This window comes from Cornus florida, unplaced genomic scaffold, assembly GCF_030987335.1.
Source record: "Cornus florida cultivar Cherokee Brave unplaced genomic scaffold, ASM3098733v1 CherokeeBrave_3.0.0_Hap2_Chr09, whole genome shotgun sequence".
Lineage (NCBI taxonomy): Eukaryota > Viridiplantae > Streptophyta > Magnoliopsida > Cornales > Cornaceae > Cornus > Cornus florida.
In genome coordinates this window covers 77,521,146-77,582,093 of record NW_026775579.1, presented here as the reverse complement: position 1 = coordinate 77,582,093, position 60,948 = coordinate 77,521,146, and the positions used below count along the sequence as shown (strand labels likewise).

Here is a 60,948-nt window from a genome sequence, read left to right as displayed (position 1 = left end):
ATTTTAAAATTTAAACTAATTTTTCTTTAATTCTAATTTCAATACCCCGGTTCAGAACTTCAAAATGCAAGATTACCAATTTTATGAGTATTATATACCATAGTTCACAGTCACGGTATCGGTCGCAGTGTAACCGACTGAACCGGCCGGTTCATGAAGGTGTGTAACGATATCGAACCTTTGAAAAAGAATTATAAATCGACCAATACAACGAACCATACTACACACACAAAGCCATTGGCAGCTTGTTTGATTTTAGGTTGTTTCCAGCTAATTATTACCAGTATTAGTGAGAGCATTTTCATGTGTTCACTCATTTTGGGTGGTTCATGGCTTCCTTCATGTCTAAGGAGCTTGATTAAATTTATTCAGCAACTTTATTTGAAGATTGCCAATATTGAACAAAATTTTATTCATAAAGTTGCAATTATTTCTTTTTTAAAGGCTTCTACAAATACAAGCAATATATAACTTTTTCAAAAGTAAGCAATACATAACTTGTTAAGCATCATTTCTACGTAGTAGTCATGTTATGTGCACACACCAAGCGCCATAAAACATGTTAGAGCTCTCGAAATTTCAATCCAAGTAGTAATTTAAAACATGCAAATCAGAATTTTGACCATTCCACTAGGAATCTTCTAAAGCTCACACATATATATATATATATATATATATATATATATATATTAATTGATAGGGTTACAAGAAAAATATTATATTATGGTTGTTTTTATTTTTTTTTAAAGGACAAACTACAATAAGAGCACAACTTAGTGCCCTCTCATTTATGAGAATGTACTTTTGATGGCTGTGAGGGAACAATTTGCTCGGTGAAAAAGCCCAAACTTGAAAGGAGAACGTCTTCATCTTCGAAAATCTCCAACTCCATCGTCAATCTCTTCTCTATCAAATGACCAAAATGTCCCTTAGCCGGATTCATTGTGACCACTTGGAATAAAAAAATTCAGGGCACTTTCAATAATTTACTAGGGGTATTCTCGCACGTGCTCCTCTGTTACGTAGTTCCCTCCGGCCATGTGAATAGTCATTCATTTATTTATTTTATTTTTTAATGGAATGAGACAGAACCAGCCATTCATCTCTATTAATCATGGTTATTAATACCATTCAAGCGAAGCCACACCTGCTTCGCCCATATCACTTGGGAAAATTTCCTTGCCCTACTATGTCATGGTTATATAATCATCTTTCTTATTTTATTTTATTTTTATTTATTTATTTTCAATGTACACTTATACAATGTGGGACATGTATCACAAGTTTTAACTAAAGTTTTAAGTTTTACCTTTTACCTATGTTTCAGCATTTTTTATCTTTCCATACAAGATACACGAAGCTTTTATTAAATGTAACGTGGATGCGTCTTTTTTTCATTCATTCCAAGTTGGGGGTGGTGGAGCTGTCTTCCAAGATTATATGGGAAATATTTTGCAGGCTGTGGTTTGTCCTTTTCTTGCTTGTAGCGCAACTTCAGCAGAGACCATCTGTCTTTGAAAAGCAGTCTTATGGGCTTTGAATTGTATATTTGACCAGGTATGGTTTGAATGTGACTCTTTAATTGTTGTTAAAGTTGTTCTTGAAGCAGATCGCGGGCAGTTGAAATTCAAGCAGTATCCTATGATATTAAAGTGGCGCTTCGAAAATTCTTCTCATCATGTATTAGTCATGTCCATAGGCATGGCAACGAGGTAGCCCATGCTATTTCGAAGCTTTCTAAAAGTCATCTTACTAAGGATGTTGCTCTTGTCCATATTCCTATTAATATTCTTGCTCTGGCAATTAGGGATTGCTTGTACTGATCTAAACTTTTACCTATGTTTAACAACCTGAACTGTTTCGATTACTTACTGAATATATATATATATATATATATATATATATTACACCAAGTTGATAGTAGTATAATTCTTGGTGAAGAAAAATGTTATAGACTTATTTTTAATCTCACTTTTCGTGGGATTAATGACTTTTATGTAATGAAATAACGTTGCTGACTTCAGAACTCATTAGAATCCATATGATTTGAGGCCAATGACTTTAGAATGAATTTCAATTAAGAAATTGCTTGCCTGGATATGCAAGGATGTTGACTTTTCAATCAAACAACGCAATCACATAATATAGTAGCTCTCCGTCCATAGAAAAATAAAAGAAATATTAATTATATCGACCCCGCATTAAGTAGCCCAATCTCAAATTCAAGCATCTTCAATAATCGTGATGTCACATTTAGTGTTAGTATCACATTCCGATTGAATCCCCAGTTTATTTTAATTTTACATCATTCAATTTCAAGTTTTAGTAGCTCACAATGGTTTGATTTCCAATGTGAAATACAGCAACCAAATGGGATCAAAAGGCTTAGGACCAAGTTGGTGAGAATGTCACAATGGTGGTTAGAATTCCCAATCATCTTCAAGAGATTCCTCTTTCTTTTTTCCTTACATTTTAATTTCCCCTTAATATTCATAGAAGCCACGGACTACTCTGTCTACTTAGGTGGCTCACTCGAACATCTTTTGAGTCGGACACTTGGAGTGACATCGAATTAAGAACTGAATTTAAATCTGATACCAATTATATTAAATGAGTGCTTGTTCATTTATTTAAAAATTTAAACTATTAAATAGTATTATATACCTACTTATTTATTTTTACACATTTCAATTCTCATCAAGATCCAATTCCCATCCAGATCAAACTCTGCTTGTAACACTTACCCACCTTTGAAGTTTGTGTAATATATAATTGATGAATATAGATTATTACATGTGTTAAATAATGTTCAAAATTTATTAAAATTCACAAAAAAAAAAAATAATTATATTTATTGAATTATATTGTAAAAAGTCAAAAGTAAGAAGAAGACAAAAAAAAAAAAAAAACTAATAAAATAAATAGTTGCTGTCAGATTAGAAGGAAACTTAAGTACATCGTACTATAATTTATGTGTTCCCATCAGTCACGTGACACTCCCCTTCCCGTATACTTTGATCTCGTAGGAATTGCGTGGCGTTTACGGACCACTCCACCTCAAAAACCTCCTTTCTTCTTCCCATCATTTTTTATCTATATATATATATATATATACACACACACACACAGGCGCAAACACATAGTACTAGTATTTCTTTCTCTACAAGTCTCACACAGTGTATAACATGTAAAGATTGAGCAAACTCCGTTAGAGCCAACCATGAAGGCCATTACAAACTTACCATCAGAAATGATATCATCCTCATCGTTCATCAAAATTACAACTTTGTCCCTCCTCTCTCTCTCCATCCTCCTCCTCTGCAAACATTTCTCGGATTCCTACCAACAAGGCCACTTCGCCGTCTTCTCATCTTCTTCCACCAACACCACAGCCAATCGTCCTTCGCCGCCGCTGCCGCTGGCGGTGGAGACTGCGGGGTTCATCGACGAAGATTCTGAGGTGGAGCCCATCTTCTCCTCCTCCTCCTCTTCCACCGCCGCTGCCAATCGGTCTCGGCCTCCGCCGCTGGCGGTGGAGAGAACGGGAATCGTCGACGGGAACGGGTTGATGACGGTGGATTTCGAGGTCGGAGAGTTCGATCCCAGTTTAATTGAGAGTGTGGCAAATGAGAGTCAAAAACATGGGGAAGAGAGTGATCGGGCTAGTAGAAATTCTAGGGTTAGGGTTGAGAAGTATAGGATGTGTGATGAGAGTATGACAGATTACATTCCTTGTTTGGACAATGTGGAGATGATTTCGCGGTTGAATTCGACAGAGAGAGGGGAGAAGTTTGAACGGCATTGTCCGGAAAGAGGGAAAGGGCTGGATTGTGTGGTACCAAGGCCGGAGGGGTATAAGCTCAAGATACCTTGGCCGAAAAGCCGAGACGAGGTACGGTAAATGAAGATATATTGTGATATGTTTGCATTGATACATATAATTCAGTATGTTTGATTGACTTCTTGTGAAATTTACTGTATAATTGTTGTTCATAGATTTAATGATGAAGATTTTGTATAATTATTTGCTCCAAGGATAACCTAGATTGTGCAAATAAGGCTAAAATTAGGTCTTTACTAGTTCATTTCTTGTAGTACCTCAAATTGGTTCAGTTCACATAGTGGAAGTTGCAATTGGATTTAACCAAGTTTGATTATAAGAGCAACATAAAGGGAAAGCTATATAATGTTAAATTATGTGAGCAATGGGAGATAAAGAAGACTGTTGCTTTTGTGGGTGTTTAGTTGACATGGTGATATTTGAACTTAGAACACCACTTTCCTCTCACTTTCCAGAATCTTTGATGTATGAGTTGTGATCTAACTAATCGCTGTTAAAGAAGCAGTGGGTCATTCAATTGAGTGATTTTCTTTTATAATTTTTTCTAGATTTTTAATTGCAGTGTATAAATGTATACTTGATTCAAAGGAAGGCCTCTTGACTAATCTTAAGGTGTAATAATAGGTATGGTTCAGTAATGTACCCCATACACGGTTGGTTGAGGATAAGGGAGGCCAAAATTGGATATCAAGAAAGGAAGATAAGTTTATATTTCCAGGAGGTGGAACACAATTTATCCATGGGGCAGATCAGTACTTGGATCAGATTTCCAAGGTTGGCCTTTTTACAACTTCAACTGGTTTTGTGTGTCTGCGTGCACTAATTACCATCTTATGATTTGAGCATGCAGATGGTTCCGGACATTGCATTTGGGCAACACACCCGAGTTGCCTTGGATGTTGGTTGTGGAGTAGCAAGTTTTGGTGCCTTCTTGTTAGGCCGTAATGTGACTACCCTCTCTATAGCACCAAAAGATGTTCATGAAAACCAGATTCAGTTTGCGCTAGAGCGTGGTGTGCCTGCCATGTTAGCAGCATTTGCGACACGTCGCTTATTATATCCTAGCCAGGCATTTGACTTTATACATTGTTCAAGATGTAGAATTAATTGGACCCGTGATGGTACTCCCTCTTCTGTTTCACATTTGTGGTTTTTTTAATTTTTATTTTTATTTTTTTTATTGAGGGATGGTCTGAAAATATCTCTGGGCAACCCTTTGGCACCAAGATGAAATTGTCTGTGATAATTACATTTTAAGCGAACTTGTGCACTTGTCACTATCGTGCATTGATGATCTATTTGTGTCTGCAAGGAATACATTTTTATTCCTTTCTGGAAGTATCTCTGGGCAACCCTTTGGCACTAAGATGAAATTGTCTGTTATATTTACATTTTAAACAAACTTGTGTACTTGGTACTATCATGCATTGATGATTGATTCATGTTTGCACGGAATACATTTTTACTCCTTTCTTATTTTTCATGTACCGGATTCTTTTTCATTTTTTAGTTTTGTTCATTTTTGCTTGAGGGATTGAAGAATTGCTGATACTAGTTCTCTGTATTTCTTGGACTTGATTGTGCCTTCTCATTCTTTGGCTTGTTTTGAAGATGGAATTTTGCTTCTTGAGGTCAACAGGATGCTAAGAGGAGGAGGATACTTTGTTTGGGCAGCACAACCTGTTTATAAACATGAAGATAAAGTGCAGGAACAATGGAAAGGTACCCACCCATCATGTCCCTTTTAGTAAAATAGATCAGTGGGAATTAGGTTTTAAGGCTAGCCCTTCCATGGTGAGAAGGACAGTGATTTAAATTTAGCTTAGAGAAAAGGTTATTAGTTAGTTACTTATTTTACATATTGCAAAATGCTGTTCTGAAGTTTGTAGTATTTTTTTTTTATTATATGATTTGTTTGTCTGGTTGAAACTACCTCTTTATACAATGATTTGTTATTCCTTATATCTTGCTATTTCCCCATAACGATCACCATCATAAGCTTCATTTTTTTTTTTTTTTTTCTTTCTCTGGTTTCCAACGTAATAATTTTGCACTCGTCTCTTCATTTTTTTTGGGACTTATATTGATCTTGTTCAATGTTGACATTATTTATGCGCAGAAATGGAGGACCTTACTGGCCGCATTTGTTGGGAACTTGTAAAGAAGGAAGGTTATATTGCTATATGGCGGAAGCCTCTAAACAACAGCTGTTATCTTAATCGTGATCCTGGAGTACATCCTTTGTTATGCGATGCCAATGATGACCCGGACAATGTTTGGTATGTCCTACTTTCCCCCTACAAATTTGCGCATATGGCAACCGTTCTTATGATCTGTTTGAATATTTTAAAATCTTGAAGCATGGACCATCTCAATTACATGAATAGACTAATGTGCTCATCAGTGCATGACCCTAAGAGGTTTTGGTAAATAATGAGAAAAGATGATAATAAATTTGGGAAAATTACATATAAATGGAGTTAAAGTTTCATATTTACTTAGAGACTGAGTCAAAGTTCCATATTTCTCTAAAATGGATTGCTGAGGTGGCACATGGTTTTTTACTGTTTAGAAAATTGTGGTGCCTAAAATGCCCTTCCCTAACAAAAAAGTAGTACCTTCAGTTCAAAAAAGTAATACCTTCAGTTCAAAAAAGTAATACCTTCGAAGAAAAAGTAGTACCTTCGCGGGTGTTTAAAAAACATGGTACCTGGACACCAAAAAGTGGTACCTTCAGTTAAAAAAAGTAGTACCTTCGAAGAAAAAGTAGTACCTCCGCGGAAGGGTATTTTAGGCACCACAATTTCTAAACAGTAAAAAACCATGTGCCACCTCAGCAATCCATTTTAGAGAAATATGGAACTTTGACTCAGCCTCTAAGTAAATATGGAACTTTGACTCCATTTATATGTAATTTTCCCAATAAATTTTCCAAATACATTTGTTTTTCTGAATTATATCTTGGTTAATGGTGGAAGAAAATCAGAGTGGCTTGGTCCAACAACTATCTGGCATTAATAGCTGTCTGTCAGGTTTGGCCTAAGTTTGGATCAGGATATCAGGCAGAATATTCAGTACACGAGGGCTTTATGGTCTAAAAATTGCTTAACCAGTTTTTTGACCAGTTTAATTTGATAAAGGGAGTTATCGTTTGCTGGTGTTCCGACAAACGCTGCGAACCAAGCAACAATTACGAAACACGACAGCAAAATAAACACACCACACAAAGAACATAAAAATTTATACGTGGTTCGGCAAAGCCTATGTCCACGGTGGAGATCCAGCAAAAGTCTTCACTATGTGTAAAATCGGAGATTACGAGTTTCAGCCCCTCACTCTCTCTCTCTCTCTACGATTTTCAGTGTCTCTTGATCATCACACTCCCAACCGTAAGCACCCCTTATATATCGGGCTACAAAAGAGTACTAATTAGGGTCAACGACACATGAGCAAAAACGGTCAAAAATTTTCCTCGGACCCAAGCCCCCGAACCCCTAGAGCTTTGGTGGGCTTGGGCGCACACAAAGCTCATCCAACGGGTTGTCGTTGCAACCCGGCACTAAATTTGGGCCACAACATCACAACTAGCATTCTTTTATTTTATTTGCAGGTACAACGGAATCGATTGGACGATTGAACTTTATATCTGTCCCTCTTTCAGTAATTTTAAGTGGAAATTAATTCTGCTGTTGACATCGAAATTGGATTTGAAGTGGAAACATATTATGCAGACCTGTATGAACCCCTTTTCTGTTCCATGTCAACTTCATTGATGGTTAATTTTATCGTGTCATCAATAGTCTGTGGTTTGTATTTTGGAATGTTTTGTAAGTTCCAGAACTTAACTTCTGTCACCTTGAACATCTAATCCAATCTAGGCGAAGCATGAAATGTCAGTGCCTTCTTCTTTTTTTCCCATTCTTTTCTCTTATTATGCTTAGATAAGCTTATAAAGGAAGGCAAGAAATCGGGATGAATATACAATATAATGGAAATAATTAAAATCTTATGAGCTAATTTCAGCTAACTGGCCTGAATGCTCCCTCTTTAGCTGACCTTTTAGAGAATGAATATCATGTTAGAGGTACAATTCCTACTCTGTTTAGTGAGGGAGATATTCTAATTCCCATTTCCTTTTCCCAGTTGCCCAACTGTTGATTTATTTGAGTTGTTGTGGGGCTGTAACAGATTACCCAAATCTGATCTTATTATCTATACGGGCAGAAACTTTGACTGGAGAGGTTACTTTTTGCTGTCCACTTACGGAGATGCAAGGGGAGAATCTGGTTTCATAGTTGATCTAGAGTTATTAGTATAACCATTTCTTCAAGTGCTTTCTTGCACACTGATTTGAACAAGAATCTTTTACTTAGTGTTGATTTTGTAGCTTAGTTTGTGAAATGATATCTTGCTTTTAAGTTTTAATTTTAACCCCCAGAGGGTTTTGTAGGGCCTACCTACTTGAAGGGGGAAAAGTTAACAATGGAAATGAATAATAACTGTTAACTATTGTCATGCTTCGTCACAGGTACATTGATCTGAAGGCATGCATCTCTAGACTACCCGAGAATGGCTATGGAGCTAATGTTACTACGTGGCCTGCACGTCTTCATCTTCCACCAGACAGGCTCCTTAGCATTAAAATGGATGCTTACATGTCCAGAAAGGAAATTTATAGAGCAGAGTCGAAATATCGAAATGATATCGTGAGCGGTTATGTTTCTGCTTTTCACTTGAAGGAATCAAACCTACGAAATGTGATGGACATGAGGGCTGGATATGGAGGGTATCTTCTTTATATCTTCGAGTCACAGTTTTCAAATATATGAAGCTTCTTAGTCCCTTATAAGACATTGCAATACCTTAAAAATTGTTGGCTATTTTTTTCATGGCAGGTTTGCAGCAGCATTGCATGATTTACAGGTTGATTGTTGGGTTATGAATGTTGTTCCTGTTAGCAGTCATAATACCTTGCCTGTAATTTATGACCGAGGACTGATAGGAGTTATGCATGACTGGTATGGGCTCTGTACCTTTTCTACACATGGTCTTTAATATTTATTTATCGTAATCCTTTGTGTTTGGATAGCTCTGACTGAAATACTTCAAGCTTTGGCAAGTCAAGTAATAGATTTTATTTTTTTGAACCATCTCATCATCCTTCCCTTGCGTTAACATACTTGTTCTTGTGCATGGAGTTTGAGCATCTGAATCTTTAACTGATTTATGGTCCACGAAGTTCCAGTAACTTGCAAGGAGCCTTAGAAAGTTGTTTGTTTAAGCTTGGCGAATAACACATGGTCCATTGTTTTTTCAGACATATAACACAACACACCTTTCCTTTTGCTTCTTTTTTCTCCTACAGGAAACAGTTTATATGAAGAAAAGGAATATCAGTGATGCTATTTTTACTCCCCTTTCCACCACTCACACTCTACTCCATTTTTTCTTTTATTTATTTAATTTAATTTTTATTTATTTATTTATTTGTGATACTAAGTTGACAAGATTACCCTCCATCCCATAGCACAGCTGCGAAGTACCAATTCTCAACTTGATAGTGTTGCTGTATTAGCTTGTTTCTTTGATGAAATTCTGATTGAACAATCATCATTCGCTTGGTTCTTATGTCCTCGTATGATTCTGCTTGAGAGATTCACTTTATTTTTGTAAATTTTCTCTAGATTATCAATTCTTTAGAAATTGAAAACCTTCTGACCACCACTCTCTCCATCTCTCTAAAAGCAGCACAAAAAAGACCCCAAATCATTGCCTATTTACATTAACATATTTTCCCTAGACTATTAACTTAACAGCGTTTAATATATGTTAAAGAGCACTGATTTCTTTTTGTTTTCCTCATCAAAGGAGAAAAGGCCTATGTGAATCTCTAATAAACTCTCCTCAACCCAATTGACGTAGATACCCAAAAGTACTCTAATCTAAATAATGCTTAAAAAATTGTGCATGAATATATCATCGTTATCTAGCATCTTGATTATTCAAGAGCCCTCAAAAACTTTAGATGACAGATTGTTTATGAATTGCATTTTTGAAGGTTTTTAACAAGACATGTAATGCAGTGAAATTGTTCATATCCTGTTGGTTGCTCCTGTTACTTGAATGGTGGACTTAAGTTGTAATGCTTGTTATTGTGTATAGGTGTGAGCCATTTGACACTTATCCTAGAACATATGACCTACTGAATGCAGCAGGTCTCTTCTCTGAAGAACAAAAGAGGTATAATTTTGGTTTTTCTTGTTTTATTTATTTACGCGTCATTTGATCTTTGGGGAAAACATCATACTGATCATTTCTGTATGTTTCAAGCAGATGTAATATCTCTACCATCATACTTGAGATGGATCGGATTCTAAGGCCAGGTGGGCGTGCCTATATTCGTGACACCATATACGTAATTGATGAAATTCAAGAAATTGCAAATGCGGTAGGATGGGTGATCTTCCGATTTGACACCAGCGAGGGACCCCATGCGAGCTGGAAGCTTCTGCACTGCGAGAAGCGTTTGTAACGTTGTTTGATTGTTTTTTGACCTAGTGCTGAAAGAATTCATGCTCTTGTGTTTTCAGTGTTATTTCTTCTTTTGCCCTATATGTTGAAAGCATAGCAATCCCTTAATTCTTAAGTATGTGGTGTTATAGCCAAGTAATTGTAATCAGTACATTTAGTCAATCAGTCATGGTAGCAAGCCAGTTGATATGAGAATTTCATATCCATGTTTTAGCACCTTTAGTTTGTGACATGGGGGCCTGTATGTTTTATGGCTTAAACTTGTATATTTCATTTCGAAAAGTGGGATAACAAGAAAGTTTATAATATCCTGGGTACCGTACCTCCACGTCTCTTGCCGGTTGAATTATCAATTACTTGGGTCACATTATTACATCTAACTGTTGGGAGCCCAGGGTACATGTAAGGGCAAAACAGACGATTACAATTTTTTGTCGCTGATGCTAGGAACTTAGGAAGTTGTGTCTTAAGCTGTTGGTTAACTTTGGTATTTTTGCAGATGTTGAGTCTCACATCTTTCAGTTTTATGTTTATAAGAGTCCGACAATCTTTGGTTATGTTACCAAAGGTTGACTTGATTGACACTACATTTCTTGCATTTTATTTGAAATTTGTAGACTTGGGCACCAAATATTGAAAAAAATACAAATAAATATAAGCCCAACCCACACAAATTAGAGTTTTTGTGTTCCGAATTAAACCCCATAAATATAGCTCTATAAATACTAGAAAGAAAAGTAGACCTGTATCAATCGGGATACCAACAGAGAATCAGAGATTATTACAGAAACACCATATGAAGAGAGAAATTAGATGGACATACATAATTTTTCTTTTTTCTTTTTTTGGGCAAGAAATGTTAGGGGTTAGTGATTAATTGTTAGAGGAGGTGGGAAAGGTGCAAGCTTGAATACAGGCTTCCAAACACGATCACACGATGAACATACAATATAACCTCTATAAATTACAGTAATACTCAATAAATTAATATTCTTTTTATGCCTGGACTTTCGCCAAGGTACTAAATTAATAATTTGATTAAATTGATAAGATAATACATTTTAAAAAAATTCGTTTTTATAGATTCTACTTATTACATAAATTAATAATTTGGTAAAATTAGTACAATACATTAAATTTTATTTTATTAAATAGTAAATACAACACATTTAATCTTTGGTTGGTTAAATGTATTTTTAATTGATTAGAAGAGTACAATACAATGAATCTTAATTGATTAATGAGTACAATACATTGAATCTCTAAGAGTATTGAGAAACTAAATGTTTTGAAAAAAATAAATAATGTATATAAAATATCTTGTTAAATTAAAAACTCGATAATTTATAGAGGTTATAGTGTACTCATACAAGAGTATTGTAACGGGTGAACGCTTACCCATTTATCTAAAAGTTCAAACTGTTGGGTAGTACTGCATACCCATCCATTTATACCCAATTACTTTTTCATCCGGATCTGATGTGGGACAAATGACACTTGTTACATTCTCCCTTACCCAAACTCGCAATGTCTTCGTTGCGGCTCTGGCCACCCTGCCTACCCAGGTTGGTTCACCTGGACGCCTTCCGGGCCGAACGCTTAGCGTTACACCAAATCAAGGATTTGGTCTGGCTCTAATACCAATTGTAATGGTTGGACGTTTGTCCATTTACCAAAAAACTCAAGTTATTAGGTAGTGTTACATACCCATCGATTTATACTCAATCATTTTCCTATTCGGGATCCGATGCGAAAGAAATGACCTTGTTACAACTGTCCTTTAGGTTTCTCATGCGATCCACTTGTGTATGCAAATGTTAATGCAACTTAGCGAGAGACTGTCAGGTCACTCAATGTCACCTCAAATCGATGAAACAAGGAAAATCCTATTTTTGTTTTTCGAGACGTCAGAAATTATTGAAAAAAATTGCAATGACCAATTCGGTTACGTTATGGTAATATGAATTCGTTCCTTACACCATGATCACGAACAAAAAAAATTATTTTATGATCTCAAACAATTGATCTGATTGTCACTAATTGATATACAAATAAAAAGTTAAATAAAATTAACACAAAGTTATATATATATATATATATATATATATCTACATACTTGGATATCAGTTTGTGATTACTTTGGGAACAATGATACGACCCTAGTAATAATTTTTCCAACTAACCATGCTATAATCAAATGAAAATCATTCTTAGACTTATTTCTCTTACCTATAGGCCAATAGTTTACATTTTTTTTAATGTAATAAATAAGATGCACAGTTTAACATATATATTATGTATAAAAATCTCATTAATTAAAAATTTCTGCCAAATAAATAAGTTTAAATATCATTACTTAACATTAAAAAAAAAAAAAAAAATGCTTAAATCTTAATCAGTAAGATGTACATCGTCTGCAACCCACTTTTGATGGAAAGTAATTAAAAATGAACATATATTTTTTTAATCATCCAATTAGGTATATATACATATTTTAATTTGATAAGTAAATATGTAACTCTACCATTTCTGAGTTATAAAATAGGGCTAAAATCTAAAAAAACCCCTTTTGTTTTCAAAAACTATTTACTAACCCCCTCAAGTACGAAAACTATCATAAAACCCCTCAATGTATTTTAAAATATATCACATGACCCCCTCCCCGTTAGTTGACCGTCTAACACTAACGTCTTCTTATCACGTGAGCGTCACGTGTAACAGATTCCCCAATATAATGACGAAAGTACCCTTATCGTATAGAAATGACGAAAAAACCCTTCAGGTTTGTTATCTAACCCTACCCTCTCGGTTATGCATTGTTTAAGGTTTGTTATCTCCTTCCTTCTCTGTCGTTGCACTGGTTAGTGAGGATTGCGTGCCGCCATAAAAGATCTCTTCTCTCATTTGTTGCTATCGCTTCTCTCTTCGTTAATTGCCGTCTTCTCTCTTATTTCTTCGTTAAGTGCCTTCTTCTTTCTTCTCTATTCTTTCTTCGCTCTTGTCTTTTCTTGTTATTATCTGTGATTGAAGTGGTTTGAGGATTCTCCATAGCAACAGTAGCATAAGCCCTAATTGATCTATAAATTCTCCAATTGATGATTTGAAGCCCTAATCGATGTATTGAAGTCCCCAATTGATTATTTAAAGCCCAAAATCGCAGCCACTATATGCCCTATTAGAAGCCCTAAACCGTGATCAGGGAACCCAAATGTCTTCTTCGACCACACAATCTGTTAATCGGCAAGATCTCAGGTATAACAACATAATATGTGGTTGTGGCTATCCAACTGTAGTGAGAGTTACAGGTTCAAATAAGTTTAACAACAAAGGGAGGATATACTATTCTTGTGGTACAAAAAAATGCTCTTTATGGGCATGGTGTGATCCGATTTGTACAATGCCAGCATATACTGAAGCAGATGAAAGCAAGTTTAGTAAAATTGCAGAATTGAAGTTCCGGTATGATACAGTTAGTTCCCGTTTGGAAGCAATGGGAAAAAGTATGGAAGAAATCCAAAAAATTCTGAAGCAATGTAGTATTTGTTATGTTCTGTGTTGTTGTATGTATGATAGCTTTATGAAGAAAGTAGTCAGTTGGTTTTAATATAAGGCTGTGTATGCAAAATATATTTTGAAGCCGTATGAAATATGCATGCAATGTACTTTCTGAATTGTCAAGTGCATGAGTGAAAGTGTATGTTGAAGTTAAATTGTAGAATTGTAAGTGTTGAATCTTGTGTTTCGAATTGCATGAACAAAATCAAGCTAAAGTTGTATACATATATTCAAACCAACAACTTCACTGTCCAAAATAGCCATACATTAAAAACATTCACTATCATTACATTACCATGCATTGTTAAATAAGCCAATACATTCACTGTCCAAAATAGCCATACATTAAAAACAGTCACTGTCATTACATTGCCATGCATTGTCAAATAAACCAACACATTCACTGTCTAAAATAAACCCACCATTGTCAAATAAACCAGCACATTCACTGTCCAAAATAAACCATCCACATTACACCATTAGTACAAAATACCAACCACTGTCCAAAATCACTGTCATTACTTAGCTTTACATTAAAAACATATGAAAATACTAATATGCAGTCAACCATTTCTTCAATTTGTCCTCCAAAAAAGCTGCACAAAAAAGCTAGTACCACTTTCATCAACATGCCATCATTCTTGTGTGTTAAGTATGGATGGAAAGTCCATATGAACCACTTCATTTTGGGTGGATGTTGATGCCTATTCAATGTATGAAAAATATGTGTTAGTTCAGTTTTGTTTAATGTAACGTAAAATAAAATAATAAGAGGTTGAATAATAATACATCTGAATGACCAACAATGGCTCTTCCACCAAGACCAAGACCAAGACCAAGACCATAATGTTGGGTGGATGTTAATGCTATTAAATAAAGTATAAATATTAACCTACATGTGTTTATAATGTATAATAAATATGAAATAAAAAATATAATTTTTACTTTTAAATGAAGTACAACAGGTCTGTTACCAGTTCTGCCACCACCTCTACCAGTTATGCTACCACTGCCACCACCTTTACCAGTTATGCCACCACCTCTACCAGCTATGCCACCACTGCCACCAGCTCTAACAGTTGTGCCACCAATGCTACCACCTCTAGCAGGTCTGCCACCACCACCTATGTGAACACCATTACCACCCCTAGTAGCAATTCTGTTAACTCTCACACCACTTCTACCACCACCTCTGTTAACAGATCTCACACCTTCTGTAGTAGAATTTCTCGCACTCATGCCAGCAACAGTTTCATCTCTACAACCACCTACACCACCTGTGCCTCTTAATATTCTTGGTCTTCCACCCTTTCCTTTTGGTTGTCTTGTAGCTTTCTCAAGTGTTTTATAAGTCCTTACATTATGACCCAAGACAAGACATTTAGTGCATCTTATTTTTTACCTCTTCACCATTGGACTTTTTGACTTACTCTCATCTGGACCTCTTTTCCTGATCTTTTTAGGTATTCCAGGTTTAGTCTTATGAGGTGGTGGTAGTATTGGAGCAGTACCAACTTCTCTTTTCAGATTCCTTAAAGACACTGGAGTTATGACATATCCATAAGACTTCAAGTATGTCTCTCTATAGTAAGAAGGGTGAACAAACAGCTTTGGATCAAACCTCCTATCCAAAATTGCTGCCACTACATGTTTGCAAGGTATGCCAGTTATATCTCAATACTTACATGACAAGTTCTTGTAGCAAGATTCACATAATCACTAACTCCAGTTTTATTCCATGTCATGTTTTCCACCTCATACTTGTCATTCCCTGCATAACTCACACGCAATTTTCTGACATCTTCAGAAATTTTATCCAATTTCTCTTTAATTTTTGGACACAACAGTCCCTTAACCTTATCCATCATCTCTCTATTGCTTTGATACCTTAGCATCAGTTGTTTTCTAATTTTCTTAAACATGTAAATTAAAGGCTTTTCCCCTGCCTTCCCAATGTAGTTGTTGAATAAATCACACATGTTATTTACACATAGGCTATTCCTATTCTTTGTAGTGTATGCTGACCTTGCCTAAACCTTTAAGGGAATCTTCATTAACCAGTCATGTGCATCCTTGTTAACTGCCTTCATTTCTTGCATATATAGCATAAAATCAGATTCTGTGTATGCCGTGGATGTATTCCAGAATATGTTCCTTAGTATTCTGGCTTTGTATTTCTGCTTGAAATTGTCATACATATGTTTAATACAGAACCTAATATCTGCTCCAGGATATTTATGCTCAAATACCTTAAATAGACCCTGAAAATAAGAGAACAAAATATTATATTTATGTAAAACATTAAAGTAAGATAATAAATGACCATATACATTGAAAGATAAACATGTAAACCATATGTCGATCTGAGATAAATGTGTACTTCTAATAATTGCCAACTAAAGCCATCAGTTCATCCCAAGAGTCCTTGCATTCTGCCTCAACACAACCAATTGCAATTGGATAAAAGCCATTGTTGCTATCCCTACCAACAACATACAATAAGTGTTCCACATAGGGTCCTTTTAAGAAACATCCATTTAGACCAATAAATAGTCTACAACCCTCTAAGAATCCTTTCCACATAGCCTCTAGGGAATAGAATAACCTATAGAATGAAGTACCATCGTCACTATAGGGTATTGTTCTTACATTAGCAACACTCATATGATTTGTTTCCAGGATTAAGGCACAGTAATCCCTAGCTCTTGCAAATTGTTTTGAATAATCACCTTCAATCATTAGTAAAGCCAACTTCTTTATTCTACCCACCTTTTGTTTTGTCATATCAACATTAAGTTCACTTTCAACTGTCTGCACAAAACCTTTCAATGAGCAATTTGGATCAGCCATAATCTTTTCAGTACAATGTTTTGCTAAATAACTATATGTCAGTTGATTGTTGTGCCTTACACTAGTACAATTGTGAGTATCATTGAATGTCTTTATTTGGAATGATTTACCTTCACTATTTTCAGAGGCATGAATCCTCCACCCACATTTAGCCTTACATACCACTGTGACTCTATCTCCATCATTCTTCACAAATGATTGTTCAAACTTGTCTTTTATAGCTGTATCCCTTACTGCTTCTCTAAATTCAGCTGGAGAACCAAACTTCATACCTATTTCAAGTTTTTTTTTCCCCAAGTCTGTATGAACATTGAAATTTGGATAAGATGGGCCACTTGTGGCATCATCCTTACATTCTTTACCACTTGAGTATACCAAACTCATCAATTCCTCACTTGGTGCATATTCAGAAGCTTGATCACTATCAACATCTTTATCAGATTCAATCTCAGGTTCTTCATCATTTGTAACCTCATTCACCTCAGTTGCATTTTCATTATTTCTTACTTCATCAACCTCCGCATCTATCATAAAAGTTTCGTCATAAAAGTCCAACAAAACATTGTCATTGTAATATTCATCATTCACATCTTCAATATCATTACCATTCACATCCTCATCCTCAATTTCATTTCCATTTCTATCAACATCATTGTCATCTTCACTTTCAGGCAGATCAAAATCACTGTCATCTTCATCTTCATCTTCAATTTCAGGCACATCAAAATGACTGTCATCTTCAGTTGCTATTGTAGGCAACTCTACTGATCTATCTCCATTATTCTCACCTTCTGTATTTCCTTCTTCAGTAATTGACACCACATATATTTTAATTAAGGAGAACCTTTGGTTGTGTTCGAACATGTCAATGACATCCCTGTCAATCTTCAACTCTTTTAAACTCCCATCAATGTAAGACCTGTAGAATACTTTATTTGTTGTAGCAGGATAACTAAGCAGACCTATCATGTATGTGTAAGTTTTATCATTGACATGAGATCACTGTCTATACTCTTATATATCTCAACAGACCCACCAAAATATGAACTTAATTCTGTACTACCAAACTGACCACTATAATGCATTTTCAGTGTGTATAACTTTTGAAAAGTAAAATTAAAACCTAAAATAATAAATTTCAACAAAACAATACCAAACATAAGATAACTAAAAAAAACAATTCTGACACAATTGCAGTAATTTTAAACAAGTATTGTCAAAGATCACTGGGACCACCACCTTATATTACTTAATTTAATGATCACTAGGACCACATCGAAACCCTAATTTTTATTACAAAATCATTAAACCCTAATATCAATACTCCCACCCAACAATAAGGACCCACATTGAAAATGAAATATTATAAAACCCTAAGTACTACAAACCAAAAAAATATAGTATTTACTTCTAATTTCAATAATAAATCCCTAAATCCTAAATTATGAAAAAATTGTTTGAATAATAAACAAACCCTAATTTATTATCACCGGGACCACAGCCTTATAAACAAACCCTAATTTTTATTACAAAACAACGACATTGGTAAAAGTTTGTCCACCAAACATTAAGGACCCACATTGAAAAGGAAATAATATAGAACCCTAACTACAAAGTAACGACAATGGGTAAAAGTTTGTCCATACCTAGCACCATTGTGTCCAACAAAAGTGATACGAACCAGTTGGAATCCACCAAGATCTTCGACCACTGAGCGATTATAGAAAAAAGACACACACAACACTCGCTTTAAAAAACACTCGACACTCGCTTTTATCAACACTCAGACACTGGATTTCATCAACATTCGCTTTCATCAACAGTCGCTTTCATCAATACTTCACTTTTGCTTTCTTCTATACTTGGCGCACACACAAACACAAAACCTAGATGGAAGCATAAAAATTGATTTAGGGCATACAACCCAACCCCCACACGACGTCGTTTCACAAAGAGGCAAAAACAACACAATACTACATCGTTTTACACGGGGGCATATTTGCCAATTCAAAATTCACATTTTCATTTAAAAATAATATTAAGGGTATTCTTGTCATTTCATAGTAACTTAACGATTCTGTGACGGAATGGGGGCAATTTGATAATTTCAGTTATATCAGGAAGTTTTTTAATACTCGAGGAACTTAGTAGATAGTTTCGACAAACAAGAGGGGGGTTATTAGATTTTAGCCCTATAAAATAAGGATAATTTCACTGATACCTCCGGAAGTTTGGCTAAATATCAGTCTAAAACATCTTTCGAAAATAACTATCACTCACATTATAAACGTTTGTTCCGTTTTTCACTCACACTCCAAAGGTTAGCTGACAGGTATGTCAGACCACTTTTTACATGTAGAAAGACATTCTTACCCCTTGACTTTGGTTTAACCCAATAAATTATTTTTTTAATGATTAAAATTACATGTTTACCCTCATTTGACTTTAGGTTGACTATTCAAATGACATGTTTACCCTTCCTTTTCCATATACAAGAATAAATAAAGTAGGTAATCAACATCATACAGTTTGGTATTGAGGACTATTATACGCCATACAAGTGTTCGGTTCTATATTTTTTTAAGGAAATTAATGAAATTTAAAAAGAGAAAGAGAAAAATAAGAAAAATTTTAAAAACTAAAATAGAAAAATAAAATAAGAAAAATCACCCATTCATATAATTTTTTAAGCAAATTAATGAAATTTTAAGTAAGAAGATTTTATTTTTGTAAGGAAATTAATGAAATTTAAAAAGAGAAAGAGAAAAATAAGAAAATTTTTAAAAACTAAAATAAGAAAAATCACCCATTCATATATTTTTTTAAGGAAATTAATGAAATTTTAAGTAAGAAAATTTTATTTTTTAAGGAAATTAATAAAATCTAAAAAGAGAAAGAAAAAAATAAATTTTTTTTTACAAGGGTTCGGTTCTATGATCAATCACCCATTCATATATTCCATCATTTTAGAAATATATATATATATATATATATATATAGAGAGAGAGAGAGAGAGAGAGAGGGGCGTGTCCTCATATTTTTTGGACAACAAAAACCCTTGCTTTTTATTATTTAGCATGTGAATTGAAGTCTATTTCTGTCATTTTATATTCATATTTGATTTATATTAGTTTTTTTTTTCTTCATCGGTCTAATTCATCTTCCTCTTTCTCTCTCTATCATACACAACAACATATACACTTTCTATACGTAACTAATTGGTGCCATAAACCATAAACTCCAATACTAGAATTCCCAAGCCAATCTGTAAATACCCTGATTGATAAATTCAAAGAAACAATTAATGGGTTTGGTTTCCCCAAAATTGATTAATTAGCAAAAAAAAAATTATAATAATAATACAAAAATTCATATATAATAAACCATATAGAGTGTTTGACACTCTCTTTGATAGTGTACAGAGGAACAATGATGTCTCTGTTTTTGATCTTCAACAAATCGACGAGGAATAATGAATTGGCAATGGAGTTTTCGTTGGTGGATCGGATCAACACGGAGCGCGGAACTGGACGTTGATATCCAGATCGTTTCTTGGTAGGTCCAGTAACTTGTGCAGTCTTTGGAGGTGTAATCAACTCTCACCGGAACAAGTGGGCGACGATTGCCAGAATTTCAACAACGATCGCGTGGATCAAGAATTACTGGAACTCTACGAATTAAATTACTCCTTACATAACTTTATTACTTCTTATATATATACACATATATATATCTATATATATATATATATATACATCGTGTCCTCTCCTCCCTCATACCACCATGCCGCTAAACTCCATAAACACCAGCGACTTGAAGCCATTGCCGATGCAAATCAAGCCATCGCCATCGTCTCCAACATTTTTCTTATAGAAGCGTCCCTGAGACAGAGGAGAGAGAAATAGTGTGTGTAGGGGTATAGAAGTCATTTATATTATCTAATTTTTGTAATAAATGTGATAAAAAAAATTAGGGACAAATATATTTTTTCTCATATTTTTAATCGAGATAATTATAAAGCAAAATAACAATAGTTATTTTCGAAAGATATCTAATATTTGATTAAATTTTGGAGGGAGTGTCAGTGAATGAACCCCGTAAAATATTAACACTTAGACAGTATATATGGAAAAAAAATACTACCGTCATACTTCTTGTATGATTTTCGAACTTTCCTTAATATAAGAAAAACCAAAAGAATAGAAGTTGTCAACTACAAGTGGAGCTGAATCAGTCACGTGACATCCCCCTCCCGTATCTCTATAAACAGAAAGTCCATAACATTATATGTAGGAGTGTGTATATATATATATATATATATATATATATAGCTCACGTAGTACTTTGACTTTGTCGGGAAGAGCGTGGCGCGTACGGGCAACCCCAACTCCATTAAAAACCATCCACGCTTCAGCAACCTTTCCCATCCCTTCTTCTCAGTTCTCCCCATTTCTCTCCTCTCTCTATATAGTATATATAAGGAGTATATATTTATCTCTCTCTATATTGTATATGAAATTATAAATATATACACACAAGTTAAGTTTCTCTTTCTACATATAATATCTGATATGGTACTATATAACATGTAAGAAGATTGAGCAAAAACTCTGTTATCAGAACCATGAAGGCCATTACAAGCTTACCATCAGAGCTGATAACAACCTCATCATTCATCAAAATTACAGCTTTCTCCCTCCTCTCTCTCTCCATCCTCCTCCTCTGCAAACATTTCTCCGACTCCTACCAACAACGCCACTTCTCCTTCTTCTCGTCTTCTTCCACCACCGCCACCCCCACCGCCAATGATCCTTTGCCGCCGCCGCTGGTGTTGAAACCGGGGCACGTCGACCAGGATACCGAGGTCGAGGGCCTCTTCGCATCTTCTTCCACCATCGCTGACGCCGTTGCTGCCGCCACCGCCTCTACCAATCACCCTCCGCCGCCGCCGCTGGCGGTGGAGAGGACGGGGATCGTCGACGAGAACGGGGTCATGTCGGCGGATTTCGAGGTAGGGGAGTTCGATCCCAGTATTATTGAGAGTGTGGCAAATGAGAGTCAGAAACAGGGGAGGGAGAGTGGTCAAACGGGTAGGAATAATTCTACGGCTAGGGTTAGGGTTGAGAAATATAGGGCGTGTAATGAGAGTATGAGGGATTACATTCCTTGTTTGGACAATGTGGATGTGATTTCGCGGTTGAATTCGACGGAGAGAGGGGAGAAGTTTGAACGGCATTGTCCAGAGGGAGGGAAAGGGTTGGATTGTGTGGTGCCGAGGCCGGAGGGGTATAAGCTGAAGATACCTTGGCCGAAAAGCCGAGATGAGGTAAAGAAAATGAAGTTTGCATTGATTCATTTACTTCAGCATGTCTGATTCACTTTTGTGAAACTAATTGTATAATTGTTGTTCATAGATTTAATCATGATGATTTTGTTTATTATTGTTTCTAAGGATAACCTACATTGGGCAAATAATGCTAAAATTAGGTCTATACCAGTTCATCTCTTGTAGCACCTCAAATTGGTTCTTCACATAGTTGAAGTTGCAATTGGATACAACCGAGTTCAATTATAAGAGCGATATAGAGGACAAATTAAATACTGTTCTATTATTTGAGCAATGGGAGATAAAAAAAAAAACAAAGAATGTTTCTTTTGTGGGTGTTTAATTGACCTGGTGATAGGGTTTTTTTTTATTTTTTATGTTTCTCCTTCTTGTATTCCTTGACATTATTGTATTCTTTGGAGCTTTATATGCGCACTATGTTATTTGAACTCAGAACACTACTTTCCGGTCACTTTTCAGGTTCTCATTGAGAAATCTTCTTTAATATATGAGTTTTGATCTAGTGGATTGCAAATTAAAGATGCAGTTGGTCACTGAATTGAGTATTTTTGTTTATAAATTTTTCTAGATTTTTAGCTTTAGTATATGACAGTATACTTGATTCAAAGGAAGACCTCCTGACTAACTTCAGGTGTAATTATAGGTGTGGTTCAGTAATGTACCCCACACACGCCTGGTTGAAGATAAGGGAGGCCAAAATTGGATATCAAAGAAGGAAGATAAGTTTATATTTCCAGGAGGTGGAACACAATTTATCCATGGGGCTGATCAATACTTGGATCAGATTTCCAAGGTTGGCCGTTTTACAACTCCCACCGACCGTGTTTTTGTGTATGTGTGTGTCTCTGCACACACTAATTACCATATTTTCATTTGAGCATGCAGATGGTTCCGGACATTGCATTTGGCCTACACACCCGAGTTGCCTTGGATGTTGGTTGTGGAGTAGCAAGTTTTGGTGCCTTCTTGTTAGGCCGTAATGTGACTACCCTGTCTATAGCACCAAAGGATGTTCATGAAAACCAGATTCAATTTGCTCTAGAGCGTGGTGTGCCTGCCATGTTAGCAGCATTTGCAACACGTCGCTTATTATATCCTAGCCAGGCATTTGACTTGATACATTGTTCAAGATGTAGAATTAATTGGACCCGTGATGGTACTCCCTCTTCTGTTTCACATTAGTAGTTTCTTTTAACCAAGGGATTGTATGGAAGTATCTCTGGGCAAACCTTTGGCACCAAGATGAAATTGTCTGTGATATTTACATTTTAAACGAACTTGTGTACTTGTCACTCTTATGCATTGATGATTGATTCATGCCTTCTCATTCTTTGCCTTGTTTTGAAGATGGAATTTTGCTTCTTGAGGTCAACAGGATGCTAAGAGCAGGAGGATACTTTGTTTGGGCAGCACAACCTGTTTATAAACATGAAGATAAAGTGCACGAACAATGGAAAGGTACCCCACTCCGTCATCTCCATGTTATTAAATTAAATCAGTGGGAATTATGTTTTGAGGCTAGCCTTTCCACGGTGGGAAGGACAATGATTTGAATAGAGCTTAGAGAAAAGGTCATTAGTTATTTTACATATTGCAAAATGCTGTTCTAAAGTTTTTTGTATTTTTTTATTATTTGATGACTGCCTTGTTATACCATGATTAGTTATTCCTTATATCTTGCTATTTCCCATAATGATCACCATCATAAGCGTAATATTTTTCTGTTTTCCAGCACAAAATTTCATTCTCTCTTCATTCTTTTTTGTACTTATCTTGCATCTCTTAATTTGTTGAATGTTGAACTTATGTATGCAAAGAAATGGAGGACCTTACTGGTCGCATTTGTTGGGAACTTGTAAAGAAGGAAGGATATATTGCTATATGGAGGAAGCCTCTAAACAACAGCTGCTATCTTAATCGTGCTCCTGGAGTACATCCTTTGTTATGTGATTCCAATGATGACCCAGACAATGTTTGGTATGTCCTACTTTGCCCATTCAAATTTGCAACATCGTATGGAAAATGTTCTTATGATCTGTTCAAATATTTTAAAATCTTGACCAACTTTTTAGTATGGACCATCTTAATTTGTTGGAAAATGTTCTTTGGTTAATGGTGGCAGAAAATCAGGGTGGCTTGGTCCAACAACTTACTGTATCTTGGTTAAGTTTTGATCAGGATATCTGGCAGAATATTCAGAACACGAAGGTTGTTATGGTCTAAAAATCACTGAACCAGTTTTTTGAACAATTTAATTTTAGGAGGAGTTATAGTTATGCCTTTTCCTGTTTGACACCAAAATTCGGGAAAAAAATTATGTTGTCCAAATATTTTTATTTCCAGGTATGACGGAATCGATTGGATGGTTGAACTGTATATCTGTCCCTCTTTCAGTAATGTTGCGTAGAGATTAATTCTGCTGTTGACATCAAAATTGGATTTGCAGTGGAAACAGATTATGCAGACCAACGTGAACCCCTTTTCTGTTCCATGTCAACTTCACTGATGATCAATTTTTTCCTGTATGTTTTGGCATCAATTAGTGTGGTTTGTATTTTGGAATGTTTTATAAGTTCCACGACCTAACTTATATCACTTTGAGCATCTAATCCACACTAGGTGAATCATGAACTTTTTGAAGCATGAAATTTCCGTGCTTTACTTTTCCTTTCTTTCCATTCTTTTCTCTTATTATGCATCGATAAACTTTCAAAGGAAGGCGAAAAATCGGGATGAATATACAACATAATGGAAATGAATTAAAATCTTATCAGCTACTTTCAACTAACTGACCTGAATGCTCCCTCTTTAGCTGACCTTTTAGATAATCAATATTCATGTTAGAGGCACAATTCCTATTCTGTTTTGTGAGGGAGATATTCTAATTCCCGTTTCCTTTTCCTAGTTGCCCAACTGTTGATTTATTTGAGTTGTTGCAGATTACCCAAATCTGATCTTATAATCTATTAGGGCAGAAACTTTGACTGGACAGGTAACTTTTAGCTATCCACTTAACGGAGATGCAAGGGGAAAATCTGGTTTCATAGTTGATCTGGAGTTGTCAGAGTAGCAATTTATTCAAGTGCTTTCTTGCACATTGAAATGAACAAGAATCTTTTACTTGGTGTTGATCTAGTAGCGAAACAATAACTTGCTTTTAAGTTTTAACTTTAACTCCAAGAGGGGCTCTGGAAGGCCTACCTACTTGAAGGGGGGAAAGTTAAGAATGGAAATAAATAATAACTGAAAGTTTGAAACTATTGTCATGCTTTGTCACAGGTACGTTGATCTGAAGGCATGCATCACTCGACTACCTGAGAATGGTTACGGAGCTAATGTTACTACATGGCCTGCACGCCTTCATCTTCCACCAGACAGGCTCTTTAGCATTAAAATGGATGCTTACATGTCCAGAAAGGAAATATTTAAAGCAGAGTCAAAATATCGGCATGATATTGTGGACAGTTATGTTTCTGCTTTTCACTTGAAGGAATTAGAACTACGAAATGTGATGGACATGAGGGCTGGATATGGGGGGTATCTTCTTTATATCTTCAAGTCATTGCTATTATTATGTGGCACAGTTTTTAGACATATGAAGCTTCTCGAATTGTTGAATGCTTCTTAGTCCTTACAAGACATTGCAATACCTTATAAATTGTTGGCCATTTTTTTTCATGGCAGGTTTGCAGCAGCATTCCATGATTTACAGATTGATTGTTGGGTTATGAATGTTGTTCCTGTTAGCAGTTACAATACATTGCCTGTAATTTATGACCGTGGACTGATAGGAGTTTTGCATGATTGGTATGGGCTCTGCACCTTTTCTACACATGGTCTTTTAGCATTTATTTCTCCTAATCCCTTGTGCTTGGATAGCTTTGGCAAGTCGAGTAATAGATTTTATTTTTTGAACTATCTCATCATCCTTCCCTTATTTTAACTTTCTTGTACTTGCACTTGTGCATGGAGTTTGGGCATCTGAATCTTTAGCTGATTTATGGTCCATTAAGTTCCAGCAACTTGCAAAGATCCTTACTTGTTTGTTTTAAGCTTATCAGCTCTCGGTTTGTGGCTTGGATAATAACACAGGGCACGTTGTTTTATCAGACATATAACACAACATACCTTTCCTTTTATTTTCACTCCCCTTTCCACCGTTTGCACTCTCCTCCAATTTTTCTTTCTTCTCCTTCTTCTTTTATGCTTAAAAATTTCTTCATAAATATAACACCGTTCGTTATCTTTCACCTTGATTATTGAAGAGCCCTTGAAAACTTTAGACAACTCTTAAAAGTATTTATGAACTGCATTTTTTAAACTGAATCATCTCAAAATAATATCATCTTGAATTTGAAGGTCTTTGAGAAGACATGTAATATTTTGAGTTTTTTTTTTTTTTAAATAAATCTTGTTGGTTACTCTTGTTACTTGAATGGTGGACTCAAATTGTAATGCTTGTTATTATGTATAGGTGTGAGCCATTTGACACTTATCCTAGAACATATGACCTACTAAATGCAGCAGGTCTCTTCTCTGTAGAACAAAAGAGGTATAATTTTGGTTTTTCTTGTTTTAATTTTTTAAAACATCATTTGATTTTTGGGGAAAACATTGCATGGATCATTTCTGTATGTTCTAAGCAGATGTAATATCTCTACCATCATACTTGAGATGGATCGGATTCTAAGGCCAGGTGGGCGTGCTTATATTCGTGACACCGTATCTGTTTGTGATGAAGTTCACGAAATTGCAAATGCCGTAGGATGGGTGGTCTTCCGATTTGACACCGGCGAAGGGCCCCATTCCAACTGGAAGCATTTGGTCTGTGAGAAACGTTTGTAACATTCTTGAATATATATATATATTTTTTTACATAAATGTTGAAAGATTTCTTGCTCTTGTTTTTTTCAGCGTTATTTCTTCTTTTGCCCTATATGCTGTAGGCATGAAAATCCCTTGTCTCTAATTATTATTATTAGATCATACAAGAGAAAGATATATGTTGTTCTGGCTAATTAATTGTAATCTCTCTGTACATTTAGTCAATCAGACATGGTAGCAATCCAGCAGATACGAGAATTTCATATCCATGTTTTAGTGCCACATAGATCAGGGTTTTTTTTTTTTTTTTCTTTTTTTGGGCGCTTGTAGTTTGTGACAGCTTATATAAACCCTCATTGACAATAAGAAGAATCATTTTGCGTTTTATATGTCTCATTTTTTGGATGATATCCCGAAGAGTTTACTTCTTAGTGCATTGAAGGATGGTTGGGATCAATCCAGCAGTGATTATAGCTGGGAAAAGCTCCATTGACTATTTTATTTTAAGTCGTAAATTTAAAGTTCAAATGGGTAAAATTGTTGCAAATGAATCTGAAAATAAAAGCATTTTTAATGTTTCTCCTCTTGGGGTGCACATATGGACAGAGCACCCCTGTTGGCTAATTTTTACCGTCTTTTCACAGAGGTTAAACTGAGGACATCAAACTTATTTCATTTCAAAAAGTGAGGGTAACATTGTCTTTACACTCCAAACAAAGTTCGTCTTATAAGGTTATTTAAGCTGTTGAAAAAAACTTAAAGATTTCAGTCACATATAGTCAAACTTCCTCTTCGGAGTAGTTTTTGGAAACACAAAAAAAGGTATTGGTATTTATTGCTAAACGGTTAGAGAGGTTATTCACAGGTCATTTTCACATCTTTCACTTTATATTTATGACAGTCCGACAATCATGCCAGCTTTGTTTCTAAACTTATACCCCGTATTAAGGTTGAATAAATCTAATTGTTTCATAGTTTTCTTTTGTGTAATGAATATTTTTTTAGCTTGGTTCACTTGAAAACCAAAAAATATACATCTTTGGAGAGTGAGCTGTTCTCCTTCGCAACCGCCACGTGTCAGTTTCTAATCGCAGCAGTAACAGACCAATACGGGTAACGCACCGTCAGTAGCCGGTTCCCAGTTACCACTCCTTAAAGCGTAAAATTACCAAGATATATAATCGGTCAAAAAGACGCCTCTTTTTGTATTCAAAATTTTAAAACCCTCGGATAATACCCCCAATTTTCAGAGCAAGAAATAGAGCGTTTCATATGGCATTCAAGGGTTTGTCTATCTAGGGCTCGGAATAATTTCTCATCTGCAGAACTCAAGTAAATCTCTCTCTCTCTTGAATATAATACATATGTGTTATATATACATGTGTGTATTTATGTATGTGGACATGATACATGTAAGGTGTGCTAATCTGTGAACTGCGTTTATATACTTGAACTACGCATATGGCTTTAGTAAATGTGATTTGTGTTTGGTTTTTGGTTAAATTGTTGATATTCTGAAATTCTTATGTGTTTCTTGACAGAGGCGATTGAATATTTTAATGATATCAGGTGGGGGTTAGCGAAACCCTAGTTTGCTTGATAATTTTAGGGTTTTATTGGGAACTGAGGGAATGGCTGATGAAGTGAGGCATAGAAACGGAGATATTAGGGAGTGTGCTGTAGTGGGTACGGCAACAAATGGTGTGGTAGTGAATGGGTTTGGGCTTGCAAGTGGAAATGGTGGTGTTTGCGAGGGGAGTTATTCTGGATCATCGAGTGAGGGTTTTCAAACGTACAAGAGGCGGAAGCATACTAAGATGAGTGATTCGGAGAGCAAATTGATTGAAGATGGGAAGGTTTCTGTGGATCTAGCAAGTCAACACACTGATAAGGTTCCTCTCTCTACCCAAAATCCATGTTCATGCTCAACCATTTAACTCTTGTTTATCATTTCGTGCTTCATTAGTTCAAAATTCAAAATTTATGGTGTGAATGATGTAATATGTTTAGGAGACAATTTATTATTAACATGGAAATGATATCATACATAACATAAAAGGTTCTGAAATCAATTTTTTTTTTTTTTGGCAAAAACTCATTTTTTCTTTTTTTAGCAAAGTAGTTATAGCCACACTTTTTCGAGGCCTCCATTTTTGACATTGAATTAGAGCGGTAAAAGTTGGTCACTGGTGCTCTGCTCTTGGGTTTTGCATATGACAAGTTTTTTAAGGCCCAATACTATATTTCTTCTGTTTGATTGTTATGATTGGTCGTATATGGTTCATTTAACATATTTTCAACCTCTTTACCTTCAATAATCTTGAGAGTATTAAAAAGTAGATTGTGGAACTGCACAGATGTTAGTAACAAATAATAATCTATAACCATTCTGTCGTTGCTTATATTGATGTATCTCTTGAGGATGGACATACAATCCTGAATATTGTTTTTAAGTGGTATTTGTGATAACAACCTTGTATGAGTGCTGGAACAAAAACTTGCTGTATCAAATCTTTGATCTTTTGAACACAATTCTTGGTTGCACATTAGTCCATCATGTTTTGAAGTGTATATATTTTCTGTGAATAAAATATTAGAAATCCTGAAGTCTGAGTTCTAATCTATATTGAAAATTTGTGCTCGAAGTTTTGAATGCAGAATTTAAGTTTCCACCGGGATTATTTATAACTTTGATGGCTTGGTTGCTTATAAATTCATAGGCACAGAGATGCTTTAGAAATCTTTTGGTTCTTGATTTTAGTTAGAGTGCCAAGTTGGTTCTTTCAATAAACCACAGAACTTTATAGGAACTGATACTTACTTTTAAGTATCATAATCTTAACATATTCTATTTAGAAATCCCGTTGTTTTTTAATTGAACTTTTGTTTTTATTGATTGAAAATGATTTTATCAAAATTTGACATTTAATTTAGGTATTTGGTGAAACTCATGTTGTTCATTTATATTTTTTAATGCGTGTGCTATTGATTCGTATTTACTATTGATTCATATTTACATTATCTTGTAAATGAATTTTAAAAATTTGGTTTTTTTAAAGATGTTCTAGAAATCACCATGTACAAATGCTAGTTTTGCATATTCTTTTCTGTTGGTCATGTAGATTTTATATGTTTCATGAATCTTCAGTATATGCTGATCCTTTTTTCTTTTTAGATGTTTTTCACTTGTTCTTAGTATGTACTAGTAGTTAGCAATTTATTTCTGTCAGAAATAAGTTCAAGTTAGGGAATACTATTCAAGTATGCAGCGGACACCAGCGTTCATACCTCATCACCCACGAGCAGAATATAAATAAATAAAATTATGACAACGTGTATGAAAGTGTGGGTGTTGTTACTTATTCATTCTTTTGGTTATTTGCGGCATATAAAGTATAATGACCTATTTGCTAGTACCTGATGTACATCATCTTGGGGATACTTTTAGAATATGGTACCAACAACATACATATGAAAATTTAAAGTTAAGAGGTCATTCTATTTGTTATTATTTTTTTTTTGGAAGGATGGTTGGTTTAAGTTATTACGAGTTTAAATTGTTCTTCTGCTGTGTTTTTTCTATGTTTGTTCATGGCTGCTTGACTTTATTTGTTATTACCATATCCATACTTTAATGACTAAAATGATCTGGAATTTTCAGCGTGTCATTGCTTACTGAGCAATTTCTGCTAAATTTAGTTTTTGTAGCTTCCTTTTATTTTATGTAAAAGAAGTTCAGTATGAATTTTATTTTCAGATTTCTTTTGAAAGACATACCTTGGTAAAACTAGGAGACTTGTGAGGAAAGCACAACAGGAATCTCTCTTATGGATAGCTAATGTAGATTGGTATATGGACTTATATTATTGCTGAGGTGTTGCGGAGAGGTATAGGTGGCCTTCTCTACCACTCCCCTTCCCCCTTGAAAAAAAGTAAAAAATAGGTTAGGCGGAGTTATGTCACCAAACCCTCCTTAAATCCCTTTTCCAAGTAAATAATTTTTTACCCACTAGAAACTGAATATATATATATATATTGGGGTGGGGTGGGGTGGTGTCATGGTTTGGTAGAAATCTAACCTTCGACGTTTTTTACACAAAGCGGCTGCCTTCAAAGTTCAAGCTCTAACACTCGACTGCCCAAGGTTATACCAGTGCACAAGGCAATGGCCCCTAACAATTTTTTTTTTTTTTTCCCTGAATAGCCCCTAACAACTTTATAACAGAAATAATAAAAATTGAAAATAAAAATTAGCACGAATGAATCAAAATTACATATGAATAATGAGAAAAGATTTTGTGTCTCCTACCAATGAATTCATTGGTTTTCTTTTAATTCTGTCTACTTCTGTTAAAGTCGCATCTTGTTTGTTTGGTTTTTCTGCAGAACACTGAAGAACCAATGGACACATCTTTACCTAATAGTTCTTTTGATCAAGTCAGCTTCCAAAGGATGAAACCATGTACTACTAAGAATGGTTTAAATGATTGCCCTCTCGAGCACTGGAGACACACTGTACTGGAACACATTTATCAGTCATTAGTTGAGAGTGATGGAGGTATACAAGGATGCATTCGAGATGCGCTTGTGTTTCATCCAGAAAGCAGTTGCACAACTGCAGCTAAGGTATTGTGTTGTTCCTATATCTGCATTGTAGGTTAACCATGACCACTCCTTCGTTTTTTTTGTTGTATATTCTAATTTTTATTCCCTTCTCAGGAATCTATTCATTTTAATGAAGACAGCCACAAATGCTCTTCAGAATCAGGGCGGATGTCTAATGAATTTCGGAATTCAGCTAAAGGGCATATGAATGTAAAGTCCAGTGGATTGCTAAATGAATCAGATCGTCATACAACCACTGAGCTGTGTCAATTTGCTTTCTTTGACATTATAACATCAGAAATGTTTGCTCAACTATGTAAACTACTCTCGGAAAATTTCCAAGGACTGAAATTGGACGGCTTCTTTAATGTTGATATTATAAATTCAAGGATGAAGGAAGGAGCTTATGAAAGTAAACCTATGCTTTTCTTTCATGATATTCAAGAGGTACTTATTCATTTTAATGTATATATTTTTTAATTTGCATATTTTCATTTATGCTCATACTCAAGTAAATGTTGGATTAATCATTGATTGAACCTATGGTTTTGGTTATAGTATGATTTTGAAGTGCTTAGTAATTTGAGATTATCTGTTTACTTTTTAAAAGTGTAGTGCAGAAGTTTCTGTCACATTCTTTTTCTTTTGGTTGCTATCGGAGAACCTCCATTTTGAAAGAGAACTATGATATTTTTTGATGTGATACATGTTCCAACTTTTCTTATGAGAGAGAAACTTTGTTTATATCATTATTCAATTTGCTACTGTAAACATTTTTTGTTCTTTTAAATACTCTGCTTTCGCTTTTCTCTTATATTTCTTTTTTTCTGAATTCAAAAAACATCTAAGCTAAATGAACTACCCTTGGTGTCCCAAACACACGCACCTTCACAGAAAAAGATTGGTTATGAACTTATAATACAGTAGTTGAAAGATTGTCGGAACAATTGAGGAAAGGGGTGTTTTATCTATTACAGTATATTTGTTGTCTGTGATTTAAATTTTTATTTATTTTCTTCATATTTCTAATTATTGATCTTGTTAGGTCTGGTTTGTCTTTGTCGTATCTTGTGCTACTTTTAGCTTGTTTGAAATTATAATTTCCCCCTAGTCATCATTTTAATACCATTCTCCATGTATCCATCTAATACATGGGTGTAAGTAGTTTTTCTGATTTATGGATTTTTGTAGTAGCTATCTTCTGAATCCATCCTTAATATCTTCACTATAGTTGGCTTAATGTGTCTTTCAAAGGATATACGAGTCAAAAAGGCCAGAGCTTTTCTTTCCTTCTAATTTTTATAGGGTATGCAACTCATAATGACTAACATTTACGCCTCTTTGTGTGCAATATCTTAAGCAACTGATAGAATGAGTTGGGGTTGCTGGGAAACATAAGTGCTCTAGGAATTCCTTGTTTGTTATAAACTATTTTTTTTTAATGACAGACTTGAATGATTTGCAAATTTTGAGAGTTGAGATATTGTGAGTTTTGTCAAATTAATTGAGTCTCAGTTTTGGATGTGGAATTTGCTCAAGTTGGTTGCTGGGTGCTTCTTACCTCTGTCCATTACCGATCCATGATTGCATACTTATCTGGCAGTAATTGAGTCTGGAAGTCATGCTTGTGACACGTGACCAACTCTTTTAAGTAATGTTGTGGTTTATTCTTATGTTGCTAAAAGTATTGCTGTTAGACTTCACACTTGCGATCAACATAAATACCACTACCATTTTGTCGGTGACCTTGGGCACAAATTTTGTTTATAGACTTCCTTTTTTACCGCCTATATCTCAGATAGTACTGCTTTAGTGCTCACATTGATATAAATAATTCTTGTAAAGTAAAGAAATAGAAGAACTTTTCAAAATAAATGAAGTAAAAAGGTATTAAGCAGTGAAATAATGTTTTATGAGCTGGATCTCAATTATTCTACAGGTCCTTAGAATGAGTCAGCTTTCCACAGATATCTGATACCTTAGGTCCTTAACTATTTTCCAAATGCTAATAGTGTTTGAGCTGCAAGGCTTCCAAATAACAATCTTTCTTTATCAGTATTGTGAATTTTAGATTCATAGATATGTTTCTATATCTTAAGGATCTCAACTGATTCCGGTTTTGTAAAATGGGAGTACTAGTAAATGTGTGACCTCTGGAATTGTGGATTCATGGTTGAATAATAAGATTTCAGAGGTTCCTTTATTGAGCTTTGGCACAATGGTAAGGTTGCTCCATTGTGACTTCAAGGTCATGGGTCAAAGCTTGAAACAGCCTCTTCGTACGTGAATGTAAGGTTGTGCATATCTGACCCTCTCTAAATCCTGCAATGATGGGACAAGCTCAGTCCATAAACAGACCTTATAAATAGTCAAGCCTGTTTCCAGACCTTAATGCCTATTGTTATATGTAAGATATGCCCTCCACCTACCTCCACGAGCAAGCCTTGATTCTGGGACATTCAATGCACCTGCTCTCTCTACAAGAGTCAAGCCAGAACTACCCTATTACTTTGTTATTTCGGTTGGTGAGATCGCTCCAACTTCGGCAAACATGCGTACCAATACTAAGTAAGTAGGAAGATTAATATTAATTATCATAGAAGGAATGTAAGATTTCAGAGGTTCTTCATCTTAACTTCTTGTTACATCCAACATATATGATCAGGGACGGAGCCAAGATTTCATTTCCGGGGAGGCACAATGTACTTGATAAAAAAAATCATCTAATATTTACAATTACATAACCTACAAATCAATACATAAAATCAGACTTAGATACATGTTAGGACATATAATAAAAGCCTTGCATCAAAGTATATGCATAAAAACCTTGAGTGGGTAATTGTTACTAGCAACTTGAATGTAGTCAGTTTGAAAAATCAAATGGGGACTTAATAAATTTAAATTCGCAGTTCAACTACATCTAAGATAGTGTGACCAATGTAACTCAAAGAAAGAGTTAAAAGTATCTTCACTCACAAGCCCACATGTGACTTACCTTGTTGCGGTTTCTGCAGCACCAGCTTCAGTAGGTAATCAATGGGATAAAGCCACATACTTCAAAGGTAACAATGATTCAGCAAGAATGGAAGCCATATGGATTCCATCCACTGGAATCTCTGCAGTGCCAATAAGGCATTGGTTTGCCCTCAATAAAATGAACCTGCCAGAGTATGCCAAAAAAATATCAACCAATCTTCCGTTTTTGCTAATAAAAGTATCAATCAATTGCAATCAACTCATACTATACTCAGCTCTATACAGGTCCCTCCAAAGGAAAAAAAAAATAAATAAAGAGATTTTTACAAAGGGAAAATTTTTGGGTTTTTGATTTTAAGAAGCAGAGAAGAAAGAGAAATAGGAGGAAGAGAAGATGTACCTTTGTCGCTGGTTGCTGATGAGAAGCCTCTGAAATGGTCGCCGTGGTCTTTTGGCTGTCAACATAGAGCACTTTCCGTCTTGTCACTGGAGAAACGATGGTTGAAAGAGGCAAAGAGGTGATACCAATGGGTTAATTTTTCTCTCATACGATGTATTTTGTATCTTATACAATAGTTTTGATTGTGTAAGTGAAGGTGCATCGAAACTTTTACACTATCAGTAATTCAATGGTTAGGAAAAAATCTGAAGAGGGGCACTCGGTAATTTTCTTGAAAATATACATATAAAGGTAAGGAAAAAAAAAAAAAAACCGCGGGGGGGGGGGGGGGGGGGCTCGTGTTCCCGGGGTTCCTTAATTCCCTCAGTCCCAGTATATGATTTTTTGATAGTTCTGCTCTATCCGATGCTTGAATTTAATTATATTTATTATTTTTCTATTTGTTGTGTGCTTCCATTTTTTTCTTGGGGGCGTTGGTTGCGTTTGTTATTCTGTTTCTCTTCCAATTATGGAAGTTTCACTTTGTTATTCGTTTGCTGGAATTGCAATACAATATCCATAGGAACGTGTGCTAGGACCTGTGAAAATTGATATAGGAAAAAGTTGGATTGCTCTACACAGTTTGTCATATGTCACATCGTTAGGAAAATCTTCAGGCCCTGGTTCATGGATGAACTAGTCTAGAGGTCATCTTTTGGCATGCAACCTATGTAATATTTAAGTTATTACCTTATACTTGTTCCATGAAGTGAGGCAATGTTTCTTCTTATAGTGTATATATCTTAGACTTGAATAATGTTTTTGCAGGCATGGACAAAGCTTCAAAAGGTTGGCACTGAAATGGTTGCTCTTGCTAAGAGCCTCTCGGACAAGTCAAGGACTTCTTTCCATGATCAGGTGAAGTTGAATTTACTTGCAAATGCTTGTGTCCCTTGTTAACTGATCTCTCGTGCAAATTGAAGATTGCTAATGCATGGGGGGACAATTTTCCATTGTTGTCCTTTTTTGACGGTATCTTACTACAACAATTTTAAAAGGAAAATCAAAATGTTTCGATGTGGTTAAATTGATAACTATTGAGCCTACTATTTGAGTAGTGACATTTATCAGATAATCTATAATGATAAATTTTAGTATTGATTTGAAAATTGACATTATGATTACATTTAACTTTCTTATGGAAACCTAAAACTACAGTTTACACCGTTGAAATCACCAACTAAATTGAACATCTGGAGAGATCAAATTGAAATGACTTCGGCTATGCTTGATTTGCCAAATTAGTGTGATCGGGTGGCAGGTCCTTGAATATATGTGACCATGGCATGCCGATATATTAGTACTCACACCTTGGATTATTTGGGCATTTTACTGTATTTATGATGGTGGTGTTCTTTTTCTAAATAAAAAATATAAAAATAAAAAAAATGGTGAAGTAATATTTGTCTTGCAGCAACATATTACTTTCCAGTGGCTTCTTTTTTTCCTGAAAAATGTAAATGAAAGGGCCTATCCCCTCCTCCTATGCATCTTTTTGGAAGTACCTTGGACCAATTCATGCGAGCCCTAGCAGGGACATTTATTCCTTGCTCTCTTTTATACTACACCCCGGCTCTGCCATTGTGTGAAGTTTGGATTTGGCATAGTTTACTATGTGCTTTGGAATTCTTTTCTGGACCATATCCTTTTGTCCATGCAGGTTGGACATTTGGTGCACAGCAGTTTTGAAGACAATGAAGTTGAGGTAAAAAAGTTTCTGCACATTACTGTAGAATTAATTGGTTTAGTCTTTTCTTTCTAAATATTACCTTGATGGGTAACATGGCCTAGGTTTTGCTTTTAGGAGTGATGTTTACCTAGTCCTGAAAAAACAATATTCTGAATTTTCACTGTAAAACAGTTCCTTGCGCAAGAACCTAACTTGCACAGTTCGGAGCAAACAGAGGTTTGTGGTGTGTACAAAGTCTGCGCTTGCAGGCGTTGCGGGGAAAAGGCAGATGGAGGAGATTGTTTAGTTTGTGATTCATGTGAGGAAATGTACCATGTCTCGTGTATTGAGCCTGCTGTTGAGGAAATTCCTCTGAAGAATTGGTACTGTTCTGACTGCACTGCAAAAGGGATTGATTCACCACATGAGAACTGTGTAGCGTGTGAGACGCTGAATGCCACCACATCTCCAATCAATGAAGTTGGAGATGATGTGATTCAGACAAGTGAAGTGACACCTGACGAAATGGAACAGGGTTCAAATGGTTTAGTGGAAGATGGGCTTCAGCCATTAAAAGGAGACACTTGTAATATGTGTGGAGGCGAGGTAGAAATTGGTGAAAAAATCAGGTTATGTGGCCATTCCTTCTGTCCTCACAAGTACTACCATGAGAGGTGCCTAACGAGCAAGCAGTTAAAGTTTTATGGTCCCTCCTGGTACTGCCCTTCCTGCCTGTGTGGGGCTTGCCTCACTGATCGAGATGATGATAAGATTGTTTTGTGTGATGGCTGTGATCTGGCGTACCATATATATTGCTTGCAACCACCACGCGCTTCTATTCCCGATGGAAGTTGGTTTTGCAGAAAATGTGATGCAGAGATCAGGCGAATACGCAAGGCAAAGAGGACATACGAGAATATTCAAAATAACCTGAAAAAGAGTGGCGGTGAAAGTGGAAGGAAAGGCAAACATGAAGACATGGTGGATGGTTCTGGTGGAGTAGACATGCTTCTAACTGCAGCCAAAACTCTAAATTTCGAGGAGAAAATGGCTTCTTCAATCATATGAAGGTTCACTTCACAGGGTTTTGAATCATTTTGGAGGAGTAATACTTTTGTGTAAGTTGTATTTTAGGCTTAGCTGACTTTTTCGGATACCTAAATGAGGAAACACAGAGGTCTGCATAGTGTATTTTGCTGCTGGTTAGCTTGTAAAAGTATGAAGTTTGTTGGCCGAAGTAAATAGACTGGAGTCATGATGTAAGTGAAAGTCTCCTAGCATAAAATTCTTTTATGGGGGATATTAGAAGCTAACATTCATTTTGTTGTGTAAAGGGAAATGACCGTCTAGGCAACCAACCCTATTGATCATCAAAGTGGGGGAATTTTTTTGTTATATACATTGATGTCCTATCAAACTCTGGATATCAACATCATTAGATGGTGCTTATTTCTTCTCACTATTATCATTTTCATATTATTATTATCATTAGTTTTTGTTTCCCGAGCTACATGAATTTTTTTTGTATAGTTAAAGATTATATTGAGAAATTATTATATGGTTGAAGATTATATAGTCTAGTCCAGTCACAACATGGCACGTAAGCAAAAATATGAGTAACACATCTGTTTGCATGTTGAATTGTGATCGGCTAAAACCATATAACCCCTTACTAAGTATGACATGAGTACCACTAGATTTGCATACCTCAATCTGCCATAGTAATTACTATGTCAATCAATAATTTTGATTAGATTATATTAAGCCATTTATATGGATACCCATCTTCAGCAAAATTCTAAATATAATCTTCAACTAAAAATTAAAATAAAAAAATAATTGGGAACTCTACACAAAACCGGTTTAATGGTAAGAAAAAATAAGGGAAGTCACAGTGTAAGCGCTAAACATTATTGTCCATGTACTTTGTAAAAAGTATATAAGAAAAGTAACCAACTAGAGGCATTCATGAACATTTCAGTTAATTTCGTTTGAAATTCTTCATAACTTCTAGGAACAGAATACGAACATTCACGGATATGAGAGCTACCTTAATCTGTAAATCCATGAGAGACAATTAATAAAGAGACTGGTTGGTGAGAAGCAAAATGGAAATAACTTGGATAGAGAAAAGAAACTACAAAAACTTGCAAGTGATATATATATATATATATATCTCGTCTTCCCTTTCATCTATGCTAATTACCAAGTCATTGGAAGTAAACAAATTAATTTCATAGCAAGTTTGAGGAAGAGTGTAAGAACTGCTTAGGAAATGCTTCTCCAACTCTACTAGTAAAAAGTTGTGTAATGACTTTTTCCTTTCATATGAAATCACTAACCATGTACCAATTAGGTTCCTAACATTTTCATTTTTCACACTATATTAAGATATTATTATATGATCAAAGATTATATGAAATTATTATATAGTCGAAGAGTATATGATCCTGTTCAATTAACATGACACATAAACAAAAATGACCAAATATTCAAAAAGGTCGCTTGGATAATGTGGAAGGTTTGAACATGAGCTAATCTTGATCAATAATTTGAGAGTTATGGGTAATGTTATGGTGATGCTTTGTAAGTGCCTAAAATTGCAGCTTCAAATCAATCACTAATAAATATACTTCAATTTTCATTTAAAGACTCATTAATGCCAAAAGGGTTTGGAGCCATTATTTCTCGTGTGGGTGGACTATATCTTTGTTAATGAAGTCATTATTTAGTACTCTAATCAATCATTCATAAATGATAGACCAACATTAGTAATCCATGGAGAAAATTAAATATGCTAAAAGTTGAACTAAAATTACAAGACATTCAGTTATATATATATATATATATATATATATATATATATATATATTACGTCTCCACTTATACTCAAACACTCAACAACCTCTACATGCGCTAGATTTAATTTTTTTTTAATATTATTTTTTATCATTTCATTCCAAGTTAATTTTAGTTGATTACTTTGCCTTTTACACTCTGTGCAAAATAATCTTCGTCTCTAAGCAAAGAAGTTTAACTTAACTTGTCGGAAATTAACTGGAAATCATGGGAGTACTTTCTAAGTCATTTGTTAGGTATTTTCTCTACCATATCTACCTTAATTTCTAAGTGTTTTCATGTATGCCTACGTGGGGAACGATCTTATGGTATTATTATTATTATTATTTTCATTCTTCATGTACATACCCCGACACCCTAACATAGAAAATTAATAGGGCTTTTAAGTAATTTGTCCAATGTCTACACATGAGAACACAAAGGTAATTTCATTTGCACAAATCGCTAGCCCACACTCCACGTCCACGCGGACACAAAAAAACAATCTTGCCTATAAATAATCTTTTCGTGCATTTGTGAAAAAACAAGACCCATTTTTCTTTTCATTTCTACAAGAAGAAGACGCATTTAGATACAGAGGGAGAGAGAGAGAGAGAGATGGCAGATAAGAATCATAAGATGGTGAACAAAGGTGAGGGAGGGGCTAAAGGGCAAGGGCCGATGTCCATGTATGCTAAAAATGAGAGCCTTATTCCCGCCAACAGGAAGAAGGTGAGCACAATGGCTTTTCAGAAAGTGGGGAAAACTTTTGCTCCATCTAGCAACAAGGACAAAAACAAGCACTAGTTCAACCCTGGTGAAGATGCTGAGTGCGCTTAATCCTATATATATAAGTACTCTATACTATATATACTATGTTCGGTAATATGGAATTAGCGTTTTAGAATTGGAATTGATAAAAAAAATAGTTCAAACTTTGCTTAGAATCAATTCCATACTACCCAACATAGGTATGTAGTTGTTTTGTATTTGTGTCTGTGTATGTGTGTGTTGTCATTTTTTCTTTGGTCGATATAGCATTCGAGTGTTGTCTTTTTTATTTTTTCTTTTCTTCGACACTGTTCTAAGTACACGCTGTCTTATTGATCTCTCTTGTATGATTTCTTTAATTTATGAATAAAGTCGTTCTATGTTTCTATTAATTGGATCATCCTGGTTGATTTATTTTGAACTGTTGAAATTTATACAATCTGGTATGAACTATTCGATTTACAATATAATACAATCATTGAAGTATTTCTTGTCGGGAGCATCACGTGGTTCCGACCAATGCAAGTAAATGTATTACTTTTATTCAACTTTTTGATTGCATCAATTAATAATCGCCGACCAATGGTCATGTAATAATTTTTAGAGAACCAAAAACAAATAAAATAAAAACCAGCAAATTGGTAAGGACAGTGTAAACGCTAATGTATAGAGTAAAGTGCAAAAAACCCCCCTGATCTTTACTCTCTCTCCCAACGAACCCACCTAGACTTTCATTTTTACAATAAACCCCATGAACTATCCTAATTTTTGCAAAAAACACCAGGCAACACTGTTCCGTCATTTGATTATTACGTGGCCTAGATTATAATTTCTAAATGACAATATTACCCTTGTTATTGTTAGGTTAATAAATGACTTAATGCCCCAAATTGAAACTCCCCATTGTTAACCCTTCACGCCATCTCATCTCAAGGTCTCACAATTCTCATTCTCTGCAACCCACCCAAAACTGAGCAACTCCATTTGTAGTTGAGGAAGATGATATTGATGCCGGCGACCATAAAGCATGAGTATACAGTTCACGCGAACAAAATCCCATCTCTAAGGTCCACTGCCGTCTCTAAGGTCGGTGTTGAGGAAGATGACATTAATGCCGACGACCGTATCAAAGGTCCACCGCCGTCTCCTCTGCCATACCCACGTTTACTCCCGTTTGGCTCGTTTCCAGACTTTATTCGATGAACTCCTGAAAGACCACCCGCGATCGATTCATACTTTGATGCTTTGGAAGCCGCCACGAAACTGCTTTTCCAGATGCACACCTCCGATTGTCTCAGTTCTGAACTTCTGATGCGAGGGCTGGTCACGTGCATCATAGAGGATGGAATTTCGATTTCTCTCTTGATGTTGCCATGGAAGTCGAGTTCCCTTGATTTATTTCTATACAATCAATTTTTTGCAAAGGTTTATCTCTGTATTCCCAAACTCATCCATGGAGTAACCTTTGGACAAGGAGAATGAATGAGAAACATGTTGACTATGAGTCTTGTGGGCTTTGCAAGTTGTATAGTAGGGATAAGGGTTGATGTGCTGTCCATTTGCTATTGGGTATAGAGGATTACACTTGACACGTCGGCAATAGGCACTAGGGTAAATTGGTAATCCTCTATTTCCGGTAACCTCCACTAACCGTTTTGTCCTTAAATGCACATTTGTGATAGTTTAGGGGGCAGTTCTTAGTATAGGGGGGTTTTGTGAAATTTGTTAATAGTTTAAGGGGGTTTGTTGCATTTTATTGTAAGAAGCATTTTGTTTTTTTGGTTAAATAAAACTTGAAAAAAAAAAAAGCAAACAAGAAAAGTAAATCAAGTAGTTGATGAACATTTCGGTTAATTTCGTTTGAAATTCTTCCTAACTTTTGATGAACTGAATATTAACTTTCACGCATATGAGAGGTATCTTAATCTCTAAATCCATGCGAGACAATAAGAGAGACTGGTTGGTGAGAAGCAAAATGGAAATAACTTGGATAAAGAAAAGAAACTACAAAAACTTGCAGGGGATATATATATATATATATATATATATATATATATATATATATATATATATATATATATATATCTCGTCTTCCCTTTCAGCTATCCTAATTACCAAGTCATTGGAAGTAAACAAATCAATTTCATAGCAAGTTTGAGGAAGAGTGTAAGAACTGCTTAGGAAATGCTTCTCCAAGTCTTCTAGTAAAAAGTTGTGTAATGACTTTTTCCTTTCATATTGAAATCACTAACCATGTACCAATTAGGTTCCTAACATTTTCATTTTTCACACTATATTAAGATATTATTATATGATCAAAGTTTATATGAAATTATTATATAGTCGAAGAGTATATGATCCTGTTCAATTAACATGACACATAAACAAAAATGACCAAATATTCAAAAAGGTCGCTGGGATAATGTGGAAGGTTTGAACATGAGCTAATCTTGATCAATAATTGGAGAGTTATGGTAATGTTATGGTGATGCTTTGTAACTCCCTAAAATTGCAGCTTCAAATCAATCACTAATAAATATACTTCAATTTTCATTTAAAGACTCATTAATGCCAAAAGGGTTTGGAGCCATTATTTCTCGTGTGGGTGGACTATATCTTTGTTAATGAAGTCATTATTTAGTACTCTAATCAATCATTCATAAATGATAGACCAACATTAGTAATCCATGGAGAAAATTGAATATGCTAAAAGTTGAACTAAAATTACAAGACATTCAATTATATATATATATATATATATTACGTCTCCACTTATACTCAAACACTCAACAACCTCTACACACAACAATATTGCGCTAGATTTAATTTTTTTTTAATATTATTTTTTATCATTTCATTCCAAGTTAATTTTAGTTGATTACTTTGCCTTTTACACTCTGTGCAAAATAATCTTCGTCTCTAAGCAAAGAAGTTTAACTTAACTTGTCGGAAATTAACTGGAAATCATGGGAGCACTTTCGAAGTCATTTGTTAGGTGTTTTCTCTACCATATCTACCTTAATTTCTAGGTGTTTTCATGTATGCCTACGTGGGGAACGATCCTATGGTATTATTATTATTATTATTATTTTCATTCTTCATGTACATACCCCGACACCCTAACATAGAAAATTAATAGGGCTTTTAAGTAATTTGTCCAATGTTTACACATGAGAACACAAAGGTAATTTCATTTGCACAAATCGCTAGCCCACACTCCACGTCCACGCGGACACAAAAAAACAATCTTGCATATAAATAATCTTTTCGTGCATTTGTGAAAAAACAAGACCCATTTTTCTTTTCATTTCTACAAGAAGAAGACGCATTTAGATACAGAGGGAGAGAGAGAGAGAGATGGCAGATAAGAATCATAAGATGGTGAACAAAGGTGAGGGAGGGGCTAAAGGGCAAGGGCCGATGTCCATGTATGCTAAAAATGAGAGCCTTATTCCCGCCAACAGGAAGAAGGTGAGCACAATGGCTTTTCAGAAAGTGGGGAAAACTTTTGCTCCATCTAGCAACAAGGACAAAAACAAGCACTAGTTCAACCCTGGTGAAGATGCTGAGTGCGCTTAATCCTATATATATAAGTACTCTATACTATATATACTATGTTCGGTAATATGGAATTAGCGTTTTAGAATTGGAATTGATAAAAAAAATAGTTCAAACTTTGCTTAGAATCAATTCCATACTACCCAACATAGGTATGTAGTTGTTTTGTATTTGTGTCTGTGTATGTGTGTGTTGTCATTTTTTCTTTGGTCGATATAGCATTCGAGTGTTGTCTTTTTTTTTTCTTTTCTTCGACACTGTTCTAAGTACACGCTGTCTTATTGATCTCTCTTGTATGATTTCTTTAATTTATGAATAAAGTCATTCTATGTTTCTATTAATTGGATCATCCTGGTTGATTTATTTTGAACTGTTGAAATTTATACAATCTGATATGAACTATTCGATTTACAATATAACACAATCATTGAAGTATTTCTTGTCTGGAGCATGATGTGGTTCCGGCCAATGCAAGTAAATGTATTACCTTTATTCAACTTTTTGATTGCATCAATTAATAATCGCCGACCAATGGTCATGTAATAATTTTTAGGGAACCAAAAGCAAATAAAATAAAAACCAACAAATTGGTAAGGACAGTGTAAACGCTAATGTATCGAGTAAAGTGCAAAAAAACCCCCTTGATCTTTACTCTCTCTCCCAACAAACCCCCCCTAGACTTTCATTTTTACAATAAACCCCATGAACTATCCTAACTTTTGCAAAAAACACCAGGCAACACTGTTCCGTCATCTGATTATTACGTGGCCTTGATTATAATTTCTAAATGACAATATTACCCTTGTTATTGTTAGGTTAATAAATGATTTAAGGCCCCAAATTGGAACTCCCCATTGTTAACCCTTCACGCGATCTCATCTCTAAGGTCTCACAATTCTCATTCTCTGCAACCCACCCAAAACTGAGCAACTCCATTTGTAGTTGAGGAAGATGATATTGATGCCGGCGACCATAAAGCATGAGTATACCGTTCACGCGATCAAAATCCCATCTCTAAGGTCCACTGCCGTCTCTAAGGTCGGTGTTGAGGAAGATGACATTAATGCCGACGACCGTATCAAAGGTCCAACGCCGTCTCCTCTGCCATACCCACGTTTACTCCCGTTTGGCTCGTTTCCAGACTTTATTCGATGAACTCCTGAAAGACCACCCGCGATCGATTCATACTTTGATGCTTTGGAAGCCGCCACGAAACTGCTTTTCCAGATGCACACCTCCGATTGTCTCAGTTCTGAACTTCTGATTCGAGGGCTGGTCACGTGCATCATAGAGGATGGAATTTCGATTTCTCTCTTGATGCTGCCATGGAAGTCGAGTTCCCTTGATTTATTTCTATACAATCAATTTTTTGCAAAGGTTTATCTCTGTATTCCCAAACTCATCCATGGAGTAACCTTTGGACAAGGAGAATGAATGAGAAACGTGTTGACTATGAGTCTTGTGGGCTTTGCAAGTTGTATAGTAGGGATAAGGGTTGATGTGCTGTCCATTTGCTATTGGGTATAGAGGATTACACTTGACACGTCGGCAATAGGCACTAGGGTAAATTGGTAATCCTCTATTTCCGGTTACCTCCACTAACCGTTTTGTCCTTAAATGCACATTTTTGATTGTTTAGGGGGGCAGTTCTTAGTATAGGAGGGTTTTGTGAAATTTGTTAATAGTTTAAGGGGGTTTGTTGCATTTTATTGTAAGAAGCATTTTGTTTTTTTGGTTAAATAAAACTTGAAAAAAAAAAAAGCAAACAAGAAAAGTAAATCAAGTAGTTGATGAACATTTCGGTTAATTTCGTCTGAAATTCTTCCTAACTTTTGATGAACTGAATATTAACTTTCACGCATATGAGAGGTATCTTAATCTCTAAATCCATGCGAGACAGTAAGAGAGACTGGTTGGTGAGAAGCAAAATGGAAATAACTTGGATGTAGAACATAAGCTACAAAAATTAACTTGCTGGTGATACATATTGTCTTTCCCTTTCAGCCATGCTAACTACCAAGATTAGTAATCCATGGAGCAAATTAAATATGTTAGTACTAAAATTACTAGATTTAATTTTTTAAATAATTTTTATCACTTCATTCCATGTTAATTTTAGTCGATTTATTTGTCTTTTAACACTTTATGCAAAACAATCTTCCTCTCCAAGTTAAGAAGTATAACTTAACTTGTCGGGAAATTAACTAGAAATCACAGGAGGACTTTCTAAGTCATTTGTTAGGTGTTTACTCTACCATGTCTACATTATTTACTAGGTGTTTTCATGTATGCCTATGTGGGGAACGATCATATCGTAGTAGTACAATCTGGTATGATTTATTCGATTTACCAATTCTAACGGTTTTTTGAACAACTACTTATGAGACTCGTTAGTTTCGATTGTGTTGATAAGGTTATGTACGTGCCCTTTTTGAGGGCATCTGGTATTCTCTTGTATATGTTTGTACTTCGTAGGAAGCATATATAAATTAAATTTTTTAAAATATTTTTTTCGTAAAGATCTAGAGGGTGAGTGTGTAATATATATAAATAGAGCTGTTCAAATAAGAGGGCCTATGAACAAACCAATGCAGAAGAAACACTATACCAATGCCTGTTGCCTTTGTCTCTCAGCTGAAGAATCTGTGGACCACTTATTTTTCAAATGTCCATATCGCAGCCTCATTTGGAATTTCATTCATCATGCTGCAGGTTTCTACATCTATCCTAACAATTGGAGAGATCTGATTTTGTGGTGCTCAGCAATATGGACACAGAACCATTTCATTACACACAAGCTGCTTCTTTCAAGTGCCATCTACTTCATTTGGCAGGAGAGGAATGCAAGAGCATTCAGGAACAAAACAGCCCTAGCTCTTCAAATCATCCACCTAATCATGGGTTGCATCAGAGCAAGGTTTACATCCCTAAAACTAAGGTCTGGTTCAGAAATTAGGAAAATTGGATCTCCTGAAGTTCTTCATCAGTTGTTTCTTCAAGGTTGCTCATATGCAAATGGTCAGTCCTGGTTCTTAATTGATTAGATGGTATTATGCTGATATATGGATGTCGAGAATGGAGATTTTGAAAGCAGATTTGGAATTGCTCAGTGGAACAATTTTACACCCTTGAAAACCAGTTGTGATGTATTAGAAAATGCATAGATGCTGTATTATGTTTTGCTGTCTCCTTTGGTGATCTTGTGACAACACTTGTTGTCTTAGCTTATGGCTTGTAATGTCCTTATTGGATCTCTTGTACATTCTTCTTTTATTTATCAAAGCTTACCCTTTTACCTAAAAAAAAAAATAAAAAAACCACCTGGGAATTGAACAACAGACAGTATTCCAACTACAACCAAAATATAAGAACTGAACCATGGCTACACAATAAGAAAGGTCAAGGCTAACCACATTAGCAACCTGATGGCTATACAAGGTACTGCAATAATCAAATTATTGGGTGCGATTTGACTAAACCAATTAAGAGCTATAAGTTCAACCCAGCAAGCAATGACTCAGGCAAAATTACGGAAACTTTTCACGAAAATTGGCATTCATTTCTTCGAATACCCTTGCACGTGTCCATAAATTTCCCATGCATTTGTATTCTTTCAAGTCATTTGGTAATGAGGTTCATAATAACCCATGTATCTATTAAGTTCTTAGCATTTTCACCTTCCACACTATGTCACATGACTTACTAACTCATGTATCATAAGCCATTTATTTCTTTTACTAGATTTATTATTATTATTTTTTAAATCATTTGTTATCGCTCTATGCAAAACAATCTTCCTCTCCAGGTTAAAAAATTTAATTTAACTTGTTAGGAAATTAACTGAAAATCATAGAGGGACTTTCTAAGTCATTTGGTAATGAAGTTCATTATTACATGACAAAGAGACAAACTTACTAGTAGAAAGTTGTGGAATGACTTTTTCCTTTCAGATTGAAATCACAAACCATGTACCAATTAAGTTCCTAATATTTTCAGGTTTCACACTATACTGAAAAATTATTATGTGGTTGAAGATTTTATCGAGAAATTATTATATGGTTGAAGATTATATAGTCCTGCCAAATCACAACATGACACGTAAATAAAAATTTGAATAACACATCTGTTTGCATATTGAATTATGATAGGCCCAAACCATATAACCCCTTACTAAGTATAACATGTGTTTGGACAACTAGATTTGCATGCCGCAATCTGCCATGGTAATTACTATGTCAATCAATAAGTTTGATTAGATTATATTAAGCCATTTATTTGAACACCCTTCTTCAGCAAAATTCTAACATTATGCTTAATCTGGAAATCCATGAGAAACAAAGAAACTGGTGGGTGAGAAGTATAATGGAAACAACTTGGATAGAGAGAAGAAACCACGTACAGATGGAAACAACTAGTACTAATGGTTAACCAAGTTTGGAGAGCCCTGTTTCAACAATTGGATAGTTGAAGGAGGTTTTTTTTGGCATTGTTATTGTGCCAAAAATTGAAAATAGAGACATGTTTTATGTAATTTGCCCAAGAAATTACCACAAACCAAAAGATATTTCTACTTTAAATTGCTAAAAATAAATATATAGGAGTATTTCTATAGGAATTTACATGAAAGTACTCTGTATTTCCTTTCTTGTTTTAGAGAAAACCTAGCAATTTAATGTGGAAGGTTTGAAAATGAGATGATCTTATAAGACTTTATCAATAAATGGAGAGTTATGGGTAATGTTATGGTGATGCTTATTTAACTGCCTAAAATTGCAGCTTCATATCAATCACTAACGTACTTCATTTTTCATTTAAAGACTCATTAATGCCAAAAGGGTTTTGAGCCATTATTTCTCTTGTGGGTGTACTAGATCTTTGTTAATGAAGTCATTATTTAGTACTCCAATCAATCATTCACAAATGATAGACCAACATTAGTAATCCATGGAGCAAATTAAATAAGCTAAAAGTTGTACTAAAATTACATTCATATATATATATATATATATATATATATATATATATATATTAAGTCTCCACCAATGTTCAAACACTCAACCTCTCCACACAAGAAAATCACGCTAGATTTAAATTTTTAAAAATAATTTTTTATCACTTCATTCCTTATTAGTTTTACTGATTTCTTTGTCTTTTACACTTTATGCAAATCAATCTTCTTCTCCAAGTTAAGAAGTTTAACTTAACTTGTCGGGAAATTAACTGGAAATCATATGGGAGGACTTTCTAAGTCATTTGTTAGGTATTTTCTCTACCATGCTACCTTAGTTACTAGGTGTTTTCATGTCTGCCCATGTGGGGAACGATCGAAGTATCCTTATTATTATTATTTTCATCCTTCATGTACATACCCCGACACCCTAACACAAAACTAATAGAGCTTTTTAGTAATTTGACCAATGTTTACACATGAGAACACAAAGGTAGTTTCATTCCCACAAAACGTTAGCCCACACTCCACGTCCACGCGTATACGAAACTCTATAAATAATAAATATTATCATGCATTTGTGAAAAAACAAGAGCCATATTTCTTTTCATTCCTACAACACAAGAGGCATTTAGATAGAGAGAGAGAGAGAGAGAGAGAGAGATGGCAGATAAGATGGTGAACAAAGTTGAGGGAGGGGCTAAAGGGCAAGGGCCGATGTCCATGTATGCTAATAATGAGAGCCTTATTCCCGCCAAGAAGAAGAAGGTGATCACAATGGCTGGTCAGAAAGTGGTGAAAGCTTTTGCTCCATCTAGCAACAAGGACAAAAACAAGCACAAGATCAACCCTGGCGCCGATGCTGAGAGTGCTTAATCCTATATAAGTACTCTATACTATAGTCTATGTTTGGTAATATGGAATTAGTGTCTTAGAATTGGAATTGATAGAAAAAAAAAAATAGTTCATACTTTGCTTAGAATCAATTCCATACTACCGAACATAGATATGTAATTGTCTTGTATTTGCGTGTGTTGTCATATTTTCTTTGGTCGATATAGCATTGGAGTGTTGTCTTATTTTTTCTTTTCTGAATTGGACACTCTTCTAAGTACACTTTGTCTTATTGATCTCTCTTGTATGATTTCTTTAATTGATGAATAAAGTCTTTCTATGTTTCTATTAATTAGATCATCCCGGTTGATTTATTTTGATCGAATTGTTGGAATTCGTATGGTCAGGTATGACCTATTCGATTTACTGATTCTATTAATTAGATCATCCGGTTAATTTCGTTTGAAATTCTTCCTAACTTGTGATGAACTGAATATGAACTTTCACGCATATGAGAGCTATCTTAATCTGTAAATCCATGCGAGACATTTAGAGAGACTGGTTGGTGAGAAGCAAAATGGAAATAAGTTGGATATAGAACATAAACTACAAAAACTTGCAGGTGATACATATTGTCTTCCCCTTTCAGCCATGCTAATTACCAAGATTAGTAATCCATGGAGCAAATTAAATATGCTAAAAGTTGTACTAAAATTTCAAGAAATTCATTACAGAGAAATAATATATATATATATGTATTACACCTCCACTGATGCTCAAACACTCAACCTCCCACACAACAAAGTCACGCTAGATTTAATTTTTTTTAAATGATTTTTTATCACTTCATTCCATGTTAATTTTGGTTGATTTATTTGTCTTTTACACTATATATATGCAAAACAATCTTCCTCTCTAAGTTAAGAAGTTTTACTTAATTTGTCGGGAAATTAACTAGATATCATGGGAGGACTTTCTAAATCATTTGTTAGGTGTTTACTTGTCTACATTAGTTACTAGATCTTTTCATGTATGCCTATGTGGGGAATGATCATATGTAGTTGTACAGTCTAGTATGATTTATTTGATTTACCAATTCTAATTATTTTTTGAACAACTACTTATGAGACTCGTTAGTTTTGATCGTGTTGATAAGGTTACTATGTAAGTGCCCTTTTTGAGTGCATCTGGTATTCTCTTGTATTTGTTTGTATTTCATAGGAAGCATATATAAATTAAAATTTTAAAAATATTTTTTTGGTAAAGATTGAAAGGGTGCGTGCGTAATATATATAAATAGAGCTGTTCAAAGAAGAGGGCCTATGAACATACAACACCTGGGAATTGAACAACAGACAGTATTCCAACTTAAACCAAAATATAAGAACTTAACCATGGCTACACAAAAAGATAGGTCAAGGCTAACCACATTAGCAACCTGATGGCCATACAAGGTACTGCAATAATCAAGTTAATGGGTGTGAATTTGACTAGGCCAATTAAGAGTTACAAGTTCAACCCAGCAACCAATGACTGAGGCCATATCCCATCTTCCTTCAAGACCCTTGAGCTAGATTGGTCTGATGCAATCTTCCGGTACATGACAGAATCTTTAAATTTGATGTTCAGAAATCGGCAGACCAAAGGGTCTATAGTCCAATGGTATAATCTCTCACCTCAAAGGAGCAGGTTGAGTTTGAGTTAGGGTCATATTCCGGATAATGAGTGTGTGGTTTGCTTTTACATTTTTTTTTTATAAAAAAAAAAAAAAAAAACAAAAAAAGAAATATAATATGTGTGTAGAGACAGTGAATTAGAAAAATATGGTTTATAGAGTACTACTTGTGATTAAGCATACATTGGGAATGTGTATGTAATGTTTATAAATTGTGTACAATTCTAATGTTGTAAGTTATTTTGTGTGGTTGTATTAATTGGTACACATGTATATATATTTGTGGTGAAAGAAAAAAAAAAAATTAATTAAATGCGATTTTGGTAAGTGGGGGGGGGGGGGGGGCAATTATTAGAGCTGCAAGTGGGGCTGACCCAACCTAGTTTAGACCCAACCTCAACCCGAATCGGGTTGGGTTGGGTTAGCCCGAATTGTATCTAACATGGGTTATGATAAAGTTCAGCCCGAATATTTTCGGGTTGGGTTGACGGGTTGAGTTTTTTGAAAAAATAATATATTTTTTTTTTCTTTCGGAAATTTATATATATTATATAGATAGATAGATATATATATATATTATATATATTTGATTATATTATTATTATTATTATTATTTTATCTGAATTATATTATTATTAAAAAAACAACAAAATTTTAGGACAAATCATTTTAGCCTCCACAATCGCAGGTCTCATTCTCAACTCTCTCTCTCTCTCTCTCTCTCTATCTGCAACTGCAATTGCAAACTACAAAATCTACAGAATCAGAAGTTCAAAACCCATATATTTTCAGATCTGTCTGCAAGAATCAGAAGTTCAAAACCCACATATTTTCAGATCTCAGTGTTAATTTTATTGATTTATTTTAAAACTCAGATGTGGTTCCTCCAAATCACCACCACCACTCGCTGGAATTTGATGCCACCTGCAGAGCTCCTCCTCTGCCGCCACCCGAAGAAGAAACCGTCAAAGAAGTGCTCTCCGAGACACCCATTCCGAAACCACCCATTTCTACACAGATTCAACCCACCAACAAGAAGCTGTCTAAAGTCGATGAAGCCAAGATCTAACCAATGGCTGTGATTAAACCAACAGATGATATCATCTCTGAGGTTTCAGACTTGTACAGTTTCAGCGAGAGTTTCTCGACGACGACGGTGACCGATAAAGGAGATGACGATGGAGAAGTGAACCAGAGAGTCAAGAGGTCCCTGCGAAGGTCTCAAAGAGACGGCCGTCCTCTGGCGAAATCGCCGGAGTGAGGGAGAGGAAACCCAGATTTCCGGCGAGGAGGCAGGCACCATCGCCGGAAAGAAGCAACATCGCCGGATAAGTCCCTTTTTCATGTTGGGGACGGCGGCAGAGAGAGAAAGAGAAAGAAGAAAGAGGAGAGAGAGAGGAGGAAAAAAAAAAAAAATTTAATTTTGGGTTTTTGGGTTGGGTTCTGGTTGAGCCTGAGCTCAACCCGAATATGTCTGGGTTTTGACAAAACCCAACCCGAACATGAACCCGATTTGTGAATTGTATGTCCAGATTGCAAAATTTCTGGGTTGGGGTTGGGCTGGGCTGGGTTAACCCGCCTAAGTTGCAGCCCTAACCATTATCACTTTAGTGGTCTAGAGACCACACTTGATCTCTTATTTTCTCTCTCCCGTAAATCTCTCCCTCTCATTCTCTATTCTCTCTTTTTTTTTTTTTTTCCTTTGCTACAAACTCAAGTTTCAATTAATCTCTCATTTCTTGGAGTTTTTGGGAGCCGTTTGTGGCACAATGGAGAGCACGGCGAGATCTACGTATAAGTACAAGCAATTTCAGTTTTGGCCTCCCCTAGGATTTCGAGTTTTGAGACCCATTTTGAGAGTTTTTCTACAATTTGAGGTAGGGGTGTTCTAATACATAAATTCTTGTGCTTTCGTGAGTTTTCTTGTTTAATTTGATGTTAAGTATGCTCAATTTGTATAATCTCTTGCGAAACTAGCTTAAATATTGGTTATGGGACACATGACTACTTGTTACTTATTGTGTAGTGATTATATATATACCTATGTGAAGTTAAATTCATGTTTTAAATGTTTACCATGTTAAATTGATGTTGATTCAAAGCATGAGTTATGTGTTTTTGGAAAATTATGTTGGATGGTATGTGTGAAAATTTTATTCTTTAATTGATGATTTGAAATATGGAACATTCTTGCATCCATTGGGAAGAGAAATGGGAAAAATGTTTTCAAAACAAAGGAAATTAAATTTTGGTAAAATGTTTTCTAAAAGCGTTTGCGAAAATCCGGACGCCTAGGAGGCTCCTAATGGTCTGTGGTGTTAGTGTGATCTAGAGGGGGTTAGAGAGAGACTCTAGTGACTACGCCATGGAGGTGCCATGTGGTCGGGGAAAAACTAGCCAACCCCTCCCTCGTGACGCCTTGGAGGTGCCTTGGGTCGGATTACACTAACGGTTTGGATGTTGAAACAGAAATGTTTCAGAAATGGGGAGTGACATGAGCATGGCATTACACTTCATTGGCATACATGACGTGTTTGTGACTTGGATGACATATGTGTTTATATTGGATGTTGTGGTTATGGTATACATCCCCGTTATAATATGATCCCGTTCTCTTATTTTCTATTCTATACGTAGATTCACGGGATTATAAGAAGTGTGTCTTAAACACTTCCTACTGAGCTTATGCTCACCCCATTATTTTTAACATTTTTCAGGACAAGGAAAAGAGGTGGCGGATGACGATTCACCACAATTTTAGACGAGCTTGAAGATTTATTTTATTTTGCTATCTTTTATATTAGAACTCTAATATTTTGTAAATATAATCTTAACTATTTTGTGAAATTTTAGTTTAATTGGTATAATGTTGTAAGTGATGGACTTTTAAATTTTAGCTACATTTTATGGACTGTAACTTGATGTAACTAAGGTGTGTTCCTTGTTTGGATGAGATGGAAGAACGAGACTTTTTATATGTATGTAATCATTTTGGGAATGTAGTATAATATTTGTATTGTGCGTTGGGACATGATAGATTAGTTTTAAGGCAGTGGGGCCATTACATTTTTATATATTTCAACAGGTTGTAGAGAGACTTTTTCTGCGGAGGTCATGTCGAAATTTTATATATTTTATTATTATTATTTTGGTATTTTTTTTTGGATCGTTCCAAAATTGGTATCAGAGCATTTTTTTTTTAGAAATTCAGGTCGTGACAGTGTATTAGAAAAATATGGTTTATAGTTTATTTCTCTTTTAATTTGCTTGCATGTCAATTTGTGATTCGCCAAGATCAATGATCCGATGTCATATAATAATTTATCAGGGTTCGAGGTATGGGGTGTGAGTACTTTACCGGTTTGAAAAAAGAAAAGAAAAAAAAAGACTACACAAAACCAGTTTAATGATAAGGAAAGAAAGGGACGTGTATATGTTTGTACTTTGAAGGAAGCATACAAGAAAAGTAATCAACTAGTTCATGAACATTTCGGTTAATTTTGTTTGAAATTCTTCCTAGCTTTCATGAACTGGAGACAAACTTTCATGCATATGAGAGGCTTGAGAGCTATTTTAATCTGTAAATCCATGCGAGACAATTAAAGAGACTGGTTGGTGAGAAGCAAAATGGAAATGTCCTGGATAGAGAAAAGAAATTACAAAAACTTGCGGTGAAGCTTGCAAGAACCCCTTAGGAAATGCATCTGCAAGCTGCAAGGTTTAGCCACTACACAATTAAACTCACTATATATATATATATATATATATATATATATATATATATATAAATTACAAAAACTTGCGGTGAAGCTTGCAAGAACCCCTTAGGAAATGCATCTGCAAGCTGCAAGGTTTAGCCACTACACAATTAAACTCACTATATATATATATATATATATATATATATATATAAACATATATATGGTCAAAAGTAAAATGGAACCTTTGGTGATGGCATAATTGTTTTTTTAAAGGGCTAGCTTTTTTTTAATAGACATATATATATGACTTGTTTCATCATATGTATCGGTGTATATCTTAAATAAATTATTAGGATTTTAGCTATTTTCATCATATATGAATTAATTAAAGGGTTAGAATTAAACACATAACGTTGAAGAAGGAGCTCTGCAATTACAACAAAAATCCTCCAGACCTTGAGTCTATTCGGTTTATTCAAATAAATTGTGGTTTAAGTGTTTTTTCTGCATTGTTTACCCTTTGGTTACAGGGAGGTTTCAGGGAAAACCTATGTGGGGCACCAAAAGAAGAGGAAAAGCAAGCATAAACTCAACCTGGCCTCTATTATAAAAATGTATCGTCATTTCATTTGTGAATCATAAAACAAATATTTCTTACCATTTGTGAGACACAAATTAGAGAACTTGAGAAAGATGGATAAAAGTAAGGGAGGACCTGAAGGACGGAAACCCAATCCTTCTGGGATCGTGAATCCTCCAAAGAAGAAGACAGTGAAGAAAATGATAGCTGACAAAGCGAAGAACTGTGTTGCTTCCGCTCACGAAGACTACAAAAACAAGAAGAAGATTAAACCCGATGATGCTGAGGGTTCTTAGTCTATGTTCGGTAATATGAAATTGATGCCTTAGAATTTGAATCGGAGAAAACTTAAGGTGTGTTCGGTTGCATGCAATTATTGGACACACCCTTAGTTCAGAATTGAAATGTAATTTTAAGGCACTGATTTTATGCCACCGAACATAGATATATTAGTGTGTACTATTTCTATTTATATGCTTCTTTGAATTATGTAGCATTAGTGCAGGAGTGTTGTACTGTTCTCTATTTATATGGTTTTGATGAATAAAGACTTGTATTTCTATATATGTTTCATATCTCGGGCTATTTTATGTATAGTTTCCACTAAATATCACTCTATACAAAGTAGAAACACACAATTGAAAGGAACTGTTTTGGTACTCGAGTTATATGAAGTCATATATTTGATTTACATCGCTAAAAGGTTCTTTTGTAAAAATTCTGGGCTGATCTTAAATATCAGCCTAACACTGTACAGAGTACTGAAAATGAAAGCTACCAAGAAAATTTTTGATGTGATCTGTTTAATTTTGTAAAGTTGAAGGTTAATGGTTCAAATTCTATTAGATATAAAACGAGTCTATGAATTTTTTGCTATCACAATAACAATTAATTGGGTTTAATCAAAATTCTCTCACACACACACATATATATGTATGTTATTGTCTTATACCTAAGTTATAAATCAATTCTTTGGTCATGATATAGCTATTAGTGCATTGAGTGTTGTACTATCAAACATTTGGAACTACAATTTTATCTAGCTAAGATTTGTAGTCACAGAATTTAGTTGTAAAGATTTTGGGCTGAACATCAATCTCAGAATTTTTACAAGTTACTCACACTCGTATATATAGTTGCTTGAATTTCCGAAAATGAAAATAAAAATAAAAATAACCAAACTCGATCTGAACATAACTTTGGTAATTCAATGTTTGGCTAGCTGGACAAAACTTAGCCATGAGATAATTAAATAGTGACCACTCAAACCATATTGTGGACACTCCATTTTTACACAAACAGGGCACACAAAATCACACAAAGTTGGTTGGTCTCAATTGATCATGTTTATTTATTATGTAATCTTTTGGTTAAACGTGAGTCGATACATTTTTTTTTTTGTTTTCTTTAAAAGGTAATGTTTTGAATTTATGATTAAGTATTTACACAAACAGGGTACTCTGGGTAAACAAACATAACCATTTTAACAAGCAGGCTAGTAACCTAATCATATATGCTAGGTCAGTCTTTGTTTAAGGTATTGTTTTACCTCCTTGATATATATATATTACTAAGAATCGATCAAATCTTAAAAGATATTTTACTTTAAATGATTTAAAGTTTACCAGTAATTATTACTTGATCCGAGACTATATGATCCTCGTCATTTACAACTCAGTACGTTAATATAAATTTAAATAAAATTATTATATTTATTTGCGTATCCAATTACGATTGACCGGGTTTATGTAGTTTGGAATCATACAAAAATTTCTCAGAAAATAATAAATATATATAGGAAATTTTCTTTTAAGCGTGCATTATATGAAAGTACTCTGGTACTTCCTCTCTTTTATAGATAAAGCCTATCAATTTCAATTTTCATAACCAAACATTCAAAAAGCTATGTGAAAGATAAAAACATCATAGAAGAAGGACAATCAACAAATTAAATTTTATTGAGACAATAATGTGAAAGATTTGAACATGGGATGATATTATAAGACTTAATCAATAAATCGAGAGTAATGGGTAATGTGATGGTGATGCTTATGTAACTGCCTAAAATGCTTATTTTTCATTTAAAGACTTAGTATTAATGTCAAAAAGGCAGGCCTTGTGCCGTTATTTATTTCTACTGTGTGTGGGTTAACTACAACTTTGTTAATGAAGTCATTATAATCATTTACAAATGATAGTCCAACATTAATAACCCATGGAGCAAATTAAATATGATAAAAGTTGTACTAAAATTACATGTAAAACATTCATTTATGGAGAGAATTTTATTTTATTTTTAATTTATTTTATTTTATTTGTTTTTATACACAAGAAATTTAACTTTTCAATTTCTTTTCTTCTTCATCATTTTTGCTTTTAATTAATTAATAAATTTATTTTTTATTTTTTATCATAGATCATTCCCTTTACTGATTTTTTTTTTTTTTTTTTAAGTTTTATCAACCTCTTTTTTTTTTCTTTTTTTTTTCACCCTTTATGCAAAATAATCTTCCTCACCAAGTTAAGTTAACTTGTTGGGAAACTTTCCAAGTCTTTTTAGGTATTTTATTTAGGTGTCTACGTGTAACGACCTGAACCTGGGGGTCCGAACCTTTAACCGGGCCCTTACTCGAACCCAAGGTCATCTACGTCAAACCTAACATTTCAAGTGTCAAAACATGCTCATTAGGATCAAAATTAAGCTTTCCCAAGGTTCTAAGTAATTCTCCGGAATCAAGAGTGGATTACAAAGGAAGAAGGAACAAAGAAGACCCAACAGGCACACTTCGGTCGACCGAAGTGGAGCTTCGATCGGCTAAAGCAGGCCTCCAAGAATCGGTCAACCGACACACTGCTTCGGTCGACCGAACCCTATTTCGGTCGACCGAAATGGAGATCCTGGGAGTCAAAATAGGGGTTCGGTCGACCGATGCACCCTTTCAGTCGATCGAAGTGGCTTCTTCGAGCCCTGCATCCTGAAACTGATCTGTTGCACCTTGGATATGAAAGGGAAACTGAAATGGAAACTTTGTAATGGTTTGAACTCGAATTAAATCGTCAATCAAGAATCACGCTACAAAAACACCAACCCGTGATTACAATAATTATCATTTAGAGTCAAGTACATAAGTTTAAAACATAGACTTTACATCATAGATAATGTACATCAAAATGAGTTCAAACTTCCAGTTACATTCCCATTTACATACAAAATGAACTTAATACATTTCTTCTAATGTGGTTTACAATTGAGTTCAAGTTCAACAAAAATACATTCAAAATGCTCTTCAAGTTCCCTTAGTTTTGTGGTGGATTATCATCCGCCAATTCCTTGCTATGTCCTGAAAAAATGTTAACTATATTGGGGTGAACGAATCGCTCAGTAGGTGGCACTTAAGACACGCCTCTTGTGTCCCCGTGAATCCATACAAAGAATAGAGTAATAAGAAATAGGGTCATATCATGTCGAGAATACACAACATAATCACAAATCTCAATATAACCAATGCAATGCAATGAAATGCAATGCATGCCAATGTCACTCCCCATTTTCATTCCAAAACCATCACTTTAAAACGGTTAATATAACCCGCCCTTTGGTGACCCCGCAGCGACACGAGAGAAGGATTGGCTAGTGTCCCTGTGTAAAGCCCCGAACCCGAAGGCCCGAACCGTTAGCCGGGTCCTTACTCGAACCCGAGGTTACCTAGGTCCATCACGACGTTTCTATCGTCAACACACCTTTACAACGCTTGAATAACAACTTTAGTATATCCTATCACCCAATCCGTCATTTAATCAAACAAACGCTGGAGAAAGAAGGAAGCATAATCAAGCTGCTTCATTTCGGTCGACCGAAGTGGAGCTTCGGTCATCCGAAATGGAGATCCCGAGAGCAACCAAAGAGGAGGTAAAAACTTAACCAAAAAGCTTCATTTCGGTCGACCGAAATGAAGCTTCGGTCGTCCGAAATGGAGGTCCTGAGAGCAATCAATCCTGTTTCGGTCGACCGATGCACCATTTCGGTCGACCGAAATGGCTATGCCGAGTCTGGATCCAGAAGTCAACTTGCTGAACTATGAAAATGGAAGGGAAACTGGAAATGAAACTTATCAATGGTTTAAACTCGAAATGGATCCTCAACCCAAAGTTATTCTACGATCAAAGACGAGGGAACCAACCCGCAATCACATTAAAACATCCTTTGAGAAACAAATCCATGAATTTAATACATAGGCTTTACATCATGGTCATTATACATCAAAATGAATTCTAGATTCAGGTTTCATCATTTACATGCCAAAATAAACTTGATACATTTCAGAATATGTACTTTACTTGATATATTCAAGTTCTACAAAAAATACATCCAATAGATTCTCCATGTTCCTTTAATTCAGTGGTGGATTTTCATCCGCTGTTTCTTTGCCGTAACCTGAAAAATACAATAATATAGTAGGGTGAGCAATTTGCTCAGTAGGTGACGCCTAAGACACACCTCATGAGACCCCGTAAATCCAAACAAAGAATAGGCCAATAGGAGTTGGGGTCATACCACGTGGGGAGAACACAACATGGATATCCTTCTCAACATAAATAATAAGATGCAATGGAGATGTAATGCATGCCGATGTCGCTCCCCATTTTTCACAATCAGAATCATCGCTTTCAAACTGTTAATGTAACCCCCTTTGATGACTCCGCAGCACCGAGGAAGGATTGGCTACTGTCCCTGACCTTTGGTGACTTCACAGCGTCATTATGTGGCCTAGATAGCTCAACCACGGTAGGGCAATCTCCCTAGTTCCCTCTAGGTTACATTAACCTACCGGCCTGTTGGTAACTCCGCAGCGACCGGGTTTTCCAAAACACTTTCATCAAAATATTCTTTCCCAAAACTCCCCATTTTCATTTCAAAAACAATTTCTTCCCTTCATGCAACCCAATGGTGTACATGCATGTCTCATAATCTCAATTCTATGAAAAAGAGGAATTTGACACAACACAAGTAAACATGATCTCATACTTTTAATATTTAAACAATAATGGATTATCACTAAATACAATAAGACATGCTTTCATACACCATTCATAGCATGTGAACAATACAATTGGCATAGAATTCATTATATAAGCATGCTTCTCATATAGCACAATCAAGACAAGTCTTCATATATTCACATATATACAATCAAGGTATTTTAAGCTATAATTAACACCAACAAGCATGCTATAACACAATTCAAGTAGAATAACTCAAAAAAGTGCATGAATAATGTGAATTAGGAAGCCCCTACCCCAAAATGAGCAAAACCCTTGAAATGGGTCAAGAAATTCAAAAATCAAGGAGGGCGCCAAATTTGGAATTGCTGGTATGGATGTGTAGAGCTCCTCGTGGGCTTC

At 35.1% G+C, this 60,948-nt stretch overlaps 3 protein-coding genes across 3 annotated transcripts; all 3 read left to right on the top strand.

Moving 5' to 3' along the window:
- Positions 1-2,825: 2,825 nt before the first annotated feature.
- Positions 2,826-10,588, top strand: LOC132274482 (probable methyltransferase PMT10). The gene is made up of 9 exons (XM_059775751.1): positions 2,826-3,892; positions 4,466-4,615; positions 4,692-4,962; positions 5,453-5,563; positions 5,961-6,120; positions 8,370-8,627; positions 8,737-8,859; positions 10,004-10,081; positions 10,175-10,588. The coding sequence occupies exons 1-9, from the start codon at positions 3,221-3,223 to the stop codon at positions 10,371-10,373; spliced, it is 2,022 nt and encodes a 673-aa protein (XP_059631734.1). The 5' UTR covers positions 2,826-3,220; the 3' UTR covers positions 10,374-10,588.
- Positions 10,589-21,188: 10,600 nt separating this feature from the next.
- Positions 21,189-27,407, top strand: LOC132274481 (probable methyltransferase PMT10). The gene is made up of 9 exons (XM_059775750.1): positions 21,189-22,103; positions 22,768-22,917; positions 23,010-23,280; positions 23,472-23,582; positions 23,942-24,101; positions 25,404-25,661; positions 25,809-25,931; positions 26,599-26,676; positions 26,771-27,407. The coding sequence occupies exons 1-9, from the start codon at positions 21,402-21,404 to the stop codon at positions 26,967-26,969; spliced, it is 2,052 nt and encodes a 683-aa protein (XP_059631733.1). The 5' UTR covers positions 21,189-21,401; the 3' UTR covers positions 26,970-27,407.
- A 741-nt stretch (positions 27,408-28,148) lies between these two features.
- Positions 28,149-38,140, top strand: LOC132274480 (PHD finger protein EHD3-like). The gene is made up of 7 exons (XM_059775749.1): positions 28,149-28,280; positions 28,490-28,840; positions 31,335-31,574; positions 31,668-32,000; positions 35,740-35,829; positions 36,632-36,676; positions 36,833-38,140. Exons 2-7 carry the CDS (start codon positions 28,580-28,582, stop codon positions 37,706-37,708), a joined length of 1,845 nt encoding a protein of 614 aa, XP_059631732.1. The 5' UTR covers positions 28,149-28,280; positions 28,490-28,579; the 3' UTR covers positions 37,709-38,140.
- Positions 38,141-60,948: the final 22,808 nt, after the last annotated feature.

What these genes read in the sequence shown, in the direction of transcription:
- LOC132274481 (XM_059775750.1), top strand. Translation starts at nt 21,402, where the DNA reads ATGAAGGCCATTACAAGCTTACCATCAGAGCTGATAACAACCTCATCA. An exon ending in ACTTGGATCAGATTTCCAAG is followed by an intron (nt 22,918 to 23,009) that starts GTTGGCCGTTTT and finishes TTGAGCATGCAG; the next exon opens with ATGGTTCCGGACATTGCATT. An exon ending in AGTGCACGAACAATGGAAAG is followed by an intron (nt 23,583 to 23,941) that starts GTACCCCACTCC and finishes ATGTATGCAAAG; the next exon opens with AAATGGAGGACCTTACTGGT.
- LOC132274482 (XM_059775751.1), top strand. Translation starts at nt 3,221, where the DNA reads ATGAAGGCCATTACAAACTTACCATCAGAAATGATATCATCCTCATCG. An exon ending in GGCCGAAAAGCCGAGACGAG is followed by an intron (nt 3,893 to 4,465) that starts GTACGGTAAATG and finishes GTGTAATAATAG; the next exon opens with GTATGGTTCAGTAATGTACC. An exon ending in ATGAGGGCTGGATATGGAGG is followed by an intron (nt 8,628 to 8,736) that starts GTATCTTCTTTA and finishes TTTTCATGGCAG; the next exon opens with GTTTGCAGCAGCATTGCATG.
- LOC132274480 (XM_059775749.1), top strand. Translation starts at nt 28,580, where the DNA reads ATGGCTGATGAAGTGAGGCATAGAAACGGAGATATTAGGGAGTGTGCT. An exon ending in CAAGTCAACACACTGATAAG is followed by an intron (nt 28,841 to 31,334) that starts GTTCCTCTCTCT and finishes GTTTTTCTGCAG; the next exon opens with AACACTGAAGAACCAATGGA. An exon ending in TCTTTCATGATATTCAAGAG is followed by an intron (nt 32,001 to 35,739) that starts GTACTTATTCAT and finishes ATGTTTTTGCAG; the next exon opens with GCATGGACAAAGCTTCAAAA.